The sequence below is a fragment of the Lolium perenne genome, chromosome 1 (genome assembly GCF_019359855.2).
Source record: "Lolium perenne isolate Kyuss_39 chromosome 1, Kyuss_2.0, whole genome shotgun sequence".
Taxonomy (NCBI): domain Eukaryota; kingdom Viridiplantae; phylum Streptophyta; class Magnoliopsida; order Poales; family Poaceae; genus Lolium; species Lolium perenne.
In genome coordinates, this window is record NC_067244.2 from 111,131,310 (window position 1) to 111,203,398 (window position 72,089).

The 72,089-nt window shown below is 46.3% G+C and overlaps 2 protein-coding genes across 2 annotated transcripts; both read left to right on the forward strand.

Moving 5' to 3' along the window:
* Positions 1 to 7,904: 7,904 nt before the first annotated feature.
* On the forward strand, positions 7,905 to 11,273 carry LOC127299154 (NADPH--cytochrome P450 reductase 1-like). Its single transcript, XM_051329080.2, has 3 exons — positions 7,905 to 10,402; positions 10,483 to 10,542; positions 10,665 to 11,273. The coding sequence occupies exons 1-3, from the start codon at positions 10,310 to 10,312 to the stop codon at positions 10,854 to 10,856; spliced, it is 345 nt and encodes a 114-aa protein (XP_051185040.1). The 5' UTR covers positions 7,905 to 10,309; the 3' UTR covers positions 10,857 to 11,273.
* A 19,607-nt stretch (positions 11,274 to 30,880) lies between these two features.
* On the forward strand, positions 30,881 to 33,183 carry LOC127299169 (uncharacterized). Its single transcript, XM_051329091.2, has one exon. The coding sequence runs from the start codon at positions 31,029 to 31,031 to the stop codon at positions 32,928 to 32,930; it is 1,902 nt and encodes a 633-aa protein (XP_051185051.1). The 5' UTR covers positions 30,881 to 31,028; the 3' UTR covers positions 32,931 to 33,183.
* Positions 33,184 to 72,089: the final 38,906 nt, after the last annotated feature.

The window sequence follows — 72,089 nt, forward strand, 5'->3', positions numbered from 1 at the left end:
CCAGAGACGCCGCCGCCGCCAATCCCATCTCGGGGGATTCAGGAGATCGCCTCCGGCACCCTGCCGGAGAGGGGAATCATCTCCCGGAGGACTCTTCATCACCATGATCGCCTCCGGATTGATGTGTGAGTAGTTCACCCCTGGACTATGGGTCCATAGCAGTAGCTAGATGGTTGTCTTCTCCTCATGTGCTATCATGTTAGATCTTGTGAGCTGCCTATCATGATCAAGATCGTCTATTTGTAATGCTACATGTTGTGTTTGTTGGGATCCGATGAATATGGAATACTATGTTATGTTGATTATCAATCTATCATATATGTGTTGTTTATGATCTTGCATGCTCTCCGTTGCTAGTAGAGGCTCTGGCCAAGTTGATACTTGTGACTCCAAGAGGGAGTATTTATGCTCGATAGTGGGTTCATGCCTCCATTAAATATGGGACAGTGATAGAAAGTTCTAAGGTTGTGGATGTGCTGTTGCCACTAGGGATAAAACATCAATGCTTTGTCTAAGGATATTTGTGTTGATTACATTACGCACCATACTTAATGCAATTGTCTGTTGTTTGCAACTTAATACTGGAAGGGGTGCGGATGCTAACCCGAAGGTGGACTTTTTAGGCATAGATGCATGCTGGATAGCGGTCTATGTACTTTGTCGTAATGCCCAATTGAATTTCACACTACTCATCATGATATGTATGTGCATTGTTATGCCCTCTTTATTTGTCAATTGCCCAACTGTAATTTGTTCACCCAACATGCTATTTCTTATTGGAGAGACACCACTAGTGAACTGTGGACCCCGGTCCATTCTTTTACATCTGAATACAATCTACTGCAAACATTGTTCTTTACTGTTCTTCGCATACAAACATCATTTTCCACACCATACATTTAATCCTTTGTTTACAGCAAGCCGGTGAGATTCACAACCTCACTGTTAAGTTGGGGCAAAGTATTTGGATTGTGTTGTGCAGGTTCCACGTTGGCGCCGGAATCCCTGGTGTTGCGCCGCACTGCACTCCGTCACCAACAACATTCACATGTTCCTTGACTCCTACTGGTTCGATAACCTTGGTTTCTTACTGAGGGAAAACTTGCTGCTGTACGCATCACACCTTCCTCTTGGGGTTCCCAACGGGCGTGTGCTTTACGCGTCAACAAAGGTATGAGTCGCCATGTACCCAGCTTCCGGTGTTTTGGGAATAATGTTCCCCTTTGTGTCTATTGACATAAAGGACATGTCGAGGTTCTAGATCAAGTTTTCCCTCTCAGCTTCGGGTATGTTCTGCAGCCTAGATCTTCCCCTATGACGGGCTGCACCATGATTGGATTCCGAAGTTTCTGGCTGCCGGCTGAGCTCTGCCCTTCTTTGGCTTGACGCAGAAGCTGCGGCTTTCCTCCTATTGAGCTCAGTTGTTTGCTTTTTGAGTTCTCGTCCAGCACGAGCGAGTCTATATTGGTATGCTTGCAATTCTTCAAACGTGGTAGTTGTATTCATTGGCTCTGTACCGTCCATAGATTTTGCGGCTCTGTCCCAAACCGCCTATGGAAGTTGCACCATCTGTCGTTCCATAGGGCCGACATATTTACTGCCCAAACCTCGCGTAAGATCAGTGGGATCGACATATGGATTTTCCAAATTATCGAAATCCTCTGATGTCTCTTCTTGTGGGCGACTTAGCTCCCCAACTACTCACACTTGATGATATTTTGAAGCTTGACCTTTGCTGGGGTTGGTGACACCGTCGTATAGATCGGTGAGGACCTCCCAAACAGAACTAGATCTGTCAATGAAGTTGAAGTTGTCGACGATGTCTGAGTCGCTACTTATATTGGAGTCCGCAGATGACTCGAAGGACATGCCGCCAAAGATCTTGACGATTTCTCCGCTTGATGTCGACTTGGCGAAACGCGGTGACGAGATTTCCTCGGTGTCGATCTTGAACGATGACGATGATCCCGAAAAATCGGAATCGGTCGCCGACGATCCCGACGAAACCGGCACCTCGAAATGATGCGACCCCTCTTTTTCGACGAGGAAGTAGAACCTTCCGAACGTCATCTCCATAGGCTCCTCCAGATATGCATATGCATCCACACGGGAGGGCGGGTGATGAACAAAATCGACTAGATCAGTTTCGATCTGTTTACCTCTGTCCATTGCGTTGCTTGCCACCGAAGACATCGACGATGTTGAGCGTGCCATCGAGATCAGATCCTTGTCGCCTTAAGTTCCCACAGACGGCGCCAATTGGCAAGGTATCGATTTGTCAATGCCTACAGATTGTAGACTAGGGTTTTTAGGGAAGTAAAGGGCAAGTAGATCTCGAAGGTTCAGCCGGAAAAGTACTCGACTGCTATGAAAACTAAAGTTTTGAGGACAATAAAATCGAAGCTTTCTTTGTCCCTCGACTCCTCCTTATATAGGAGGCGGAGCCGAGGGTTTCGTGATGTACAAGTTACAAAGTCCGGGACACTATTTGAGTTCGTCCCGTAATAATTACAAGTTAATATTCCTAATACAACTCTATCTTTCCAAACTATCTCTTGACTGGGCTTCCGGGCTTCATAAACTTCGGGTCGTGGGCCTTCAGTAAACCCCGGGTACCATCTTCGGCAGGCCCATTGGGGATGCCTATGTCACCAACGGGGGATAGATCTAAACTGTAGCAGATCTGGATGTAATTCCTCGATGTAGCAGGACGTCGATGTAGCAGATTAACTGGTGGCAGGAACTGGAGGGGAGGAGAGGAGGATTTTTTTCAAGATTCTGGATGTAACTCCTCTTCCTTGTTCATCTTGTTCTTGGCGTGTACAAGGAGAAGATAGGATTAAGGAAGAAGATGGTATCCAATGCAAATGTAGCAGGTAAGAAGAAGCAGATGTAGCTTTTTCTCCCCCGTGGTCCCCAAAACATGGCGTTCTCTTTTTGTGGTCCAACAACGTTGGAGATGCTCGTAATATGCTGCGGGGTCCACCATACATGTTGTTGTTTCCGGAAAGCGCGTGGTCCCCATGGCGGGCCAAAAAAGGAAAGTCCACCTAGTCGGACTGACCTCGTTTTACCAGGAATCGAGGTCGACATTGATCTAGCAGGCCCCTTTTATATTTGGTCTTTCCAAAATATACCCGCTAGTTTTAGTGACCCAAATCGGGCACCCAATAGTTTGGATCGGGTTCAGTCATACCCAACTGTGGTTCATGTTGTCAACATAAAACTTAGACATTACTGTATTATTTACTAAAAAAATGTTAGCACTTCAGCTGTATTTTTTACATTTTTCCAATGCATGTATTATTACTAATTGGCAGAAATAAGCTTTCAACAATAACAAATAAATTGTAACCACTCTATAGCAGTTTGATCAACATTCAATAGTACCACAATTCACGTATGTCACACAAATTTGAAGATTGGGGCGGTCTTATATAAAATTCCGTACTAGGTTACTGAAAATTATTGATTGAATTGTGGGTCTCTAAATTTTCTACCCAATTTTTTATTGGTCTCGACCTTTTCGTGTTCAATCTTCTTAATTTTGATTTTTTTTCTATCCACCCCTAATATTGAGCCTAGAAAGGATGTGAGTTCGCATCGGAGCTCTTTTGCATAGGGAAGAGATCACATGGGAGCTGAGTTCGCGATTGTTTCCTCTTGCTCAACTCCCGCATGTGTTCAATACACTCCTCTTCTTCCCTCCCCACGGCAACCCATTAGGTTTGAAAGCCCCTCATAGTATATGTATGCAGATCTCTCGATACGAGTCATTGGTCTGATCTTCACGAATTGACTTGTGTGGGAGGGGAAGAGCACGAAGAAGGACGAACACAATGAAAATGTCGGTACCAATCTCACACAAATACGATACACGAGACATCAAGGTTCCTCCCAATTGAGGACACAAACCTACCAATCTCTTAGGTTACTGGTTGTTATCATCGAACTGATCAAATAGAATTTCGGGAGGGGGAGATTGGCAAGCCTCACTATAATTTAAAAGTGGGTAGAAAATATTATTCCAATAGGATCTCAACGGGGAGACTGAGAGAGCTATACAATTCCACCCAAGTCAGGGAGTGAATGGTGTCTGGTGAATATGTTTTGATACAACTCCAAAGTGTAAAGTAGGGAGAGTTCTTGGGATCCACACAGGGATAAAAATCATAGCTCAAATCTTATCTCAGTTTCTTTCTAGGATTTACATAAGTAGGTGGGGTCATATGTATGCTAGCCACGAGGAGGGGTAGTTCATATACTAAAAATAAGCCCAAAGGGTTACATGGGTTGTGCTCAACACATTTTCTCACATGAAGTCCGAAAGTTCTTTCTGGGAGGCGGAGGTTCATGGTAGCCGATTTTGTAATCTATAAGCACGTTTCAGTGGAATTCTCTCTTTGTCCTTCTTCGAAATCAATTCGTTGAACTCCCAAATTCTACAGCGTAGAGCATCTCCTAGAGATGATGTATTTTAGGGGCCAATGGTTTTCGAAGAAAACGTTGCTCCAATAGGTGACCTATCCTTATAAAGTGATGTATATTTTTCTATGGTTGCCCCAAATGTTTCTCCAAAGTGATGTATATTTGGGGAACAAGGGTTGTTGCCCAAAAATAAAGGAAAATGCTTTCCATCAACCCACCGATCGTGCGACAAAAATCGGTCGTTCCCTTGTGGAGACGCGACCCGCACGTGGGTGGGTCCCACTGCACCTGGCCACACAAAGTTCCCTTCTTCGTCTCCAACTACCACCGACGGACCAGCGCGCCGCCCAGCTCCTCGAGCGGCTCCGCCTTGCTCCTCCCGGTGAGCGTCCCGGCCCTGCTCCTCCCGGCGAGCGCCCCGGCCCTCCTTCTCCCGCCGCTGCAGCTTCTACCCGGCGAGCGCCCCGCCCCTCCTCCTCCCGGCAGGCGCGCCGCTGAAGCTTCTCCCCGGCGAGCGCCCCGCCCCTCCTCCTCTCGGCAGGCGCGCTGCTGAAGCTTCTCCCCGGCGAGCGCCCCACCCCTCTTCCTCCCGGCGGGTGCGCCGCTGCAGCTCCTCCCCCAGCGAGCGCCCCGCCCTTTCTCCTCCTGACGGGCGCGCCACTGCAGTTTCTCCCCCGGCGAGGGCCCTGCCCCGGCTCCTCCCGATGCACTACAACTCCTCCCCGGCGAGCAACCCCAGCTCATCCCGGTATCGATGTTGCCCATAGTCACGGAGATGGGCAAGTAGGTTTGGGGGCAGCAGACAATAATTTTTTTGTAGTTTTTACTGTTAACTATTGTTGTTAATATTTTGGAGATTTATTGTAAATATATTTTATGCTATGGGAATTTTTTTTGTTGTAAATTTGTTGTGGATTATTGTTGTAAACACCTAAATTATTTTGTGGTTTTTTTTGCTAATTATTTGTTGTAAATATGTTACTGACCTGGTATGAAAGCTAAGTATTATTGTAAACACCCAAATATAAAAAATGTTGTTTTTTGTTGTTAATTATTGTTGTAAATATGTTACTAATTTGGTGTAAAGATATTTATGGCATGGAATCTGACTATTTGTAAACACCCCAAAAAATTGTTTTTTGCTCCTAGTTTGTTGTTGTAAACATATTGGTTATTTTGTTGTAATCGTTTGTCATTTTTGTAAATATAGTTTTTAATTTTTGTTGTCAACTAATCTGTAATAAATAAAATGTTGTTAACCACTTTTGCATTGCTACAAACACATGTTTTTTTTATTGTAAATGGACTGGCCCTGGACTGCGGGTTGATTTTCAGAAAACCTGAGGGGGTAAATGCAAACATTGGCGTGGCTGTTTGTGGACGCCGGATCGCGATCCGATGGCGCGGGGAGCAACCGATTTTCTGGCCCCAGATTGGGCGACCGAGGGCTAGCGTTGCCCAAAAATAAAATACATCACAGTGCGCAACCCAATAGCCACACGTTGAAACTTCCCATGCTACTGCCGTCTTGCCTCTCTTCCTCTCTCCTCTCATAGTCGTCCATGGACGAAACCTCCAATGTATCGACTGACCCCATCGTCCCTGTGGCAGCTCCTCCAACGGTTCCCACCGCCGTCGTTGCCACCCAATGCCCACGACCACATGATCCCTTGTGGGATAGCAACCTCTTTTGTCCAGGTTGTGCCTCCCAAGAAGCCCTCCAAACCATGAACATTGCCAAAGAGCCCACTGAAGGCTCCATCGGCCCCTGCCTCCCGCACGAAGAAGTCAAAGGGTGGCCCAACTCCAACTCAAGTGGTGGAGGGTGCTGGTGACGTGGCTCCGTTGGTGCTCCCCCTCTTATTTTGTTCCGCAACCACCAGAAGAGCATCCGACATCGCCCTTCCCCACGGTCATCGACGCACACAACGTGTTTGAAACTATGATGCAGAGGTGTTTTTTTTCAATTTTTCCGGTTCTTTTATGTTTGCCACCAATGGTAATTGTTCCTATGTTCGAAATGGTGACATGTAGTGACTATGATGTTCAATTTGGTGTATGTATTGTCGATGATGATTTTTTTGCAAAGTATGACTGTTGCATCTCAAGAGACCGCCTCTCAAGAATATGAAACACAATTTCATGAGTTTTTTTTAGATGATGAGATTTTTTTGGAAACAATTTCCATACGAAGATCAGGGAACTACACCATGGAAGAAGATAAGTTGCTATGTTTAGAGCATGTCTAACATGCCCCTTATTCCTATGCCCCGTATAACGCTCGCATTTTGCCCCGTATCGAAAAATTGCTAACGGAAGAGCGATTCCGTCTAGCAGACCCCGTATTTCGCTCCGTATTTTCAAAAATTAAAACCCCGGGAAGTTCATCTTCATTGATCATACTACGGATCATACATACATTGCGATCATACCTACATCTATCCTACATCTGGGATGAACGCGATGGAGGCCGCCTCCTCCTGCGCCTCCCGCGCCTCGAACTCGCCGCCGTCTCCTCCTCTGCCTCCGCCCGAGCCTTCTCGGCGGCATCCTTCTCGGATTCGGCCACCGCACGCAGGAAGGCCGCCTCCTCCTCTGCCGCCTCCGCTTCCTCCTCGCCGGCTCGCGGATCTCCTCCGCTTCCTCCGCCGCTGGTGCTGCCGATGCTCACCGCCCATGCCGCCTTCGACGCGCGGTCACGCTCCCAGTCGGCACGCCACTTCTCGAAGGCGACGCCGCTCATCGGCTTGAGCGGCGGGTCTTGGCGGTACCACCGCCCACCGACGGCGAACTCCCGGAGCGAATCCGGGACGAACAGCGCGTCGGCGTACCGGCACGCCGCACGGCGACTCCCCTGGGCGGAGCGCTTGCAGTGGCGCCGCCACGCCTCCTCAACGGTGTCCGGCGAGCGGGATCGCTTCGATCCGCTCGCCGGCGAGGCGGTACTGCGGCGGCGTGCGTCCATGCCGAACAGCGGTTGAAATGCGGCGGTGGGGTGGGCAGGATTGCTCGCCGGAGCTAACTACGGAGGCGGCGGCGCATGGCGGAGCTAGGGTTGCGAGTGAGGGGTTAACCCCTCACTCGCACCTGCGCCCGGTATAAGTAGGGGGCGGCGGGGCCGATTTCCTGGGCCCCGTATTCCGCCGAAACGGGCCAGCCCGAATACGGGACCTGCTAGACGGCCAAAATCGCTCCTGCCCCGTATCCCGCCGGAATTTTACGGGGTGGACGGGTTATAAGGGGCCTGTTAGACATGCTCTTAGTATGGAAGAAGATTGCTCTTGATGCAGCTGTCTGTGTCATAACTCATAAGTGATGAACACATGTTGGAAGCATATGGAAGAGTTCTTCCATTTCTATACCTAATAATAAAGGAGCTAAGGTTTCTGCCAAAATTTTCATCCAACTTTTTATTGGACCATTTTGCCCTCCCACCAAAATACATAATACGACTAAACACCCCGTACCGGTTCAATTTATTATTCTCAACCCGACCTGAAGTCTTCTTCCCAGATCCACAATGGGATCCACGAGTGTGAGCTCCGCCCAAGGGAAGCGCTCTGTGACGCAGCGCCGCGCCCGGCCTCCTGGTCATCCCCATCCAAAAATCCAGCAACTGCTGCGACGCCGCACCACCTCGCCGGCGTGAGCGGCCGTCCTTCATCGCACGGACTTCCCTCTGGCCCGCAGCGTCAGCGGCCCCCTCTCCATATCCCTCCACCAAGGCTCGGTCTTCCCCTCCTACGCACCGGAGCAGGAGCCGCTGGCCTTCTCCCCCCACGCGGCCAGTACAAATCCCTGGACCCAAATCTTCAGATGCCGCGGGGGAAGCACCAGCATGGAGGCGTGGAGCTCCTCCACTCACGCCTTATCTCTCCAAGACCAAGCACGTCCCCGCCGTCCCTGTCCAGCCGCGGGACAGCCTCCGCAAGGGCTAGCTGCTGCCCCCGCTCGAGCCTGATGTCGGTGGTGAGGCGGCCCAGTCCGATCAATTTTCCCCCTCCTGGATATCAATCAGATTTCTTGCAGCTCCTCCACAAGATCTACTCGGTCAGTACTGAACTTACAGCAACTGGATAGTGCTCCTTGTGTATGGCTGCAGAGTTCCGTACATCTATGTGGAGATTGAGGATCGAAGCAAAAAACACCGGTGCCTACTCTCATCTGATTTGGCCAAAAAGATGTGGGCATTGATCGAGTTAGAGAAGATGAACTCTGAACTTTGGACATTAATTTTACCACTCATCTGTTGTGCGGCTGTGGCCAGGCTTGAGAAGTAGTGTTCATGAATTATGAAAAAACTGAACATCGGAGATACTCTTTTGGTGCAGCTGACTAACTCAGTTAACATCGGAGATACTAAATGTTCAAGATGGCAAAACTGAACGTTTGTGAGAGACACGACAAGGATGCATTATGTTAGTTCTGACGGCCACGGTGCAAAGAACAGGTCTATTGATGTTGTAATTCAGTCCCATTGGTTCAAAGCAGTAGCTCCGTTTCTCATTTGTTTATCGAATGAAATGTTGCAGCTTCCTCATATAAAGTTAAATAAACCAGTAGTCAATTTGAATCATAAAAAACTGCTTGTAGGTACGCAACTTTTGCAAATAATAAAGGAACGGTTTCTGTCAAAATATTTCGTCCAATAATTTTTTAGACCGATTTACCCTACCACCAACTCCCATAATACCACACATCTACCCCTGTATCGTTTCATTTATTTCCTTCTCAAACAACCTCCCGAACAGAATTGTGTCGTCACACGAACGAGCACGTGGGGGAGGCGACATGCGCTTCGTCATTGGTTGTGGCCAAGGTGGGCAAGCTTGCAGGCGAGGTCGACGGCTGCCTGCTGTCGAAGGGGAATACTTGGCAGAGCTTGACAACGTCATGGCTGGCTTGGACAAACGGAGGGAGGCCGGAGGCTGGTTAGAGATGTCCGTGCAGGACTGCCGACGTTAGGGATGAGGAGCTCGGGCGAAAAGAGGGCTAGCAGAAGGACGGAGCGAGTGAGAGATCGAGCAGAGGAGGAGGGAGGCAAGCAGAGACATGGTGCTCTTATTCCTGATGGCGGAGATCGATTAAGGAGTGGTCGGGAGACGAGCAACTTAGGGCAGGGCTCGCAAGGGATGCTTTGCTTTGCTAATTAACACACTTTTTAGGTGCTACGGTACAAAGTGAGGTGATGCTAGAGTAGAGGAATTGCAGGCCAAGCGAATAATTGACCAACGCACAAGGAGGAATGAAATTCGAGAGAAATAGGACATGGGAGTGTGGATCCACGGAGCAGGAACACGGGCTGAACCATGCTGATCAAAAGCGAGAGGTCGCGCATGGGTGACCTGGTGCACTGATGAAGTTCTCTCGAGGATTGGTGGGAGGATGATTTACTAAAGCGTTTGAGTATTTGTTTCTCCTGGTGCAACGCACGGGCATTTTTGCTAGTCTCTATCTCTATCTCTACTATCTAAAAAGGACGAACTGGTTCTGTTTCCTCCGGTCGAAGGTTTCGTCCTACATATTTTTATCTGACCATTTTACCCTTCCACCAAATCACATACTCCTATTTTAAGGAAACTATAGTCATTTTTTTAGGTTACGAAGTTTCTATTTCTGCCCCTCCCTCCATGCACGACCGACCGACTCCGCGCCCTCCGTCCACTCTTCTCCCTCGCGGCTGTGCCCTCTCTCGCGACGACGGCGCCGTCTCCCTTGCGCGCCACATGACGGCACCCTCTTCCTCGCTTGCATCGTCTACGCTGATCAACAAATATGTTCGTCTGCACATGGAGGTTGAGGTCCAAAATGGGATCTTTTACTCCTCCGGCAGCCAGATCTGTTGTGTCAGGGCTCGATCTATCAGGGACGAACTCCAATCATGGTTATGGCCGGCAGGGACTACCAAGACGGCTGCCAGCGGGTCGCGCTCTTCTTCGGCACGCAGATCGGCGCCACCGAGGAATTCGCCAAGGTTATCTTCTCACCCTCGCCGTTCTCTGCTTGATTGTTCATCTGTTTGACGGAACAACCCTAAGCCCGTAGCTCTCCCAGACGCTGGTGGAGGAGGCCAAGGCCAGGTACGACAAGGTCGTCTTCACGGTGGTCGATCTGGTACGGTTTGGATTCCATCCTCAATGCTATGTTGCTTCCCAAAATTCCCTCCCTCTTTTCCCCTTGTGGGGTATATTATGATTGACGCGTCCCGCTGATTGCTTCATTGGATTGGGGTTCAGGACGATTACGGCGCAGAAGATGAGGATCGAGGAGTACCAGGAAAAGCTCAAGAAGTAGAACATGGCGCTGCTCTTCCTGGCAATGTATGGATGGCAATGTATGGATCTGCAATTTCATCTCCACCTTCTACTGATTATGTGCAGTACTATACCTGTTCAGCAAAAGAAGCCATGCATATTTATTCAAGCTAATCCCTGTTCGAACCAGCAATAAAGCTAGGGCAGCTGACCAGTGTTGTTCTCTGAACCCATTCTCATTTGTCATAAGAAGTTCTCTATTAGATTGTGAAATACCATTGCACTTGAAGGTTAAACTGCAAATGTGTTCCCATGACAGAAAATTCTCCGTGAGAGTGATGGAGTAACATTTTTATTTTCTGTACTTGTCTTGTCATGTTTGATTTTCATTATTCTGTTATGTCAGCCTGCAATTACTTTTGGTCCTTGTTTGTTCTCTGCACTTATTTAACTCAATAATTGTGTAAATCTGAAAAAATAAACTACTCTATGTTAGCTTATCATGCATAATTCGTAGTTGCATGTTTGCATTTTCTGAAGGAAATATTTAATCCTCATTTCAAGAGTTCATTGACATGATTTGCTGCGGGATGAAGCGCCCAATGGTGAAGCCATTGAATCAAGTGGAAGGCAAGTGCTTGAGCAGTTACTACAATCCATGCTTCCACAATTTCTGAAGCAGGTCAGGTATATACTCCCTTGTTTTTTTACTACAGTAGCCATTTTTTAGTACTCCCTGCATATTTAGTAGTTCAACCTGCATTGTTACAACCTGAGATATATATTTGGTGGCACAATAAAATCAAGGATGTATTTCTGTTTCTAATTAAATGGAGTATTTGTTTTGCTATCTGAAAAATACTAAGGTCTGAAACTGCTGCAGTATCATTGTTAGTACCTCTGAAAATAGTAAGGCCTGCAATTCCTTGTGCTTGAAGATTTTTTGTAACTTGGCAAAAGAATTTCTAAACCTTCATTACTGAACTTGTGCTGAGTTATTTTCTGCAACGCTGAAACTTTGTTTTAGAATTCTTGCAGAGGTCTTAATACACTCTCTTGTGAGTACATTACATACTTCTTCATTCGTACTAAGACTTGTGCATACTGTTCAAGATATGGTAGCTTTTTCAGGAGATCATGCTGGTCGAGCAGGTCTCCGCGGCGACGAACGAGCACGACTCCATCCTTGTAGAAGGAGAAGGATGGATGCAGGAGTTCGATCTCCTGCGTCGGGGGAGACCTGACCCGACATGCGGTGGTGGGGACCATCCTGGTCGAGCAGGTCAACGCGGGCAAAGGTGCGGAGACCTGCTATGCAGGCCTGGGTCAGCTGGTTTTACAAGCCCTAACGATGGAGTGCGCGGCCTGTTACCTCTTGCCGGCTGGGTTTTGCATCTGAATATCTGAATATACGAAGATGCTTGTGCCAGTGAGGAGAAAGAGCTTCAAGAAGAGCAGCGGCCATGCAGCCTCTCCCTACTGCTGTTCATTGTGGCGGTTCAGTTCTGGGTGATTGGTACGTATGTTCTACCGTCCATACCATGCATATATATTCTATTGATTTGTCAGACAATTCAGTTGATTGTTTCCTTAAGCCAGGGAAAGAACCATAGTTTATGATATTGAATATGTCAAATGCAGAGAGGGTCTTACGTCTTCGAGCTAGCAGCAGGTTCACGGTAGAAAATACTCATCCAAGAACAGCAGGTTTGTAGAGCGTAGGTTCCTTGTATATATCAGCAACCAACGTATTGAGAATATGAGCATTGCTAATTATATTTAGTGTTTTTACATTATATCTTAGTACAATCATAATTAAAAAGGTCAAATAATCAAATTGTTCATCCTTCATAATTGTGATGATGGTAATTTTAGGTGCTTTTGGATGAAAGGCAACCCGGCTATGATTTGGTGAGTCAACCTGCTATGTCATCATTTTGGTATTCCATGGTGATCATCCGTTGGATTCACTCATTATAAGAGGCCTTCCCTCAGTCTTGTTTTTTGTTGTGCTGGCCACAGAGTGCACTTTGCAGAATGAGGCATGCATGACATATCATACTTCACATAATGAGGAATTGTTTGAATACATTTTGTGTTATGAATTATCTTTTGAAGCCAGAATAAGGTTTCTTCATTTTGTTAAATTATCTTCTGAAGCCTAATTTAAAAGCATAAACACATTGGGAAAGGGTATTAATACACCACCCCACTTGATTTCTTATTCTGGCTGGTTCATGAAGAAACTATCTTTCTAAGTGCTAGATCCGCCAAGCTGCAACATGTCACACTAAACATGCCGTAGAAAGAGTATTAATTGGTCAAAAAAGTCCCTAGCTGGATGGAACTTACCGTTATCTGACCTTCCTTTTTTATCCTCTTATCTGATTGTGCCTCTTTATATTGCAGGTTGGATCGTGGGAGGTGACTGCCAAGAATAATTATGGTGGTGAGCAGTGAGTTATTTCTGAATCAGAATGCTTGATAATTATTGATGTTCCTTTGGAGTTCTGATTGAGGTCTTAACTAGGCTTTGTTGTATACTGGATTTAAGACAATATAGTGGAGAGAAAGAACCTAATGTTGGAGTATATGTTTTGTTTTTATTATTTCATCTTCTGTCTTCCATTTATGAGATATATCGTCTTCAAAGATGTAGAAATTTGGAGGCACCCTTTGTTATTGTCCTTTTGTCACTGGTAGAAATTGAAGGAGATATGCCCTAGAGGCAATAATAAAATGGTTATTATTTATATCTTTATGTTTATGATAAATGTTTATATATCATGCTATAATTGTATTAACCGAAACATTAGTACATGTGTGATATGTAGACAACAAGAAGTCCCTAGTATGCCTCTTAAACTAGCTTGTTGATTAATGGATGATTAGTTTCATAATCATGAGCATTGGATGTTATTAATAACAAGGTTATATCATTATATGAATGATGTAATGGACACACCCAATTAAGCGTAGCATAAGATCTCGTCATTAAGTTATTTGCTATAAGCTTTCGATACATAGTTACCTAGTCCTTATGACCATGAGATCATGTAAATCACTTATACCGGAAAGGTACTTTGATTACACCAAACACCACTGCGTAAATGGGTGGCTATAAAGGTGGGATTAAGTATCCGGAAAGTATGAGTTGAGGCATATGGATCAACAGTGGGATTTGTCCATCCCGATGACGGATAGATATACTCTAGGCCCTCTCGGTGGAATGTCGTCTAATGTCTTGCAAGCATATGAATGAGTTCATAAGAGACCACATACCACGGTACGAGTAAAGAGTACTTGTCAGGAGACGAGGTTGAACAAGGTATAGAGTGATACCGAAGATCAAACCTCGGACAAGTAAAATATCGCGTGACAAAGGGAATTGGTATTGTATGTGAATGGTTCAATCGATCACTAAAGTCATCGTTGAATATGTGGGAGCCATTATGGATCTCCAGATCCCGCTATTGGTTATTGGTCGGAGTGAGTACTCAACCATGTCCGCATAGTTCACGAACCGTAGGGTGACACACTTAAAGTTGGATGTTGAAATGGTAGTACTTGAATATGGAATGGAGTTCGAATATTTGTTCGGAGTCTCGGATGAGATCCCGGACATCACGAGGAGTTCCGGAATGGTCCGGAAGAATAAGATTCATATATAGGATGTCATTTTATGTGAATTAAAATGTCGCGGAAGGTTCTATGGAAGGTTCTAGAAGGTTCTAGAAAAGTCCGGAAGAAACCACCAAGGAAGGTGGAGTCCACATGGGACTCCACCTCCATGGCTGGCCAACCATAGTGGGGGAGGAGTCCCAAGTGGACTCCCCCTTAGGGGGCCGGCCACCCCCCCATATGGGAGGTGGAACTCCCACCTCTAGTGGGAGTACTAGCTTGGCTAGGTTTCCCCTCCATATGGAAGGTTTTTGGTTCGGGTCTTATTCGAAGACTTGGAGACCAACTCTTGGGGATCCACCTATATAATGAGGGGCCAAGGGAGGGGGCCGGCCACCCCAAGACCACAAGCTGGCCGCCCCCCTTGAAGTGGCCGGCCACCCCCTCCCAAACCCTAGCCGCCCCCCTCTCCTCCATATCTCCCGCGTAGCTTTAGCGAAGCTCCGCCGGAGTTCTCCACCGCCACCAACACCACGCCGTCGTGCTGTCGGATTCAAGAGGAGCTACTACTTCCGCTGCCCGCTGGAACGGGAGGTGGACGTCGTCTTCATCAACAACCGAACGTGTGACCGAGTACGGAGGTGCTGCCCGTTCGTGGCGCCGGAACCGATCGTGATCAAGATCTTCTACGCGCTTTTGCAAGCGGCAAGTGAACGTCTACCGCAGTAACAAGAGCCTCCTCTTGTAGGCTTTGGAATCTCTTCAAGGGTGAGACTCGATACCCCCTCGTTGCTACCGTCTTCTAGATTGCATCTTGGCTTGGATTGCGTGTTCGCGGTAGGAAATTTTTTGTTTTCTATGCAACGTTATCCTACAGTGGTATCAGAGCCGTGTCTATGCATAGATGGTTGCACGAGTAGAACACAATGGTTTTGTGGGCGTTGATGCTCTTGTTATCTTTAGTTTGAGTACTTTGCATCTTTGTGGCATAGTGGGATGAAGCGGCTCGGACTAACTTTACATGACCGCGTTCATGAGACTTGTTCCTCGTTCGACATGCAACTTGTATTGCATAAGAGGCTTTGCGGGTGTCTGTCTCTCCTACTATAGTGAAGATTCAATTTACTCTTCTATTGAAAACATTAGTATCAATGTTGTGGTTCATGTTCGTAGGTAGATTAGATCTCTCTCGAAAACCCTAAACCACGTAAAATATGCAAACCAAATTAGAGACGTCTAACTTGTTTTTGCAGGGTTTGGTGATGTGATATGGCCATAATGTGATGATGAATATGTATGAGATGATCATTATTGTATTGTGGCAACCGGGCAGAGCCTTATGGTTGTCTTTAAATTTCATGTTGAGTAGTATTTCAAAGTAGTTGTAATAGTTGCTACATGGAGGACAATCATGAAGACGGCGCCATTGACCTTGACGCTACGCCGACGATGATGGAGATCATGCCCGAAGATGATGGAGATCATGTCCGTGCTTTGGAGATGAAGATCAAAGGCGCAAAGACAAAAGGGCCATATCATATCACATATGAACTGCATGTGATGTTAATCCTTTTATGCATCTTATTTTGCTTAGATCGCGACGGTAGCATTATAAGATGATCCCTCACTAAAATCTCAAGATAATAAAGTGTTCATCCTTAGTAGCACCGTTGCCAAGACTTGTCGTTTCGAAGCATCTCGTGATGATCGGGTGTGATAGAATCAACAAGTGCATACAACGGGTGCAAGACAGTTTTGCACATGCGGATACTAAGGTGGCCTTGACGAGCCTAGCATGTACAGACATGGTCTCGGAACACGTGATACCGAAAGGTAGAGCATGAATCATATGGTTGATATGATGAACACTTTGAGTGTTCGCCATTGAAATCACACCTTGTCTTGTGATGATCGGACTTAGGTGCGGTGGATTTGGTTCGTGTGATCACTAAGACAACGCGGGGATATTGTTTTGAGTGGGAGTTCACCTAGATTTTTAATTATGTTGAATTAAAATTTGAACTCAATTTGTCATAAACTTAGTCTAAACTTTTGCAAATATATGTTGTAGAGATGGCGTCCCCAATCAATTTTAATCAGTTCCTAGAGAAAGAGAAACTTAAGAGCAACGGTAGCAACTTCACCGACTGGTTCCGTCATGTGAGGATCTTCCTCTCGGCGGAAATCTGCAATATGTGCTTGATGCACCGCTAGGTGACCCTCTCGCCCGAAACCGATGAAGTAAAAGCTGTTTACGAGACTCGGAAAATTCGGTACTCTCAAGTTCGGTGTGCCATCTGTGCAGTCTGGAATCCGATCTTCAAAAACGTTTTGAGCACCACGATCCTCATGAGTTGATGAAAGAGCTGAAAGCTATTTTTGAGACTCATGCGGCTGTGGAATGCTATGAAGCATCGAAACAATTCTTCAGCTTCATGATGGAAGAAGGCAGCTCCGTTAGTGAGCACATGCTCGCCATGACCGGGCATGCGAAGAAACTCAGTGACTTGGGAATAGTGATTCCTAACAGATCGGGATTAATCGTGTCCTTCAATCACTGCCACCAAGTTACAAGAACTTTGTGATGAACTACAATATGCGAGAACATGAACAAGGAGTTACACGAACTCTTTGGCATGCTAAAAGCTGCTGAGATTGAGATCAAGAAAGAGCACCAAGTGTTGATGGTTAACAAGACCACCAGTTTCAAGAAACAGGGCAAGTCTAAGGGAAAATTCAAGAAGGGTGGCAAGAAAGCTGCCACGCCTCCTATGAAACCTAAGAACGGCCCTAAGCACGATCTTGAGTGCTATTACTGCAAGGAGAAGGAACAACTGGAAGCGTAATTGCTCCAAGTATACGGCTCATCTAAAGAGCGGCCTTGTCAAGAAGAAGAAAGAAGGTATATCTGATATACATGTTATAGATGTTTATCTCAACGGTTCTCGTTCTAGTACACAGGTATTTGATACGGTTAGGTTGCTCATATCTACGTAACTCGAAACAGAACTAAAGAATAAACGAAGACTACTGAAAGATGAAGTGACGATGCGCATTGGAAATGGATCCAAAGTCGATGTGATCGCTGTCGGCACACTTCCTCTACATCTACCTTCGGGATTAGTTTTAAGCCTAAATAATTGTTATTTTGTACCCGCGTTGAGCATGAACATTATATCTGGATCTTGTTTAATGCAAGACGGTTATTCATTCAAGTCTGAGAATAATGGTTGTTCTATTTTTATGAATAATATCTTTTATGGTCGTGCACCACAAAAGAATGGCTTATTTCTGTTAGATCCCGATAGTAGTGATACGCATATACATAACATTGATGCTAAGCGAATTAAATTGAATGATAATTCTACTTATATGTGGCACTGTCGTCTTGGTCATATTGGAGTGAAACGCATGAAGAAACTCCATACTGATGGATTACTTGAATCACTTGACTTTGAGTCACTTGATAGATGCGAAGCATGTCTAATGGGAAAAATGACAAAGACTCCATTTTCTGGTATGATGGAGCGAGCTACTGACTTATTGGAAATCATACATACCGATGTATGTGGACCAATGAGCGTAGCATCGCGCGGTGGTTATCGTTATGTTCTAACCTTCACAGATGATCTGAGTAGATATGGGTATATCTATTTCATGAAACATAAATCCGAAACTTTCGAGAAGTTTAAGGAATTCCAAAGTGAAGTAGAAAATCAACGTAACAAGAAGATCAAATTTCTACGATCTGATCGTGGAGGTGAATATCTGAGTTATGAGTTTGGCATGCATTTAAAGAAATGCGGAATACTTTCACAATTGACACCGCCGGGAACACCTCAACGAAACGGTGTGTCCGAACGTCGTAATCGAACTCTCTTAGATATGGTTCGTTCTATGATGTCTCTTACTGATTTGCCATTATCATTTTGGAGTTATGCATTAGAGACAGCCGCATTCACTTTAAATAGAGCACCATCAAAATCCGTAGAAACGACACCGTATGAATTATGGTTTAATAAGAAACCTAAGCTGTCGTTCCTGAAAGTTTGGGGTTGCGAAGCCTATGTAAAGAAGTTACAACCGGACAAGCTAGAACCCAAAGCGGAGAAATGCGTCTTCATAGGATACCCTAAGAAAACTATAGGGTATACTTTCTATCACAAATCCGAAGGCAAAATCTTTGTTGCTAAGAATGGAACCTTTCTTGAGAAATAATTTCTCACTAAAGAAGTGACTGGAAGAAAAGTAGAACTTGATGAGATTGATGAATCTATACTCGTTGATCAGAGTAGCGCAGTACCGGAAGTTGTACCAGTACCGCCTACACCGGCAACAGAGGAAGCTAATGATAATGATCATGAAACTTCGAACGATGAAACTACTGAACCTCGCAGATCGACAAGGGAACGTACCACTCCTGATTGGTATGATCCTTGTCTAAATGTCATGATTGTGGATAACAATGATGAGGACCCTGCGACGTATGAAGAAGCGATGATGATCCCAGATTCCAACAAATGGCAAGAAGCCATCAAATCCGAAATGGGATCCATGTATGATAACAAAGTATGGACTTTGGTAGACTTACCTGATAGCCGAAAGGCTGTCGAGAATAAATGGATCTTCAAGAGAAAAACAGATGCTGATGGTAATATTACTGTCTATAAAGCTCGACTTGTCGCAAAGGGTTTCTGACAAATTCAAGGAGTTGACTACGATGAGACTTTCTCACCTGTAGCGAAGCTAAAATCTGTAAGGATTTTGTTAGCAATAGCTGCATTTTTCGATTATGAGATTTGGCAGATGGATGTCAAAACGGCGTTCCTTAATGGAGACATTGAGGAAGAGTTGTATATGGTACAACCCAAAGGTTTTGTCGATCCTAAAAATGCTGACAAAGTATGCAAACTTCAGCGTTCAATCTATGGACTGAAGCAAGCATCAAGAAGTTGGAACCGACGTTTTGATAAGGTGATCAAAGACTTCGGGTTTATACAAGTGTCATGGAGAGGCACGTATTTACAAGAAAGTGAGTGGGAGCTCTGTAGCATTCCTGATATTATATGTAGATGACATATTATTGATCGGGAATGATATAGAACTATTAAGCGATGTTAAAGGTTATTTGAATAATAGTTTTTCAATGAAAGACCTTGGTGAAGCATCGTATATATTAGGCATCAAGATTTATAGAGATAGATCAAGACGCCTAATAGGGCTATCACAGAGTACATATCTGGACAAGATTCTAAAGAAGTTTAGAATGGACGAAAGTAAGAAAGGGTTCTTACCTATGTTATCAGGCAAAGTCTTGAGTAAGACTCAAGGACCGGCTACGGCAGAAGAAAGAGAAAGGATGAGTAAAATCCCCTATGCCTCGGCAGTAGGATCTATCATGTATGCCATGCTATGTACTAGACCGGATATAGCACATGCTGTTAGTTTGACTAGCAGATATCAAAGTGATCCAGGAATGGAACACTGGACAGCGGTCAAGAATATCCTGAAGTACTTGAAAAGAACTAAGGATATGTTTCTTTGTTATGGAGGTGACCAAGAGCTCGTTGTAAGTGGTTACACCGATGCAAGTTGGAACACCGATCTGATGACTCTAAGTCACAATGCAGGTACGTGTTTATATTGAATGGTGCTGCGATGAAGTCGGGCAAGCTCGAAGCGATTGCACGGTGGCGAAGTCTTCAACAGAATCGAGTACATAGCGGCTTCAGAGGCTTCATCAGAAGCGGTATGGATGAAGAGGTTCATTATAGAGCTCGGTGTGGTTCCTAGTGCATTGGACCCATTAATCATTTACTGTGATAACATGGGTGCCATCGCCAATGCACAAGAGCCAAGGTCACACAAGAGGCTAAAGCATATCAAGCTGCGTTACCACTCGATTCGCGAGTACATCGAAGATGGAGAAGTAAAGATTTGCAAAGTACACACTGATCTGAATGTAGCAGATCCGTTGACTAAAGCTCTCCCTAGGGCAAAGCATGACCAACACCAGAATGCCATGGGTGTTAGGTATATTACTATGTAATCTAGATTATTGACTCTAGTGCAAGTGGGAGACTGAAGGAGATATGCCCTAGAGGCAATAATAAAATGGTTATTATTTATATCTTTATGTTTATGATAAATGTTTATATATCATGCTATAATTGTATTAACCGAAACATTAGTACATGTGTGATATGTAGACAACAAGAAGTCCCTAGTATGCCTCTTAAACTAGCTTGTTGATTAATGGATGATTAGTTTCATAATCATGAACATTGGATGTTATTAATAACAAGGTTATATCATTATATGAATGATGTAATGGACACACCCAATTAAGCGTAGCATAAGATCTCGTCATTAAGTTATTTGCTATAAGCTTTCGATACATAGTTACCTAGTCCTTATGACCATGAGATCATGTAAATCACTTATACCGGAAAGGTACTTTGATTACACCAAACACCACTGCGTAAATGGGTGGCTATAAAGGTGGAATTAAGTATCCGGAAAGTATGAGTTGAGGCATATGGATCAACAGTGGGATTTGTCCATCCCGATGACGGATAGATATACTCTGGGCCCTCTCGGTGGAATGTCGTCTAATGTCTTGCAAGCATATGAATGAGTTCATAAGAGACCACATACCACGGTACGAGTAAAGAGTACTTGTCAGGAGACGAGGTTGAACAAGGTATAGAGTGATACCGAAGATCAAACCTCGGACAAGTAAAATATCGCGTGACAAAGGGAATTGGTATTGTATGTGAATGGTTCAATCGATCACTAAAGTCATCGTTGAATATGTGGGAGCCATTATGGATCTCCAGATCCCGCTATTGGTTATTGGTCGGAGTGAGTACTCAACCATGTCCGCATAGTTCACGAACCGTAGGGTGACACACTTAAAGTTGGATGTTGAAATGGTAGTACTTGAATATGGAATGGAGTTCGAATATTTGTTCGGAGTCCCGGATGAGATCCCGGACATCACGAGGAGTTCCGGAATGGTCCGGAAGAATAAGATTCATATATAGGATGTCATTTTATGTGAATTAAAATGTCGCGGAAGGTTCTATGGAAGGTTCTAGAAGGTTCTAGAAAAGTCCGGAAGAAACCACCAAGGAAGGTGGAGTCCACATGGGACTCCACCTCCATGGCCGGCCAACCATAGTGGGGGAGGAGTCCCAAGTGGACTCCCCCTTAGGGGGCCGGCCACCCCCCCCCACATGGGAGGTGGAACTCCCACCTCTAGTGGGAGTCCTAGCTTGGCTAGGTTTCCCCTCCATATGGAAGGTTTTTGGTTCGGGTCTTATTCGAAGACTTGGAGACCAACTCTTGGGGATCCACCTATATAATGAGGGGCCAAGGGAGAGGGCCGGCCACCCCAAGACCACAAGCTGGCCGCCCCCCTTGAAGTGGCCGGCCACCCCCTCCCAAACCCTAGCCGCCCCCCTCTCCTCCATATCTCCCGCGTAGCTTTAGCGAAGCTCCGCCGGAGTTCTCCACCACCACCGACACCACGCCGTCGTGCTGTCGGATTCAAGAGGAGCTACTACTTCCGCTGCCCGCTGGAACGGGAGGTGGACGTCGTCTTCATCAACAACCGAACATGTGACCGAGTACGGAGGTGCTGCCCGTTCGTGGCGCCGGAACCGATCGTGATCAAGATCTTCTACGCGCTTTTGCAAGCGGCAAGTGAACGTCTACCGCAGCAACAAGAGCCTCCTCTTGTAGGCTTTGGAATCTCTTCAAGGGTGAGACTCGATACCCCCTCGTTGCTACCGTCTTCTAGATTGCATCTTGGCTTGGATTGCGTGTTCGCGGTAGGAAAATTTTTGTTTTCTATGCAACGTTATCCTACAGAAATCTGAATTGGATGAATTCATTTGTGGAGTCAAGTACAATACAAATCACAATTGGATTCATTTACCAATATATATTGTTTGGTTCCAGCTTTCTTCCAATTTTAGAATCCCTCGCGCTAATATAAATTTTAAATTAGTCACATCTTCGCTTATTATCACTTTTGCAGTATTTGGATCTAGCAGATCCTGACAAATGGCTTCAAGCGTCCTAAGAGGAACATTAGGATGTCGTGAGTTCGGAGATGAGAGGGAACTGACACACCTTGTGGAGATGCGGGAGAATTGGGAATGTGCAGAAGTCTAGGATACTAGCGAATTGTCGAGTGACCTTCTCCAGCAGACCACGACGGGTGAGGTGTGGAGGGCTGTCAACCATCCACTCAGGGAAGCTCGCGACACGGCCAACCCACTGGAGCAAAGTGTCCTTGTTGGCATCAAGCTGAGCACACTCCAGTTCTCCGGCTTGTCCCGTGGGAACAGGAGGCTGGTGTTGTGGAGCCCTCAATTGCGCGCGTTGTCCGCGTCCATGGATCCGGTGAGCAGGAAGTCAGCGCCTCAGCCTCCACCTCTGTTGGCGCCTGGCGGTCGCCTGGCTTGTAGCATGCCGAGATAGAGGTTGCCTGATGTCCACACCTCCAGTGCCTCCTCGAGATCTTTGGTGACCGGGGTCAATGACTAGGGATAATAAGATACCAGGGGCGTGTCTCCGGCGGTGAGGAGACAGGGGAGGGGGCGGTCCTCTCGCCGGCGTCGGGGAGGCCGGGAAAGGGAGCGGAACTCGCTGCAGAAGCAGGGAAGGTGAGAAACTCGCGGTAGTGGCGGGAGGAAGTGGAGGAGCAGATCCTATCGCCAGCGGTAGGGAGGCAGATAAGGGGCAGCCGTCCGCACAAGCAACTGAAGGCAATGGAGGGGATGGTCGACGCGGCTTGAATGTGTACGATTCATGTTATCATTTTCTTTGCTTTCCATAATCCGTAGTAGGGTATACACCTCTCCTTTATTTTCTTCTCGGCATTGTGGCAATGAAGTGAGCTACTTCATCAATTTATACACTTCTCAGTAGGCAATGACATAAATGTTAGATTTGCTTTGGTCCAGCTAGCGTTAGGATTATATTAGGATTTTCAACATTATGCTTTCTTTTAAATTTTAAAATCTTCTAATATCTTTTTCATAACTATTTTTAATTGATTATGTTGAAAAAATCATCATTTTCTCAACAAATTGCATCCTGCAAATTCCGTAATGACGTAAGTCATTTGTGGTGTGTGGATGTTTAACTTGATGAAATATAGGATGAGAGATATTTTCTTAATATTTCTGAACATGTATTTACTTAGGTAATGGATACTTGCTCTATACAAAATTATTATTGGAAAAAACAACTCCACCTACTATTTATCAGATTCATATGACATATTTTAAGACAGTGTTTATTTTATCGAGCTAAAATAGAGTGAAACATAACTCAAATTTGAACCATCGCTTGTTTGTGGATCATGCGATTGCATGCACGCGCTTACACCGTTAGGCCATATAACTTATTTAAGTAGCTCATTAAACCACACATAGGTAAAAGGTAATAAGCAACTTGACAAAAGACAAGTAGGATTCGAAAGACACGCGTTATTATATTTATGAATATCAAAGTGTGGTTTAGACTAATTAGAAAAGAAGTATTCCTTCAGTTATACTTGTGTTTGCGGCACCTATGTTTTGTGAGACAATAATACACACAAAAGTAGAGATTGTTGAGTTGACTGTTATGACGGCCCAGTGGGACTTACAACAGAAGAGTAACAAGAAGACCTAGAACTTGAAACCGCACAACAATGTTGTCTTGTTATTCGTTTGGTATTATCATGTTGTATTATATTATGATATTTTTGGTTTGTTTTAAATTTTCGTAGTGAATTGTGAATTATACATGTGTATTGAGAAATAAAATTTGAAGCCCCGTGGCAACGCACGGGCATTTATACTAGTACACAACCAAAGTGGCTTTGGTCACACGGTCGTCGTTTCTCTTTGCAATCGGTGGTCCACTATATGTACGGAATGTCAAAAATGGTCCGCGTGCTTGATACATGTTGCATGTTTGAACCCAAGCGGTACAAATGCGATGGACAAGGTACGTAGCACAAACATTTTTTGGCATCAATTTTGGTCATATCGCGTGTGTACATGTGGCCCAAAATTGTTTGCATCATTCGTGTTCATGTCTTGTTGTTTTTCATGCTTAAAATTCATGAACTATGTAATAATTAAAGGATAGTATTGGGCATCCCCTGCGGGATTTGATTTCCTAGCCCCCGGGTCCCCGTTCTGGCACGTGTCCTTTTTTGCTGTCGGGTAGAAAAAACCCCGTTTTTTTTTGCTCCAGTGCAGCAAAAAACGGTTCGTTCACGAAAGAAAAGAAAAGGACTAATCTCGCTGGATACTCATAGCAAAAAACTTGCGCTGTTGTAGCAAATTTTTTTTGCCTCACCTGAGAGGCTGAGACATTGACAGAGACCTCGCCGAATGCCTCATCGAAGACCCCGTAGCAAACATATTGTATAATTGTAGCAAAAATACAGAAAAGTTGTAGCAAAAAAGAATATAGCAAAACATCGTCAAAGACCTCACCAGAGACTCACCGGAGACATCATAGAAAAAAAAAATACTAAAAGTAGCAAAACAGCTAAACAATTGTGGCCAAAAAGTTATACTATTGTAGCATATGATGGGTTCATTGCATGGAAAACAAAAAAATTCTACCGTGAACATGAACAAAAACCAAGATCCAATCTAGGAAGAAGCAATATCTAATCTATGAAGACGAGGCAACGAGATGTATGCGAGACTAACCCTCGAAGATCCAAAGTCTTACGAGATTAGATCTCGTTGTTGATGTAGTCGATCGTCCCGTGCTGCAATCCGGCAACACTTGCGTACTCGGTCGTGCATACAGTGTCGATGAACTCCGTCCTCTCCCCGTTCCAGCGGGCAGCGGAGGTGTGGTAGATCCCCTCGAAATCCTAGCAGCACGACGGCGTAGTGGTGGTGGTGGGGGAGAAAAGCTGCAGGGCTTCGCCAAGCCGGAGCAGACTTGCGGTGGAGGAGAGAGGGGCGGCAGACTTTGGGGTGAAAGGTGTGCTGCGCCCCCTGCCCCCTCCCCTCTTTATATAGGGGGGAGGTCGGTTTGGGATGTCCCCACACACCCATCTAGGGTTGTGGCCGGCGGCCAAAGGGGGGAAGTTTTCCTCCCCCCCAAGTTGATCCCCCTAGGGTTTTGGGGCACCCTAGTGGGCTGGCCGACTTGGGCCTTGAGGGGCATGTGCCCCTGTACCATTAGGGCTAGGATGCACCCCCTCGGACCATGTTGGCCCCCCTAGGTCGTGGGCCCCATGGTGGACCCCCGGAACCTTCTAGAACCTTCCCGGTCTTCCACCGGAAAAATCCCGAACTTTTCCGAAACCTAGAAATCAACTTCCCTTATATGAATCTTATTCTCCAGACCATTCCGGACCTCCTCGTGATGTCCTGGATCCCATCTGAGACTCCGAAAATCCATCCCATATTCCGAATCTACTTATACGACATCGAACAATAAGCGCTTCACCCTACGGTTCATGAACTATGCGGACATGATCGAGACTCCTCTCCGATCAATAACCAATAGCAGGACCTAGAGATCCATAATGGCTCCCACACATTCAGCGATAACGTAGTGATCGATTGAACCATTTACATACGATACGGATTCCCTTTGTCACGCGATACTTTACTTGTCCGAGGTTCGATCATCGGTATCTCCATACTTAGTTCAACCTCGTTACTGACAAGTACTCTTTACTCGTACCGTGGTGTGTCATCTCTTGTGACCTTGTCACATGCTTGCAAGCTAATTAGACGATATTCCACCGAGAGGGCCCATAGTATATCTATCCGTCATCGGGATGGACAAATCCCACTCTTGATCCATATGCCTCAACTCATACTTTCCGAATACTCAATCTCATCTTTATAACCACCCATTTACGCAATTGCGTTTGATGTAATCAAAGTATCCTTCCGGTGTAAGTGATTTACATGATCTCGTTATCGAAGGACTAGGTAACTATGTATCGAAAGCTTATAGCAAGATGAACTTAATGACTTGATCTTATGCTACGCTTATTTGGGTGTGTGTCCATTATATCATTCACCCAATGACATAATCTTGTTGTTAACAATATTCAATGTTCATGATCCCGAAACCATGATCATCTATTAATCAACAAGCTAGTTATACAAGAGGCTTACTAGGGACTCCTTGTTGTTTACATAACACAAATGTATCAATGTTTCAGTTAATACAATTACAGCATGGGATGCAAACATTTATCATAAACACGAAGATATAACAATAACCATTTTATTATTGCCTCTTGGGCATATCTCCAACAGCATCATTGCAACATCGCTGGAGATCACGTCGGAAAATGTGCAATTTTAACAAAAAACAACTTTGCCGGAGACATCGTCGGAGACCCCATAGAAAAAAAAATATATATACTATTATCGCGAAACTATAGAACACTTGTAGCAATAAATATTTGAATCCTTAGAATGAACTTATGGTTGAAAAATTGCAGAAGGGTAGTAGCAAAAATGATCTTCACAATACGCAGAAACAATTGTAGCACATTTTTTTTAACCTACAATGCAAATCCCTATACCAGTGGTAGCAACGACGCTACCCGGCACACCGACCGTCGTCCTTGCAGCCGTTGAGGAGAGAGAACCGACAGTGGAGGTCAGTGCAGGTGTAGCCCAAGGCCGGCAACACCTTCCTCGCACCTTATCTAGCCGGATGTCGCATGAACTTATGGTTCAAAAATTGCGGAAGGTTAGTAGCAAAATATTCTTCACAATATGCAGAAACAATTGTAGCACACTTTTTTAACCTACAATGTAAATCCATAGACCAGTGGTAGCAACGATGGTACCCGGCACACCGACCGTCGTCCTTGCAGCCGTTGAGGAGGGAGCACCGGTGGTGGCAGTCGGTGCAGGTGTAGCCCATGGCCGGCAGAACCTTCCTCGCACCGCCATCTAGCCAGATGTCCTCAAAGGCAGTGAGCGCGGCCATCGAAGACCTTGCACATGCGGGAGGGGGGGTGCGAGCTCGACGATGCCTAGGTGGAGCCCAATCTTGCTTCCCTTGTGCCTCAACAACAGGCGGCGCTCGCGGGCGCGACCTCCGCCCACCATCCATCAGATCCATGGCGGCATCGACCTAAACAGCCATGCGCGGCTGGGGATGATAGTGAGCTCGAGGTGGTAGATCGTCGTTGACCATGGCGGTTTAGAGCCTCTCCGGTAGTAGCCCTCTGTGACATCGTCGATTCCCCCCGTGGCCGCGGGAGCCTATGGTGGCACGGCGACGAGATCCAGGGGCGCGGCGGAGGTATCCACGGGGACCGGTGATCGGGTGTGCGGTGGTTGGGCGACGGCGATGGGGGCGGGCACCGATGATGGGCGCAAAAGCGACGGCGATGGGGGCGGGGACGAGCACTTTTATTTTTAATTTGTTGTGGATATTTTTTATTTGAGTTTTCGGTATGTGTATGCAAATGTGGATAACACAAACATATTCGGTGCTCTATTTTACATCAGCTTGTATGGCGGAAAATTTCCGTGCCCTATTTTACGTCACCGTGTACAACAGTCAAAAATTTAGTGTCTACAACTATTAATCGGTGCACTATAGGGTGTCCTGTTATGCATCACCTACTATAATGATGTGACATTTCATGAGATTCAGAGGAGGAGCCACATTCTATCGTTTATCGCTGAATAAATCTGCATGCTTGCGTGGTGTTGTTTTGTAAGCTCCAGCAGGCCCACTCATTTCCGATGGCCAAAATGTTCGCGTGTGTTCCTTTGCGTCGGTCCGCGGACGCGAAAATAGTCATGCGTCCGTTTGAGTCGGGGTGGCTCCAGCGGATCGACACATTTCCGACGCGGGTCAGTTTAGGTTCAGAAAATTCAGAAAAGAGGTTGTAGCCTCAAATTAGCTCAAATTTGCACGAAATTATAGCCTCAAATTAGCTTAAATTGAGGTCTGAAATAAGTTCATCACACTTTGCACATGGTAGCAAAATGGAGTCCAAAGGGACACAACAGGGCCAGAACAGCATATGATGCCCAAAAGGAGGCCTTGGTGCTAGACATTGCCGCCGGATCAGGTGTCTCCAGCGCGGATTTCGGCGTGCCTCTTCATGAACCAGGCCCTGGTGTCGTCGTCGACGCGCCCCGTTGAACTGCACCGGCGCCACGCCGGAAGCGAAACCGCGACGCCGTGTGGACCTGCAAGGGAGCGGGCGTGACGCAACTGGGAACTTACCGAGCTCACCGACGAGGCCGGAGGAGCGACGCCGGCGATCCCCTCTCGCTTGACGAGCATGTAGGCCTCCGCTATGCTCGGCTGGAGGCCTACTTGTGCGGCGCCGGCTTTCAGCTGCATCTGCCACGCCTGCTGGGTGACCTCCAGGGCGGCGGCCGCTGCATTACTCTCCTTCTGGTTCCTGCGCCGGCCGTGACGCTTCGCGGCTTCGATGCCTTTCTCCTCCTTGGACAACACCTTCTTTGCCGCCTTCGGCTTAACGTCCTGGCCGCCGGTGGCGGCACGCTTTGCTTCCGCCGGAGCTGCGGCCTCTATTGTGGCTATGGTCGTGGCTATGGGGGAGTCTGGGGCGGCGGCGGGTGCGAGGGTCCCCTCGGAATCCATGGTGGTGGCTGTGGCGGCGGCGGGTGCGAGGGTCCCCTCGGAATCCATGGTGGTGGCTGTGGCGGCGAGGACGTCCATCGCTTCTGGACTGCTGGTGCCAGTCTACTTTGATTTTTCCCGCGGGGAATGGCCACTGGCAGGAATGTTATCGGTCTCCCTGCCACTGACGCGCGGGTCCTACGTAAGTTTCAGCGGACACTCGGCGCGATCACGGGGCGTCCGCGGAGACGCAAACCTGGCACATATTTGGGCCAGGTTTGTGTCGCCACGGACGGCCCGATCACTTTGTTGCCTCGCTGGAGCATGGTCCATACGCATTTTCGGTCTCCGCGGACGCAAACGGTTTGCGTCGGCCGCTGGAGATGCCCTAAGAGCATCTCCAGTCGCGTCCCCCAAACCTTCCCTCAAACGGCGCCAGATCGAGCGTTTGGGGGACGTGTTTCGTTCGTGCCGCGTTTGGGGGACATCGCTCCCCAGCCGCGTCCCCCAAACGCCGCACCAAACATTAAAATACTCTTTTTTTTTTGTTTTTTTTGCATTTTTATTTCAATAAAGAGAAAAACTATTCCACAAACTAATACATAATTGGGAACGTGATTTACACGAAGACATAATTTGGAACATGGTTTTCCACAAACTAATACATAGTTTGAAACATGGTTGACACAAATATAAAATATTGCAAAAGAACCAAACCTAACTAGGTCGTGCATCGATGGTTTCGTGTGTTCGCTGCCAAGAAAGAACACTCGAGGGCACACCCAGTCACCCAAACTGGAAAATCTAGCTGCTGACGGTGCCCCTGTTGGTTCTTCCGAGGAAGAACAACCAGAAACCTCCGTGCACGTATTCGCTGCGAAGAAACAACACTCTTCAGTCGTCGTCCTCCTCGGCACTGTCACTGTGGTAGTTCCGGCGGCAACGCGTCTCGTCGAACACCTTGACGCTCATGTCCCTGTCGCGAAAGTAGGAGAACAGGGGGACGAAGCCGGCTTTGAGGCGGTGGTAGCGCGCGAACTTCTCCCAGCAGATGTGGAGGTACATCTTGCCGCGTGCGTCGTAGATCACGTCGACGATCCACCGGCCGCAGCCGCAGCCATCCTCCCGCAGATGCCGCGAGCGCGAGCGCTCGTCGCCGGCGACGTAGTCGGCAAAGGAGTCCGGCAGCCTCTGGATGCCGTGCGGGTCGCCCTTGAGGATGACGATGAACTCGAATAGCACGCGCCCCTCCTCGTCCTGCATGTCCGACGATGAGGACGACGACGGCGTCGCAGGCGACGGCGAGCGTGTAGCTCTGCCGTGGCCGCGGCCACGACCACAACCACGGTCGTGAGCTCGGCCTCCGCCTCTACCAGTTATGGCGTCGACTCTTGAAATGGTGGCGTCTAGGATTGGGGAGAGAGGCGCTAGGGTTTGTGTGTGAGAGGGACGATGAGAGGCAGCCCTTTTTATAGGCCGGAAGGAGGCGGGGGAGCGGTGATGCTCATTAACGCCGGCACGCAGAGCTAGGCGCGACGAGACGCTTCGCTGCGCCTCAGCGGGAACTGCATCGTTGCTGCGCGACAATAACTTCCGTCGCGAGGTAGACGACAGTTAGGTTAAAATTCAATGTGCCGCTGACGGGTCGGCACCGCCACTCCCCGCCTCGCTTTTCGGTGTGTCGGTGTCCCCTGTGGTGCGGAGACGGCCTCCGGCGCCGGATACCGTATCGGGCCGCGCCGCAACGGCTTTGGGGGATGCGGTTGTGAACTTTTTTTGTCCGGCGATCCTTTTAGGGGACGCTTAGGGACGCGACTGGAGATGCTCTAAGTTGTAATAAAGCTATGCTTTTTTTCTACTGAGTATAAAAAACAAAGCTATGATTTACCAGTCAATCTAACAAAATTCTCGCAAATTCCAAACCACAGGAGTCAAATGCATAAGCAACCGCGACCGCGTCCCCCAGTAATTAAAATGGAACCGGAGTGAACTGCACGCACAAGCGCTGTCGTCAGCTCCTCCTCCCTCTGTCCCCTTGTCGGCGCCCCAGCCAGATCCCTCCCCCTCGCCGTCGTTTCCCAATCCACGCCTTGCTCCGCCAGATCCGCTCGAATGCTGGGTCGCGGGTTGGGGATGTCGGCGCCGCAGTGGCGCGGAGGCGCGCTCGACCTGCGCTCGGCGCTGCGGTCGGGCGGCAACCTCCTCTTCGGCCTCTTCGTGGCCGCCGTCCTCGCCTTCACGCTCCTCGCCGCCGTCCACAGCCCCGAAGACCCGCTGCTGCACCCTTCCTCCCACCAGCTCACCGACTTCCTCACCTCCGCCACCTCCAACTCCACCTTCCTCGCCGACGACTCCGTGCTCCGCACCGGGGAGGACTTCGCTACCGCCTCCAACTCTTCCGAGGCCGCCTCGTCCACCGTCGTCGCCGAGGCGCTCCCGTTCATCAAGCTGTCGGACGTCGGCTCCGAGAATACGGAGGCGGGGACGGAGAAGTCCGTCACCGTCGACACCGACACCGACGGCAACTCGGCCGCGGCCGCCGCCGCCGAGGAGGACAAGCATATCGTCGAGGCGGTCTCCTGCGACACCGAGGCGCCAGTGGACTGCACGGGGAATAGGGATCTCTTCAACCTGCTCATGCGTACGGCGATCGAGAAGTTCCCCGACCTCCACTTCTATCGCTTCGGCCGCCCCGTCGTCGTGCCGGAGAGCCCCATGGCGTGCGACCTCGCCTGGCGCTTCCGCCCGGCCGAAGACGCCAAGGGGCGCACCACCTACTACAAGGACTACCGCCGGTTCGCGCTCACCCGCGACGTCAACACATGCTCCCTCGTGGTGGAAAGCGTGGGCGAGTACCACTCCGGCACCGGCGCCAAGCGTAGCGGAAAACGCAAGGGCAAGAAGGGGAAGAAGGGAAAGCGTGAGGCGCCAGTGACGACCACCACGGACTTTGTGCCCGTCAAGACACAGATGAGGCTCGACGAGAATGCTGCCAATGCAGACACCACCACTGCTGCAGAGCAGGTGTTTGTTGTAGGTGAGGCCGTCAATGACAGCATGCCGGTCGTCGCTTCTGAGTCTGATTTCAGCCGTGGAAGGTACCTCATCTACATGGGTGGTGGCGAGAGGTGCAAGAGCATGAACCATTACATTTGGGGATTCTTGTGCGCGCTAGGTGAGGCGCAGTTCTTGAACCGGACGCTTGTTATGGACTTTAGCGTCTGCCTCAGTTCACGGTATACTGCCAGTGGCAAGGATGAAGAAAAAGATTTCAGGCTTTACTTTGATTTCGAGCACTTGAAGGAATCTGCATCTGTGATCGATCAGAGTCAATTCTGGACTGATTGGGGGAAATGGCACAAGAAGGATCGGCTCAAGAATCACTATACTGAAGACATTAAGGTGACCCCGATGAAACTTCGTGATGTGAAGGACACGTTGGTTATGAGGAAGTTTGGAAATGTTGAGCCAGATAACTACTGGTCGCGTGTGTGCGAGGGTGAGACGGAGGCCATGATCAAGCGGCCGTGGCATTTGTTGTGGAAATCGCGTCGGTTGATGGAGATTGTGTCTGCCATTGCCTCTCGAATGAGTTGGGATTTTGATTCGATGCACATTGTGAGAGGAGAGAAGGCCCAAAACACACAGCTGTGGCCAAACCTTGATGCAGACACCTCACCGGAAAATCTCCTTGTGACACTCAATGATAAGGTTGGTGCTGGCCGGTATTTGTACATTGCCACCGATGAGGCTGATAAATCATTCTTCGACCCACTCAACAGCAAGTACCAAACACGCTTCCTGGATGATTTCAAGGATCTGTGGGATGAAAACAGTGAATGGTATGCTGAAACGAAGGAGCTAAACAATGGCAATCCAGTGGAATTCGATGGGTACATGAGGGTTGCAGTCGACACAGAGGTGTTCCTCAGGGGGAAGAGGAAGTTGGAGACATTCAACGACCTTACACGTGATTGCAAGGATGGTGTCAATACATGCGCAGCTTCCTCCTGAATACCTGGTGAAGTAAGGTGAGATGAGTATCAATTCTTCCTCATGATGGAGTGTTTTTTAACTCAGCATTTATTGCTGTCTTTTGAGAGCATGTGGCTTTGTTGTAGCTAGCTAGTTCGTATCAGTGTTTTGTTGTAACACTATTGTTGATTTCGTGCGCCCAGATTACACTAGTTTGTTGAATTCATGCACAATGAACTTGTACCAATTGCTAAGTTCTGCTTCTGTTGCATTGTTGCAGCTGTATTTTCTATCTCTGCTTGGTGTAACCTAGAAATCACTCACTGCTGTTATGTCTTTGTTCTGTGTCGTTTCATGATGTTTCGACATTTTTTTTTTCTTATCGAAATCCTGTTCAACTTAACTGAAGATTTATTGTACTAATGTAACTGGATGCTACTCCCTCTGATCCGATTAAATCGACGCGGAGTCGTAAAGATCAGATTAAATCGACGCGGATCTGAGGCAGTAGTAGTTAGTGCACTGCCTGCTCCTTTCTTTTTATGGGAAGAAGTGTGTACATACATTTCTTGTGTGTGCAGAATAGATGGCTGTGATTTAGGTTAGGTACGTAAGGTTTAGGGTATAGTTCCATTTCTGATTCCATTTGCTAGTCGTAGCTTAAGATAACATGTCCTGCCATGTACTCTTTTGCACCTATCGTAGTTTGCAGTGTTAACCTATCATAACGATTTTAGAGCATCTCCAGTCGCGTCCTAAAGGATTTGGAGCGCGTCGGACAAAAAAGCGTTCCCAACCGCGCCCCAAAGGCCCTTTTTGTCCGGCGCGGTCCAATATGGTGTCTAACGCCCCGAGCTCATCCTCGCTACAGGGGACGTCTCCGGGCACGCCGGACACAACGAAATGAGAGGCGAGGAGGCGCGGGCCCGACGCGTCAGTTGCATGGAAGGGGAACCGTCGCATGGACAACCGCGTCGACCGACGCGCCAACCGCCGGAATGAAGCGCAAACTCCTCGGAAAAGCAACCGCCGCTCTCTTCGACTTTTGTGCCGCCGTTCATCCGCGCTCAATAAGACCCGTATGTAGGCGCTTTCGGATCTTCAACCGGCGCCATTCATCCAAGCTTCTCACGATGAGCTACATCTCTGGCCTTCCATCTGACACCGACAGCGGGGGCAAGTCTCCAGCATGGCGCTATTGGTGGGATAGAGTCCGAACTCCCAGCAGCGGTAATGATTCCCCGTCGCCACTGGACAGCGTGGAGGAATGGTAGGCCGTGGAGGAGGAGGTGGAGGAGCAAGGGTCTGAGGAGGCGACGGCTGTGGCGACCCGTGCGAAGGCGGAGGCGAACGCGAATGCGAAGGCCAATGTAACAACCCAACTTTTTGTGCATTGGTTTAATCTCTGAAATGCAAAATTTTGGGCCAACAAAAACTTTTTCTGTTTTTCAAAAATAGCATGCATATAGTTCATTATGCTCTTGCATTGTAGAATCTGTGTGTTGTTTGCTTGTGAATGTTGGTTTGTGTGTGGATTATTAAAACCTACTCACCCTTTTTAATTTTGTGAATATCCTTTCCTTTAGTTGAGCAATTAAAATTTCCCATAAGCCCTTAGGCATGTGATCATGCTCACATGTGATCCTCTTTGATCATGTTCCCCTCAAATTTTTCCTCCCTCCATACTTTCTTCCTCTTTCTTAAATTTTCAAATCTGAAACCCTTCCTATGGAAAGGACAATTAAATCATCACAATGGGTACCTAGAGTTGACTTGGATCATCTCTATGTGTTCACTTCAAAAGTTTCAAAAATTGGAATTATATGAGAAAGGCCATTGCCGGCCATGATCTTTCCCTCTCCCTTGTTTATTCTTTTCATACCTTCTCCACACCCACACCCTTGTGCATGTGATCATGCCCCATATGATCTTCCAAGATCAAGATTTCCTCAATAATCCCTCTCCCATATCTCTGTCTCCTCTTCTTAACTTTTCAAAATTGAAAATTCTACAAGCAAGGGGACCCTTGACCCATCACTTGGTTGACCTAATATGTCCTAGATTATCTCTATGTGGCTAATCAACTTGTTTCCAAAAATTTAAAAACAATGAAGGTTGGTCATGCCGGCCATGACCAACTTCCTCTCATTTGCTCATTCCTTCACCCATTCTCCACACCATCACACACACATGATCTGATACACCTCAGCACCCTCCAGCATCCCTCCCGAAGCCCAACTCGAAAACCCTACCTCCTTGCCATGCACACACACATGGGGACCCGTGCATGGAGAGATTGTGGAGATCTCCATCTCCCCTTCCTTTTTGGCCGGATCTGCTTGTCCTGGGAGACGTTGCCCCGCACCCTCTCTCTTCCTGACCCCGCAGGCACGCTCCCATCGACCTCCCTCTCTCTGACCCGCCGTGGCAACCCCCAATGGCCGAGGTGCGCGTCTGCCTGGCCACGGCCACGTTCCCTACTCCACCACCTCTCTCTGGTAGCTCTAGCTTGGTCACCTGGACGCGCACGACACCACCCGCCTCGGAGACGCACTCGCGACGCCACCCTTGACCCACCGACGCTGCACAGGCGATGCCACGCCGCCCTGTCCTTTCGTCGAACGCCTGGCAAGCCGCCCGCCCCGTCGCCTCCCTCCTCCTGTCTCGCAAAGACGACGCGCACGTCCCTCCAAACCACGGCACCGTCTCGCAGCCTCGCCACGCACCGCCCGCTCGACCAAACGCTCGCTGCCGCCCTTCCTTCCCGTCGGTGCACGGACCTGGTGCACGGTGCACCGGCCGGCCCCCTTTAAATAGAGCACCGCCCCTCCCTTCTCTCATTTCTTCGCCACAACCTTCCCAGAACACCACCTCGTCGCTTCCTTGAGCGGAGAGGAGCTCTGCTCCTCCCCGTCGTCGAGCTCGCCGTGCTTGCGTGGCGTATGGTGAAGGTTGCCGACGCGGACGCCGTTGTTTCCTCCCCTTCTCCTAGCTCCCTGGATGCTCCCTTTCCTTTGTGATCTAACGCGCGCCCACGTTTCTTCCAGGGACCCCTGTAGACGCCGCCGTGAAGAGCAGCAGATCCGGCGCCGTCGACGTCAACCGCTCGGGACGTTGCTGTTTTCGTCGCCGCCACCAACCCTCGGTAGCCCGTGCCCCGCCGCACCCAACGCGCCCCACCTCGCCGACGACAGCGCCCCGAGGTGAGCACGCCATCCTCCGCCACTTCCCAGAGCGCCGCTAGGTCTAGCCGCGCGGGCGTCGCGTCGAGCGGAAGACGAAGGTGCATGCACCGTTGGATCTTATCCAACGGGTGCATGCGATCTCCGCCGGGTCCCGCGCGCCAGCGTGGCCGCCAGCTGCTTCCCCCCCCCCCCCCGTTCAAAAATTCTTCTCCCGCGCGGCGCCGCTGCTTTTGGGCCAAATCTGGCCAAGCCCAGCAAGCACCGGCCCATTTCCTTTTCCCCTTTTTCCTCCTTTTATCTAGCCAGTAAATACCTGCTCAGGTTTTAAATCTTTAAAAATCCATAAATTGACCAAATGAGATAATTCAAGTTCCTGGATACTCCTTACTGTTTTCCCTACCATTAGGAGTTGCATGCACATGATTTGGTATGACAGAAGTGTGCAAACAAATCAAACCTTAAAAAGTTCCAGATTAGGCATTTTTATTTGTGTGATGTGTGTACTGGTCCTTTTTGAATGAGATCAATTTGGTAGTGATGTGCATGCTAAGGCCTACCTGATGGCACTGGTCCCACTTACAGAAGCTTCTTAGTTCTTGCTCACTAAATTAATTAAAATTTGACCAGAGAGCCCTTCTCTGATTTTTAATTCAAAAACCACACTTGCTCTTGAAGCAAATCCAAATGCTACCAGTAGATATAGTGGTAGGGTATTTCCTGACCAAAGGAAATGATTTTTAAGGTTATATTTTAAACCTCATGATTTTATAACTAAAACAGGACACCATATCAGTATTTTATTTTTGTAAATTCTTTTACAAATCAGAAAAATATAAATCTAGTGGGGTTAGTTTACATTTGTTACTAGCTTTCCAGAGGTGTGCTTGAATTCTACTGGGGATGCTCTAGTTAGCTTTGTTCTAGGTTTTGAAATGCTCTGGTCTCTGCCTTGATTGAATTGTTTAGGTCTGTAGAAATTTTATTTGCATATGATTCTTGTGCAAGTGTGTTGTGCATGTCAATAGATTTCTGTAGATATGCTGCATGCATTTTTGTGACTTCCAGAAAGATTTAGGTCAATTAAATGGCTCTTACTGACAGTGCAGGAAGTGCAAAAATCATAACTTTTGTTTTAAAAATCATAAAAGGGTGAAACCACTTCCAGTAGTTTACATTTGTCAACCACTACATACTGTGATTTTATCAAATTTTAATGTGCATTATTCTGGAGATGGTTGGTTGATTTGTGTGGTGTGTTTCTTTCTTTTTGCGACGATAGATTCGAACGCCGCCGGAGACGAAGGAGAAGGTGACATTGGGGACTTTGGAGAGGACAACCAGGGACACTTTGCTGAGCAAGGCAAGCCACCTCTTGATGCATCTCTGATCCTAAATATATCTTGTTCATGCATTATTACAGGTTTTATAAAAAGTGCATGTCTTCTATTTTGTTTTGTCGGTGGTTAGTGCCACCCGCAGTTTTATTATTCCACCCTTAGGGTGCAGCCCTCGTTGGTACCTACAGATCACCTCTCTATTAGTGATATGGTGCTTATCACCTTATCATCCTTGTCGCCATTTTTCGAAGGAGAATTGGACTATAGGCTGGGAGCCCTGGAAAAATGATTATGGAAATGTTTTCTGAAAATAAAGTTTTTGAAAAACCTTGGAATGGGGTAGCCCTGCCCAAGGAGGAGTTTATGAAAGGAAAGATTTTCGGGAAGAAAAGTTGCTGGAGGCAAGTGGAGAAAACTGTTTTCGAAAAACTTTGGTGACTGAGTACCTAGCCGGACCTAGCCAGTACAACCACATTACCCTTGTGTGGGACGGGGCGTAGCGTAGTAGCTTGTCTCGCCTTAGTTTGGGTCCTGCAAATGTAGTGGCAGTCCGACCAGGGACGCTTCGACCGAGGTTCTTCCCATGAGAAGGGACGCAACCCATTTGCCTGTTTAGGTACGCGGGGTACAACCTATGAGCTCCCATTGAATAATGACCCGCAGTTGGTCGCGGCATTCCAGAGGGTCGAGCTGGCCGGGGAACTTGCTACTCCTGGGTAAACGACCCCTCGGACTCTGGTGTTGGGAGGTACAACTCAAGGCGGCATGTCCTAGGCTAAGGCGAGCAGGCGAAAAACTACGATCGGGTACTTGTCGTGGCATAGGTTGTTTATGCAGGGATGATGCCCACACGATGAGTATTCGGATCTTGTGGGGAAAATGTACAACCTCTGCAGAGTGTAAAACTATTCGAATAGCCGTGTCCGCGGTTATGGACGTGGGAATGGAAGCTGCTTGGCATTAAAGGAAAGTTTTAGATTTACAAAAGTGTTTTCTTAAATAATTCTTTTTGGGAAAGAGACGCCAGTGGGACTGGTGGAAAGATACCTGCGAGGTACGGTGGAAAGTGGGAAAAATGATGGCCATTTGGGATGGCCGAAAATAAGAAAAGGGTTACCCATACCTGTTAGTCCGCAAAATAAAAGTGTTTACAAAAAGTTTTCAACAAAGTGATGGCTATGTCAAACTCTCAGGAGGAACCACCTCTCGCTCCTTGTCGCCTTAGTTAGTGCATGTTCCTTGCTACTGCCATATTGCATATCCTTTATTTCCCTCTAAAGGTGGTTTGCGAGTACATTCAAAAGTACTCACTGGCATTGTTGTCCTGGTTATCTACCTGACCAGACTTTGAAGAAGAGTACTTCGACGAAGAGGAGTACGACGCCGAGGACGCGAACTAGGACGCTCTCCCAGTCAGCCGCCTGTTGGGTAAAGGCCTGACTTGGGCTCCACCGCTTTTGGAGTGAAGTTGTTTCCGCTGCCGTTTGGTGAACTACGGCCTTGATGGCCTATGATGTAAGACTCCGTAATATTTAAATTCGGTACTGTAATGGATGATGTAATCTGATATCAGTTCGATTATGTATTCACGATGGAATGATCTTGGGATCGTGAAATTGTATGCATAACAGGAGTTACGGGTAGTAAGTCCGGGGCTCCACAGAGCTGGTATCAGAGCCATCCTGACTGTAGGAGACCTTAGTTAGCCTGGGCGTTAGCACAGAACAAAAACTATTTTCTAAAATCAAAGAGGTTGACTAAATGCTGAAAATGCTTAAGTCCCTTATCTCCCTCTATTTTTATCCAAACTTTACTTGCATTAATGTTTTATTATGCTTAAAATTTTGCACACTTTGATCACTAACTTAATTTACTTTAAAACTTTGTGTAGATGGAGATCGAGTACACGCACTTCCGTCAGGTCGGGGTGAGGCCGCCTCTCTACTTCTTCGAGCGGGCCTTGGCCGACCTGGCTGTTCGTTGCGGACGTCCGGTGCCCGAGGTGAAGGGCGTCCGTACTGAGAGGTCTGCAGACTCAGAGATGGCCTGGCTGGTCACTTGCGTCGTCAGGGGGAGCGGGATTGCCCCCGTTTCTGAGGAGTTCACCATCGACGTGATGGAGCGCACGTGGCTTGATGGGATGATTCGAGTCTTCCAGGAGGCACTTGCTCGCCTTGCCTTTCTGCACGGAGGTTGTCGCCGGCACTGGCTACCAGTACCTTGGCCAGCGCGACCTCGCGGGCCAGCCCGTGGCCGACGCCCCACACGCCGACACCGCACACCAGCTGCACCACCTGGAGTACCTGCTTCACCACACTCAGACTCAGCAGGACCGCGCCCGTGAGAGGTGCGACCTGCAGGAGGACGAGATTGTGGCACTTCGCGCTCAGCTTGCTGCTGCTCAGGCTGACCTTGTCAGTGAGCGCAAGCTGAGGTTTGCTGCACGCCGGAGGGTTACCCGCCTGAAGGCGAAGGTGACTTCGCTGGAGGCCCTGACTACTCAGATGGAGGCCACTATTGAGGAGCTTGAGGACGACGGTGAGGATCTCCGCAAGGAGAACGAGGCTCTCCTTAGTGACGACGACGACTACGAGGAGGAGGACTTCGACATGGAGCCCGATACTGAGGATCAGGCCTTCATCAACGACGAGGAGGAGGAGCCCGAGCCACTGATGTCCGAGGAGGACCCCGAGGAGCCACCCTTTGTTGAGGAGGACGCCCCACCTGCCCCTGAGGGTCCTGTCGTGGACCTCGACGACTTCTAGAGCACTACCCCGGACTCGCACCACCTTACCGTAGGGCGATGAGTTAGGCCCCCTTTTGCGATGCGAGTAGACTTGTGATGATGGTTCTTCGAAACCACTCTTTTGGATGTGTTGTATGAGACTTATGTTGTGGTGATGTATGCTACTTTGTGCCATCGGCACCCCCTTCTATGTTATGTGATCGTTTGCCTACTTTGCATATTGTTGCGCCCATCTTTGAAGTTCCGTTTTTCTTTACAATCCCTCCCCTTTTTATGTGGCTGCCCATCTACTTGTTCCCCCTTAAAAATCTGAGTCCACTCTTCTTCAGGATGGTGGACACCCGTCGAGGAAACCCCAGCGGGTCGGACCAAAACCCCCCTCCACCCCCGGACCCTACCATGGCTCAACTCCTGCACATTATGCTTGAAGACCGAGAGGCCGCCCGTGCGGAGCGAAAAGCTAACCTTGCTACCCTTCAGCACCTCGCACAGATCGCTACCGGAAACGCCAACAACAATAATGGCGGGGATGGTAATGGAGACCCCCGCTCCAAGCTGAAGGATTTCCAGAGCACCAATCCACCTATCTTCTCCAAGTGCACTGAACCCCTCGACGCCGATGATTGGCTTCGCACCATCGAGAACAACCTGGAAGTTGCCGGAGTCGGCGACAATGAGAAGGTCTTGTTCGCCACTCATTATCTTTCTGGACCTGCCCGCGCTTGGTGGGAAAACGTCAAGGCTATTCAAGCTGAGGGGCACGTTATCAACTGGGAAGAATTCAAGACCAAGTTCCGCAAGACCCACATTCCATCGGGACTGATCAAGCTCATGAAGGACAAATTCATGAATCTGAAGCAAGGAAGCATGACTGTGGTGGAATACATGGACAAGTTCACCACTCTGTCCAGGTATGCCCCAGAAGACACCGACACTGAAGAAAAGAAGAAGGACCGCTTCTTGATTGGTCTGCATGATGAGATGCAGAGCATTTTGGTGGCTGTTCCGTACCCTGACCTTGAGTCACTTGTTGATGCCTCTATCATGGTGGAGAGCAAGCGCAAGAGTGCGTTTGAGAACCGCAAGCGCAAGGCAATGATGCAGCAAGGCAGCTCCAGCAATCAGCGACCCCGCAGCTTTCCTCCACCAAGGCCGGCGCCCCAGCAGCATAGAGCACCACCCCCTGCACCTCGTCCCAATAACCCCAACCGCAACTACAACCCACAGCATTCTGGAGGAAGCAACTACAATCCCAATTTCAACCGCCAGAACAACACAGTCCGCCCATCCACCAATGGATGTTACACCTGCGGACAGCCTGGACATTTCTCCAAGGAGTGCCCAAACCGAGCAACTTCTGGACAGCGCCCCAATGCGCCCAAGCCTAATCAAGGACAAGCCCGTACTGCGGCCGGAAGGAACCCGAACCCGAAGAAGTTTGCTGGACCAGCTAAGGGACACCTCAACCATGTCAACGCAGAAGAAGCTCAGGAAGCTCCGGATATTGTTCTGGGTACGTTCCCTGTCAACTCAGTACCCTCGACTGTCTTGTTTGATTCCGGGGCATCACATTCTTTCGTTACCAAGACCTTTGTGAAAAAAGGAGGTTTAACCCCCACCCCCATGAAGCGACCTATGTTAGTTCAGATCCCTGGATCCACTAGCAAAACCCAAAGTTCTTGCAAGGAGGTTCCCATAGAGATTCAGGGAAAACGTTTCCACGCGGACCTGATTGTATTGGGGGAGCAAGGCCTGGAGGTCATTCTAGGAATGAATTGGATGGTAAAGTATAAGGGCCATATAGATTGTGTTCGCCGAGCCATAACCCTGACCGTGGAGGACGGTGAAGTAGTTGAACACGTGGCGACCATGCCATCCTCGAAGGCCTTATGCAAGAAGAGTGTCGCTAGTCCAGCCCTGCATGAAGTACCCATAGTTTGTGAGTACCCTGATGTCTTTCCCGATGAGCTACCCGGTATGCCCCCTGATCGGGATATCGAGTTTATCATCGAGCTAGTTCCCGGAACTGCCCCCATCGCTCAGCGACCATACCGGATGAACCCGCAGGAATTAGTTGAGTTGAAGAAGCAACTGGACGACATGTTGAGGAAAGGATTGATTCGCCCGAGTGCATCGCCCTGGGGATCTCCCGTTATCTTTGTAGATAAGCGGGACGGTACTATCCGCCTGTGTGTGGATTACCGGAAGTTGAATGACGTCACCATCAAGAATAAATACCCTCTCCCAAAGATTGAAGACCTATTCAATCAGATGAATGGTGCCCGCATATTCTCCAAGATTGATCTCTGGAAGGGTTATCATCAACTCAAGGTTCGCGAGTCAGACATTCCCAAGACTGCCTTCACCACACGGTATGGACTTTTTGAGTATACCGTAATGTCCTTCGGACTAACCAATGCCCCTGCCTATTTCATGAACCTCATGAACAAGGTGTTCATGAAGTACCTTGACAAGTTCGTCGTGGTTTTCATCGATGATATTCTGATCTACTCCAAGAGTGAAGAAGAGCATGCTAAACATCTGCGGATTGTTTTGGGAACCCTCAGAGACCATCAGCTCTACGCCAAGTTTAGTAAATGTGAGTTTTGGCTAAAAGAGGTAGGATTCCTAGGTCATGTTATATCTGCCGGGGGAGTGTCGGTCGACCCGTCCAAAATTCAGTCAATTATGGAGAAGAAAGCCCCTACCAACCAGACCGAAGTTCGCGCCTTTTTAGGATTGGCGGGTTATTACCGCAAGTTTGTTGAGGGATTCTCCAGCATTGCGAGACCCTTAACGCAGCTTTTGAAGAAAGATAAAAAGTTTGAATGGACCGACAAATGTGAGGCCAGTTTTCAGGAACTCAAGAAGAGGTTAGTCACAGCCCCCGTCTTGACCATGCCCGATATCACCAAGGATTTTGATGTGTACTGCGATGCATCAAAATTGGGTCTGGGAAGCGTGCTGATGCAAGAAGGAAAGGTGATAGCCTATTTGTCAAGACAACTTCGACCACACGAGATGAACTACCCCACGCATGACTTGGAGCTTGCTGCTGTAGTTCACGCCCTGAAGACTTGGCGCCACTATCTAGTGGGAAATCGCTGTGAAATCTACACCGATCACAAGAGTCTGAAGTACATCTTCACTCAGCGGGAGCTGAATATGAGGCAGAGTTGATGGATGGAGCTTATCAAGGACTACGATCTCGGTATTCATTACCATCCCGGTAAAGCCAATGTCGTAGCTGATGCCCTTAGTCGAGAGCCCTGTTCATTGAACGCCCTGATAAAAATTGCTCAACCCAAGCTGTATGAAGAACTTGAGGAGTTCGGCCTCAAGCTCGTTAGCCATGGATTTCTGGCAAACCTTGAATTGAAGCCGACATTATTCGACCAAATCAAGGAAGCTCAAGTGGGTCATGTGAGTATTGAAGGGATCAAGCGTAGGATGGATAGGGAAGAAGTTCCTGGTTTCACGATTGATGATGAAGGAGTTTTGTGGTACAAGAGGCGTCTGTGTGTACCTAATGTTGAAGATCTAAAGCAACTCATCATGAAGGAAGCCCACGAGACCCCATACTCAATCCACCCTGGGGGAACCAAGATGTATCAAGACCTGAAGAAACAATTCTGGTGGCACGGTATGAAGCGAGAGATAGCCTTTTTCATTGCCCGATGTGATGTGTGCCAGAAAGTAAAGGCTGAACATCAGCGACCAGCTGGATTACTCCAACCCCTCAAGGTCCCTGAATGGAAATGGGAAGAAGTTGGAATGGATTTCATTACTGGACTTCCTAAATCTCAGCATGGTCATGATTCCATCTGGGTTATTGTCGATCGACTCACCAAGGTTGCTCATTTTATTCCAGTCAAGACTACTTACCGTGTCACCCGCTTGGCTGATCTTTATATGTCCCGAATAGTGAGTCTTCACGGAGTTCCGAAGAGGATAGTGTCAGATCGTGGTACCGAGTTCACCTCAAAATTTTGGGAAAGCCTGCATGAAGCTCTCGGAACCAAACTAGCTTTCAGCACTGCATACCACCCACAGACCGGAGGCCAGACAGAAAGAGTAAATCAGATTCTTGAAGATATGCTTCGTGCTTGTGTCCTCGCCTATGGAGCAAAGTGGGAGGATTGTCTCCCTTTCGCGGAATTCGCCTACAACAATAGCTACCAAGCTAGTCTTCAGATGGCCCCTTTTGAAGCCTTATATGGCCGCCGTTGCCGAACCCCTCTCAACTGGTCCGAGACTGGAGATAGTCAAGTTTTTGGACCTGATCATCTTCGTGAAGCTGAAGAACAAGTTCAACTGATCCGTGATCACCTCAAAGCCGCTCAATCCCGCCAGAAGAGTTATGCTGATTCCAAGCGTCGCCAACTGGCCTTTAATGTTGGGGATCATGCTTATCTTCGCGTCACTCCACTCAAGGGAATGCAGAGATTTCACGTCAAAGGGAAGCTAGCCCCCAGATATATTGGGCCTTTCAGGGTTCTTGCTAGGCGAGGTGAAGTCTCCTATCAGCTGGAACTGCCGGCCGAATTAGCAGATTTCCATGATGTGTTCCATATTTCTCTTCTTCGACGATGCCTCCAAGTGCCTGACAAGCCCGAGACATTCAAGAACATTGATTATCGCACCCTCGACCTCAACACCGACCTAACCTATCGGGAAGTACCCCTTCGGATTCTAGAAGAAGCTGTTCGTCTCACCCGGAGGAGGAAGATTAAATTTTGTAAGGTCCAATGGACAAACCACTCCGAAGAGGAGGCCACTTGGGAAAGAGAAGAGCAACTCCGAAAGGATTTCCCCGCACTTTTCAGTTCTTAGCCACCGAATCTCGAGGACGAGATTCATTTTAAGGCTGGGAAGGTTTGTAACAACCCAACTTTTTGTGCATTGGTTTAATCTCTGAAATGCAAAATTTTGGGCCAACAAAAACTTTTTCTGTTTTTCAAAAATAGCATGCATATAGTTCATTATGCTCTTGCATTGTAGAATATGTGTGTTGTTTGCTTGTGAATGTTGGTTTGTGTGTGGATTATTAAAACCTACTCACCCTTTTTAATTTTGTGAATATCCTTTCCTTTAGTTGAGCAATTAAAATTTCCCATAAGCCCTTAGGCATGTGATCATGCTCACATGTGATCCTCTTTGATCATGTTCCCCTCAAATTTTTCCTCCCTCCATACTTTCTTCCTCTTTCTTAAATTTTCAAATCTGAAACCCTTCCTATGGAAAGGACAATTAAATCATCACAATGGGTACCTAGAGTTGACTTGGATCATCTCTATGTGTTCACTTCAAAAGTTTCAAAAATTGGAATTATATGAGAAAGGCCATTGCCGGCCATGATCTTTCCCTCTCCCTTGTTTATTCTTTTCATACCTTCTCCACACCCACACCCTTGTGCATGTGATCATGCCCCATATGATCTTCCAAGATCAAGATTTCCTCAATAATCCCTCTCCCATATCTATGTCTCCTCTTCTTAACTTTTCAAAATTGAAAATTCTACAAGCAAGGGGACCCTTGACCCATCACTTGGTTGACCTAATATGTCCTAGATTATCTCTATGTGGCTAATCAACTTGTTTCCAAAAATTTAAAAACAATGAAGGTTGGTCATGCCGGCCATGACCAACTTCCTCTCATTTGCTCATTCCTTCACCCATTCTCCACACCATCACACACACATGATCTGATACACCTCAGCACCCTCCAGCATCCCTCCCGAAGCCCAACTCGAAAACCCTACCTCCTTGCCATGCACACACACATGGGGACCCGTGCATGGAGAGATTGTGGAGATCTCCATCTCCCCTTCCTTTTTGGCCGGATCTGCTTGTCCTGGGAGACATTGCCCCGCACCCTCTCTCTTCCTGACCCCGCAGGCACGCTCCCATCGACCTCCCTCTCTCTGACCCGCCGTGGCAACCCCCAATGGCCGAGGTGCGCGTCTGCCTGGCCACGGCCACGTTCCCTACTCCACCACCTCTCTCTGGTAGCTCTAGCTTGGTCACCTGGACGCGCACGACACCACCCGCCTCGGAGACGCACTCGCGACGCCACCCTTGACCCACCGACGCTGCACAGGCGATGCCACGCCGCCCTGTCCTTTCGTCGAACGCCTGGCAAGCCGCCCGCCCCGTCGCATCCCTCCTCCCTGTCTCGCAGCACGACGCGCACGTCCCTCCAAACCCTGGCACCGTCTCGCAGCCTCGCCACAGCACCACCCCGCTCGACCAAACGCCTGCTGCCGCCCTTCCTTCCCGTCGGTGCACGGACCTGGTGCACGGTGCACCGGCCGGCCCCCTTTAAATAGAGCACCGCCCCTCCCTTCTCTCATTTCTTCGCCACAACCTTCCCAGAACACCACCTCGTCGCTTCCTTGAGCGGAGAGGAGCTCTGCTCCTCCCCGTCGTCGAGCTCGCCGTGCTTGCGTGGCGTATGGTGAAGGTTGACGACGCGGACGCCGTTGTTTCCTCCCCTTCTCCTAGCTCCCTGGATGCTCCCTTTCCTCTGTGATCTAACGCGCGCCCACGTTTCTTCCAGGGACCCCTGTAGACGCCGCCGTGAAGAGCAGCAGATCCGGCGCCGTCGACGTCAACCGCTCGGGACGTTGCTGTTTTCGTCGCCGCCACCAACCCTCGGTAGCCCGTGCCCCGCCGCACCCAACGCGCCCCACCTCGCCGACGACAGCGCCCCGAGGTGAGCACGCCATCCTCCGCCACTTCCCAGAGCGCCGCTAGGTCTAGCCGAGCGGGCGTCGCGTCGAGCGGAAGACGAAGGTGCATGCACCGTTGGATCTAATCCAACGGGTGCATGCGATCTCCGCCGGGTCCCGCGCGCCAGCGTGGCCGCCAGCTGCTTCCCCCCCCCCGTTCAAAAATTCTTCTCCCGCGCGGCGCCGCTGCTTTTGGGCCAAATCTGGCCAAGCCCAGCAAGCACCGGCCCATTTCCTTTTCCCCTTTTTCCTCCTTTTATCTAGCCAGTAAATACCTGCTCAGGTTTTAAATCTTTAAAAATCCATAAATTGACCAAATGAGATAATTCAAGTTCTTGGATACTCCTTACTGTTTTCCCTACCATTAGGAGTTGCATGCACATGATTTGGTATGACAGAAGTGTGCAAACAAATCAAACCTTAAAAAGTTCCAGATTAGGCATTTTTATTTGTGTGATGTGTGTACTGGTCCTTTTTGAATGAGATCAATTTGGTAGTGATGTGCATGCTAAGGCCTACCTGATGGCACTGGTCCCACTTACAGAAGCTTCTTAGTTCTTGCTCACTAAATTAATTAAAATTTGACCAGAGAGCCCTTCTCTGATTTTTAATTCAAAAACCACACTTGCTCTTGAAGCAAATCCAAATGCTACCAGTAGATATAGTGGTAGGGTATTTCCTGACCAAAGGAAATGATTTTTAAGGTTATATTTTAAACCTCATGATTTTATAACTAAAACAGGACACCATATCAGTATTTTATTTTTGTAAATTCTTTTACAAATCAGAAAAATATAAATATAGTGGGGTTAGTTTACATTTGTTACTAGCTTTCCAGAGGTGTGCTTGAATTCTACTGGGGATGCTCTAGTTAGCTTTGTTCTAGGTTTTGAAATGCTCTGGTCTCTGCCTTGATTGAATTGTTTAGGTCTGTAGAAATTTTATTTGCATATGATTCTTGTGCAAGTGTGTTGTGCATGTCAATAGATTTCTGTAGATATGCTGCATGCATTTTTGTGACTTCCAGAAAGATTTAGGTCAATTAAATGGCTCTTACAGCAATTCTGGAAGTGCAAAAATCATAACTTTTGTTTTAAAAATCATAAAAGGGTGAAACCACTTCCAGTAGTTTACATTTGTCAACCACTACATACTGTGATTTTATCAAATTTTAGTGTGCATTATTCTAGAGATGGTTGGTTGATTTGTGTGGTGTGTTTCTTTCTTTTTGCGACGATAGATTCGAACGCCGCCGGAGACGAAGGAGAAGGTGACATTGGGGACTTTGGAGAGGACAACCAGGGACACTTTGCTGAGCAAGGCAAGCCACCTCTTGATGCATCTCTGATCCTAAATATATCTTGTTCATGCATTATTACAGGTTTTATAAAAAGTGCATGTCTTCTATTTTGTTTTGTCGGTGGTTAGTGCCACCCGCAGTTTTATTATTCCACCCTTAGGGTGCAGCCCTCGTTGGTACCTACAGATCACCTCTCTATTAGTGATATGGTGCTTATCACCTTATCATCCTTGTCGCCATTTTTCGAAGGAGAATTGGACTATAGGCTGGGAGCCTGGAAAAATGATTATGGAAATGTTTTCTGAAAATAAAGTTTTTGAAAAACCTTGGAATGGGGTAGCCCTGCCCAAGGAGGAGTTTATGAAAGGAAAGATTTTCGGGAAAAAAAGTTGCTGGAGGCAAGTGGAGAAAACTGTTTTCGAAAAACTTTGGTGACTGAGTACCTAGCCGGACCTAGCCAGTACAACCACATTACCCTTGTGTGGGACGGGGCGTAGCGTAGTAGCTTGTCTCACCTTAGTTTGGGTCCTGCAAATGTAGTGGCAGTCCGACCAGGGACGCTTCGACCGGGGTTCTTCCCATGAGAAGGGACGCAACCCATTTGCCTGTTTAGGTACGCGGGGTACAACCTATGAGCTCCCATTGAATAATGCCCTGCAGTTGGTCGCGGCATTCCAGAGGGTCGAGCTGGTCGGGGAACTTGCTACTCCTGGGTAAACGACCCCTCGGACTCTAGTGTTGGGAGGTACAACTCAAGGCGGCATGTCCTAGGCTAAGGCGAGCAGGCGAAAAACTACGATCGGGTACTTGTCGTGGCATAGGTTGTTTATGCAGGGATGATGCCCACACGATGAGTATTCGGATCTTGTGGGGAAAGTGTACAACCTCTGCAGAGTGTAAAACTATTCGAATAGCCGTGTCCGCGGTTATGGACGTGGGAATGGAAGCTGCTTGGCATTAAAGGAAAGTTTTAGATTTACAAAAGTGTTTTCTTAAATAATTCTTTTTGGGAAAGAGACGCCAGTGGGACTGGTGGAAAGATACCTGCGAGGTACGGTGGAAAGTGGGAAAAATGATGGCCATTTGGGATGGCCGAAAATAAGAAAAGGGTTACCCATACCTGTTAGTCCGCAAAATAAAAGTGTTTACAAAAAGTTTTCAACAAAGTGATGGCTATGTCAAACTCTCGGGAGGAACCACCTCTCGCTCCTTGTCGCCTTAGTTAGTGCATGTTCCTTGCTACTGCCATATTGCATATCCTTTATTTCCCTCTAAAGGTGGTTTGCGAGTACATTCAAAAGTACTCACTGGCATTGTTGTCCTGGTTATCTACCTGACCAGACTTTGAAGAAGAGTACTTCGACGAAGAGGAGTACGACGCCGAGGACGCGAACTAGGACGCTCTCCCAGTCAGCCGCCTGTTGGGTAAAGGCCTGACTTGGGCTCTGATGTCTACGCCCCCTCCTTTTCCTGTAGACAGTGTTGGGCCTCCAAGAGCAGAGGTTTGTAGAACAGCAGCAAGTTTCCCTTAAGTGGATCACCCAAGGTTTATCGAACTCAGGGAGGAAGAGGTCAAAGATATCCCTCTCATGCAACCCTGCAACCACAAAGCAAGAAGTCTCTTGTGTCCCCAACACACCTAATAGGTGCACTAGTTCGGCGAAGAGATAGTGAAATACAGGTGGTATAAATAAGTAGTAGCAACGGCACCAGAAAAGTGCTTTGCCCAGGACAGTAAACAAGCAGTAGTAACACAGCAGTAGTAACGCAGTAAAACAATAAACAAGCAGCGATAGCAGTATTTAGGAACAAGGCCTAGGGATTACACTTTCACTAGTGGACACTCTCAACTTTGATCACATAACAGAATAGATAAATGCATACTCTACACCCTCTTGTTGGATGATGAACACCATTGCGTAGGATTACACGAACCCTCAATGCCGGAGTTAACAAGCTCCACAATATTCAATGTTCATATTTAAATAACCTTAGAGTGTAAGATAGATCAACACAACTAAACCAAGTACTAACGTAGCATGCACACTGTCACCTTCACGCTACGAAAGGAGGCATAGATCACATCAATACCATCATAGCAATAGTTAACTTCATAATCTACAAGAGATCATAATCATAGCCTACGCCAAGTACTAACACGGATGCACACACTGTCACCATTACACCGTGCAGGAGGAATAAACTACTTTAATAACATCACTAGAGTAGCACACAGATAAATTGTGATACAAAACACATTGCAATCATAAAGAGATATAAATAAGCACTTCACTATGCCATTCATAACAGTGAATAAGTATTCTGTGAAATATAGCCTAAGAGACCCACACGGTGCACACACTGTCACCTTTACACACGTGGGACAAGGAGTCTCCGGAGATTACATAAGTAAAATTCACATGACTAGCATAACGACATCTAGATTACAAGCATCATCATATGAATCTCAATCATGTAAGGCAGCTCATGAGATTATTGTATTGAAGTACATAGGAGAGAGATGAACCACATAGCTACCGGTACAGCCCCGAGCCTCGATGGAGAACTACTCCCTCCTCATGGGAGACAGCAGCGGTGATGAAGATGGCGGTGGTGTCGATGGAGAAGCCTTCTGGGGGCACTTCCCCGTCCCGGCGGCGTGCCGGAACAGAGAGTCCTGTCCCCCCAGATCTTGGCTTCGCGATGGCGGCGGCTCTGGAAGGTTTCTCGTACCGTGGCTTTTTCGTATCGAGGTTTTAGGTCGAGGGGGCTTAAATAGGCGAAGAGGCGGCGTCAGAAGGTCAACGAGGCGACGACACCATAAGGCGGCACGGCCAGGGCCTGGGCCGCGCCGGCCTATCATCTGGGGCCCCTGTGGCCCCCCTCTGGTGGCTCTCGGGTGTTCTGGATGCTTCCGGGGATTCTAAGATGCTGGCGTTGATTTCGTCCGATTTCGAGAATATTTCCTTACTAGGATTTCTGAAACCAAAAACAGCAGAAAACAGCAACTGGCCCTTCGGCATCTCGTCAATAGGTTAGTTCCGGAAAACGCATAAATATGACATAAAGTGTGCATAAAACATGTAGATATCATCAATAATGTGGCATGGAACATAAGAAATTATCGATACGTCGGAGACGTATCAGCATCCCCAAGCTTAGTTTCTGCTCGTCCCGAGCAGGTAAACGATAACAAAAATAATTTCTGGAGTGACATGCCATCATAACCTTGATCATACTATTGTAAGCATATGTAATGAATGCAGCGATCAAAACAATGTAAATGACATGAGTAAACAAATGAATCATATAGCAAAGACTTTTCATGAATAGTACTTAAAGACAAGCATCAATAAGTCTTGTATAAGAGTTAACTCATAAAACAATAATTCAAAGTAGAGGTATTGAAGCAACACAAAGGTAGATTAAGTTTCAGCGGTTGCTTTCAACTTATAACATGTATATCTCATGGATATTGTCAATGTAAAGTAATATAATAAGTGCAATATGCAAGTATATAGGAATCAATGCACAGTTCACACAAGTGTTTGCTTCTTGAGATGGAGAGAAATAGGTGGACTGACTCAACAATAAAAGTAGAAGAAAGGTCCTTCAAAGAGGAAAGCATCGATTGCTATATTTGTGCTAGAGCTTTGATTTTGAAAACATATAGAGAACAATAAAAGTAAAATTTTGAGAGGTGTTTGTTGTTGTCAACGAATGGTAGTGGGCACTCTAACCCCCTTACCAGACAAACCTTCAAAGAGCGGCTCCCATTTTATTTTATTTTTGTGTGGCATTCCTTCCAACCTTTCTTTCACAAACCATGGCTAACCGAATCCTCGGGTGCCTGCCAACAATCTCATACCATGAAGGAGTGCCTTTTTATTTTAGTTTTATTATGATGACACTCCTCCCCACCTTTGCTTACACAAGCCATGGCTAACCGAATCCTTCGGGTGCCGTCCAACAATCACATACCATGGAGGAGTGTCTATTTTTGTTAATTAATTTGGGACTGGGAATCCCATTGCCAGCTCTTTTTGCAAAATTATTGGATAAGCGGATGAAGCCACTAGTCCATTGGTGAAAGTTGCCCAACAAGATTGAAAGATAAACACCACATACTTCCTCATGAGCTATAAAACATTGACACAAATCAGAGGTGATAAATTTTGAATTATTTAAAGGTAGCACTCAAGCAATTTACTTTGGAATGGCAGGAAATACCATGCAGTAGGTAGGTATGGTGGACACAAAAGGCATAGTGTTGTTTGGATCAAGGATTTGGATGCATGAGAAGTATTCCCTCTCGATACAAGGTTTAGGCTAGCAAGGTTGTTTGAAGCAAACACAAGGATGAAGCGGTGCAACAAAACTCACATAAAAGATATATTGTAAACATTATAAGACTCTACACCGTCTTCCTTGTTGTTCAAACTCAATACTAGAAATTATCTAGACTTTAGAGAGACCAATTATGCAAACCAAATTTTAGCATGCTCTATGTATTTCTTCATTAATGGGTGCAAAGTATATGATGCAAGAGTTTAATCATGAGCACAACAATTGCCAAGTATCACATTATCCAAGACATTATAGCAATTACTACATGTATCATTTCCCGATTCCAACCATATAACAAATTAACGAAGCAGTTTCAACCTTCGTCATGAACATTAAAAGCTAAGAACACATATGTTCATACGAACCAGCGGAGCGTGTCTCTCTCCCACACAAGTATTTATTCAAACAAAAACAAAAACAAGAAACATACAGACGCTCCAAGTAAAGTACATAAGATGTGACCGAATAAAAATATAGTTTCAAGAGAAAGAACCTGATAATTTGTTGATGAAGAAGGGGATGCCTTGGGCATCCCCAAGCTTAGATGCTTGAGTCTTCTTGAAATATGCAGGGATGAACCACCGGGGCATCCCCAAGCTTAGACTTTTTACTCTTCTTGATCGTAGTATATCATCCTCCTCTCTTGACCCTTGAAAACTTCCTCCACACCAAACTCAAAACAACTCATTAGAGGGTTAGTGCATAATCAAAAATTCACATGTTCAGAGGTGACACAATCATTCTTAACACTTCTGGACATTGCCTAAAGCTACTGGAAGTTAATGGAACAAAGAAATCCATCCCACATAGCAAAAGAGGCAATGCGAAATAAAAGGCAGAATCTGTCAAAACAGAACAGTCCGTAAAGACGAATTTTATTGAGGCACCAGACTTGCTCAAATGAAAATGCTCAAATTAAATGAAAGTTGCGTACATATCTGAGGATCACTCACGTAAATTGGCATAATTTTCTGAGTTACCTACAGAGAATTTTGCCCAGATTCGTGACAGCAAAGAAATCTGTTTCTGCGCAGTAATCCAAATCTAGTATGAACCTTACTATCAACGACTTTACTTGGCACAACAAAACACAAAACTACGATAAGGAGAGGTTTCTACAGTAGTAAATAACTTCCAAGACACAAAATAAAAACAAAGTACTGTAGCAAAATAACACATGGGTTATCTCCCAAGAAGTTCTTACTTTATAGCCATTAAGATGGGCTCAGCAGTTTTAATGATGCACTCGCAAGAAATAGTATTTGAACCAAAAGAGAGCATCAAGAGGCAAATTCAAAACAAATTTAAGCCTAACATGCTTCCTATGAAAAGGAATCTTGTAAATAAACAAGTTCATGAAGAGCAAAGTGACAAGCATAGAAAGATAAAACAAGTGTAACTTCAAAAATTTCAGCACATAGAGAGGTATTTTAGTAACATGAAAATTTCTACAACCATATTTTCCTCTCTCATAATAACTTTCAGTAGTATCATGAGCAAACTCAACAATATAACTATCACATAAAGCATTCTTATCATGAGTCTCATGCATAAAATTATTACTCTCCACACAAGCATAATCAATTTTAGTAGTAATAGTGGGAGCAAATTCAACAAAGTAGCTATCATCAAATATAGGAGGCATGTTGTAATCATAATTAAATTCATCCTCCATAACAGGTGGCAACAAAAGACTACTATCATTATAATCATCATAAATAGGAGGCAAAGTATCATCAAAGTAAATTTTCTCCTCAATACTTGGGGGACTAAAAAGATCATGCTCATCAAAACCAGCTTCCCCAAGCTTAGAATTTTCCATAGCATTAGCAACAATAGTGTTCAAAGCATTCATATTAATAACATTCCCATTAGCATGCATATAAAGTTCCATGGGTTTTTTAATTCTCTCTTCAAACACATCATGTCCTAATTCAAGATAAAGTTCATAAAGATCTCTCATATTTTTGTTGTTTTCCATTATGCCTAACTTGTGTAAACAAGAAACAAAAAGATGCAATTGCAGGATCTAAAGGAAATAGCTTCGAGCACAAACACAATGGCACCAGAAAAGTACTGTTACCTAGAACCGGAGTATGAGTGCCTTTTACCTTTCCTCCCCGGCAACGGCGCCAGAAAATAGCTTGATGTCTACGCCCCCTCCTTTTCCTGTAGACAGTGTTGGGCCTCCAAGAGCAGAGGTTTGTAGAACAGCAGCAAGTTTCCCTTAAGTGGATCACCCAAGGTTTATCGAACTCAGGGAGAAAGAGGTCAAAGATATCCCTCTCATGCAACCCTGCAACCACAAAGCAAGAAGTCTCTTGTGTCCCCAACACACCTAATAGGTGCACTAGTTCGGCGAAGAGATAGTGAAATACAGGTGGTATAAATAAGTAGTAGCAACGGCACCAGAAAAGTGCTTTGCCCAGGACAGTAAACAAGCAGTAGTAACGCAGCAGTAGTAACGCAGTAAAACAGTAAACAAGCAGCGATAGCAGTATTTAGGAACAAGGCCTAGGGATTACACTTTCACTAGTGGACACTCTCAACTTTGATCACATAACAGAATAGATAAATGCATACTCTACACCCTCTTGTTGGATGATGAACACCATTGCGTAGGATTACACGAACCCTCAATGCCGGAGTTAACAAGCTCCACAATATTCAATGTTCATATTTAAATAACCTTAGAGTGTAAGATAGATCAGCACAACTAAACCAAGTACTAACGTAGCATGCACACTGTCACCTTCACGCTACGAAAGGAGGCATAGATCATATCAATACCATCATAGTAATAGTTAACTTTATAATCTACAAGAGATCATAATCATAGCCTACGCCAAGTACTAACACGGATGCACACACTGTCACCATTACACCGCGCAGGAGGAATAAACTACTTTAATAACATCACTAGAGTAGCACACAGATAAATTGTGATACAAAACACATTGCAATCATAAAGAGATATAAATAAGCACTTCACTATGCCATTCATAACAGTGAATAAGTATTCTGTGAAATATAGCCTAAGAGACCCACACGGTGCACACACTGTCACCTTTACACACGTGGGACAAGGAGTCTCCGGAGATCACATAAGTAAAATTCACTTGACTAGCATAACGACATCTAGATTACAAGCATCATCATATGAATCTCAATCATGTAAGGCAGCTCATGAGATTATTGTATTGAAGTACATAGGAGAGAGATGAACCACATAGCTACCGGTACAGCCCCGAGCCTCGATGGAGAACTACTCCCTCCTCATGGGAGACAGCAGCGGTGATGAAGATGGCGGTGGTGTCGATGGAGAAGCCTTCCGGGGGCACTTCCCCGTCCCGGCGGCGTGCCGGAACAGAGAGTCCTGTCCCCCAGATCTTGGCTTCGCGATGGCGGCGGCTCTGGAAGGTTTCTCGTTCCGTGGCTTTTTCGTATCGAGGTTTTAGGTCGAGGGGGCTTAAATAGGCGAAGAGGCGGCGTCAGAAGATCAACGAGGCGACGACACCATAAGGCGGCGCGGCCAGGGCCAGGGCCGCGCCGGCCTATCATCTGGGGCCCCTGTGGCCCCCCTCTGGCGGCTCTCGGGTGTTCTGGATGCTTCCGGGGATTCTAAGATGCTGGGCGTTGATTTCGTCCGATTCCGAGAATATTTCCTTACTAGGATTTCTGAAACCAAAAACAGCAGAAAACAACAACTGGCCCTTCGGCATCTCGTCAATAGGTTAGTTCCGGAAAACGCATAAATATGACATAAAGTGTGCATAAAACATGTAGATATCATCAATAATGTGGCATGGAACATAAGAAATTATCGATACGTCGGAGACGTATCAGGCTCCACCGCTTTTGGAGTGAAGTTGTTTCCACTGCCGTTTGGTGAACTACGGCCTTGATGGCCTATGATGTAAGACTCCGTAATATTTAAATTCGGTACTGTAATGGATGATGTAATCTGATATTAGTTCGATTATGTATTCACGATGGAATGATCTTGGGATCGTGAAATTGTATGCATAACAGGAGTTCTGGACTGGTAAGTCCGGGGCTCCACAGCCAAGACGCAGCCGGCGAGCACCGTCGATGACGAGGAGGACACAAGTTCCTCCGACGCGTCGATCGACACCGCCTCTTCGGAAGAGGTGACGAGCAGGAAGCGCCACCGTGATGAGAACGACGAGGCTGGGCCATCAAAGAAGAAGAAGTAGTAGTTTAAAAAAATATGTGATTTGATTATGTTTTTTGAAGTTTTTATATGTAATTTGTTTATGTTGCACCGATTTAAATATTAGTACAGAGTTTTCTCCTATCTATTAAAATTAATTTTTAAGTTTTAGGGGCGCGTTTGGGGTACGCGGTCTAAACGCGGTATGAACGAAACATATCCCTAAACACTCGATCTGGCGCCGTTTGTAAGACGGTTTGGGAAACGCGTGTGGAGAGTCTCTTAGACTAGAATTATGCAGAGACATAGATACTAGGGGTACAAATGAACAAAGCTACATTTTCTATAAAAAAAAGTATTCTTTACACCTACAACTGCTTGGCAAAAGTGACATATGACAATGAGCCGCCAAGTGAGTAACTAGCTAGTTCTGCGCTACCGAATAGAATTCTCCAGGCATCAGGGTTGCTACTGAACGCTCGAAAACAGTCAACTGCCCGTTTCGTTTAATGTCATTTCGCTCGGGCCTTTATTGTTGTTTATCCAAGGGAAGACGTGTACTCGCCACGACAGCCTATGGTTTCTCAAGCTCATACTACATGATATAAAACTAGTCACAATGAGAAGTATCATACATTAGTATCATACACATGATATTAGTTTATGATACTAACCCCACAATGCATAGTATCATAAGATAGTATCATAGTATCATCATATTTAATGTTTTGTAGAATCTCAATGTAAATGTGTGTACATGATGTATTTGCCATTAAGTTTTTTAGTTTTACGTGCTATGATACCGTATCATATTATGATACCACTCTCATCTCTCACCTCATAAATTGGTGTGCCACGTCAGATTTTTGCCAACATGGCATGCATGATACTACTTATGATACTCCCATTGTGGCTAGTCTAAGACGATTTCTCAAGGTGGGCGATGCAGGTTATGGCTCTGTCGCCGGCAGCTTCTTGAGCAATCCAAGCTGAACTATTAGAGCATCTCCACAGGCGGTCTCCAAATAGGGTGTATGGGGCACCGGCAGAGCATCCTCTATTTGGGGATGTGATACGTCTCAAACGTATCTATAATTTCTTATGTTCTATGCTACTTTTATGATGATACTCATATGTTTTATACACACTTTATGTCATATTTATGCATTTTCCGGCACTAACCTATTGACAAGATGCCGAAGAGCCAGTTGCTGTTTTCTGCTGTTTTTGGTTTCAGAAATCCTACAAAGGAAATATTCTCGGAATTGGACGAAATCAACGCCCAGGGTCTTATTTTTCCACGAAGCTTCCAGAAAACCGAGAGGGATACGAAGTGGGGCGACGAGGCACCGCCACGCCAGGGCCGCGCGGCCAAGGGTGGGGCCGCGCCGCCCTGTTGTGTGGGGCCCTCGTGTCGCCCCTAAACCTACCCTTCCGCCTACTTAAAGCCTTCATCGAGAAAACCCCAGTACCGAGAGCCACTATACGGAAAACCTTCCAGAGACGCCGCCGCCGCCAATCCCATCTCAGGAAATTCAGGAGATCGCCTCCGGCACCCTGCCGGAGAGGGGAATCATCTCCCGGAGGACTCTTCATCACCATGATCGCCTCCGGATTGATGTGTGAGTAGTTCACCCCTGGACTATGGGTACATAGCAGTAGCTAGATGGTTGTCTTCTCCTCATTGTGCCATCATGTTCGATCTTGTGAGCTGCCTAACATGATCAAGATCATCTATTTGTAATGCTACATGTTGCGTTTGTTGGGATCCGATGAATATGGAATACTATGTTATGTTGATTATCAATCTATCATCTATGTGTTGTTTATAATCTTGCATGCTCTCCGTTGCTAGTAGAGGCTCTGGCCAAGTTGATACTTGTAACTCCAAGAGGGAGTATTTATGCTCGATAGTGGGTTCATGCCTCCATTTAATCTGGGACAGTGACAGAAAGTTCTAAGGTTGTGGATGTGCTGTTGCCACTAGGGATAAAACATCAATGCTTTGTCTAAGGATATTTGTGTTAATTACATTACGCACCATACTTAATGCAATTGTCTGTTGTTTGCAAGTTAATACTGGAAGGGGTGCGGATGCTAACCTGAAGGTGGACTTTTTAGGCATAGGTGCATGCTGGATAGCGGTCTATGTACTTTGTCGTAATGCCCTGATTAAATCTCATAGTAGTCATCGTGATATGTATGTGCATTGTTATGCCCTCTTTATTTGTCAATTGCCCAACTGTAATTTGTTCACCCAACATGCTATTTCTTATTGGAGAGACACCACTAGTGAACTGTGGACCCCGGTCCATTCTTTACATCGAATACAATCTACTGCAATACTTGTTCTTACTGTTCTTTGCAAACATCATCTTCCACACTATACATCTAATCCTTTGTTACAGCAAGCCGGTGAGATTGACAACCTCACTGTTACGTTGGGGCGAAGTACTTTGATTGTGTTGTGCAGGTTCCACGTTGGCGCCGGAATCCCTGGTGTTGCGCCGCACTACACTCCGCCACCATCAACCTTCACGTGCTTCTTGGCTCCTACTGGTTCGATAACCTTCATTTCTTACTGAGGGAAACTTGCTGTTGTACGCATCACACCTTCCTCTTGGGGTTCCCAACGGGCGTGTGCTTTACGCGTCATCAAGACAGTTTTCTGGTGCCGTTGCCGGGGAGATCAAGACACGCTGCAAGGGGAGTCTTCCACTTCCAATCTCTTTACTTTGTTTTTGTCTTGCTTTACTTTATTTATTATCTTGTTTGCGTTCTCAATATTAAAAACACAAAAAATTTAGTTACTCGCATTTACTTTATTTAGTTTGCTTTATTTACTATTGCTAAAATGGGTACTCCTGAAAATACTAGGTTGTGTGACTTCACTAGCACAAATAATAATGATTTCCTATGCACACCTATTGCTCCACCTGCTACTACAGCAGAATTCTTTGAAATTAAACCTGCTTTACTAAATCTTGTTATGAGAGAGCAATTTTCTGGTGTTAGTTCTGATGATGCTACTGCCCATCTTAATAATTTTGTTGAACTGTGTGAAATGCAAAAGTATAAGGATGTAGATGGTGACATTATAAAATTAAAATTGTTTCCTTTCTCATTAAGAGGAAGAGCTAAAGATTGGTTGCTATCTTTGCCTAAGAATAGTATTGATTCATGGACTAAATGTAAGGATGCTTTCATTGGTAGATATTATCCTCCTGCTAAGATTATATCTTTGAGAAGTAGCATAATGAATTTTAAGCAATTGGATAATGAGCATGTTGCCCAAGCATGGGAAAGAATGAAATCTTTGGTTAAAAATTGCCCAACCCATGGACTGAATACTTGAATGATCATCCAAACCTTTTATGCAGGATTGAATTTTTCTTCACGGAACCTATTAGATTCAGCTGCTGGAGGTGCTTTTATGTCCATCACTCTAGGCGCCGCAACAAAGCTTCTTGATGATATGATGATTAATTACTCTGAATGGCACACGGAAAGGGCTCCACAAGGTAAGAAGGTAAATTCTGTTGAAGAAACCCCCTCCTTGAGTGATAAGATTGATGATATTATGTCTATGCTTGTGAATGGTAGATCTAGTGTTGATCCTAATAATGTTCCTTTAGCTTCATTGGTTGCTCAAGAAGAGCATGTTTATGTGAACTTCATTAAAAATAATAATTTCAACAACAATGCTTATAGGAATAATTCTAATAACAACTATAGGCCATATCCTTCTAATAATGGTAATGGTTATGGTAATTCTTATGGGAATTCTTACAATAATAATAGGAATGTACCCCTGATCTTGAAGCCATGCTTAAAGAATTTATTAGTACACAAACTGCTTTTAACAAAACTGTTGAAGAAAAGCTTGGTAAAGTTGATATTCTTGCTTCTAAAGTTGATAGTCTTGCTGCTGATGTTGATCTTTTAAAATTGAAAGTTATGCTTAATGAAAATAAAGATATTAAGTCATTTGCTACAGCAAACGCTATCCAAGTTAGAATTAATGAGAATATTAGATTGATGGCTGAATTGCGTGCTAGGTGGGAAAAAGAAGAAAATGCTAAAGAGAATAATGTAGCTAAAGTTTAGACTATTACCACCACTAGTAATGATAATGCTTCACATGTTGCTACACCTCCTACTATCAATGATAAAATAATTGGTGTTGGCAATGTTTCTACTCCTAATGCAAAGCGTGCAAAACTGCCTGAAACTGCTGAAACTGCTAAAACTGCTGAAACTGCTTGTGATAAAACTGCTGAAATTTTTCATAATATTGGGGACAATGATCCCATTGCTTTAGATCATAATGGTTTAGATTTTGATGATTGTCACATCTCTGAAGTTATAAATTTCTTACAAAAACTTGCTAAAAGTCCCAATGCTAGTGCTATAAATTTGGCCTTTACAAAACATATTACAAATGTTCTCATAAAAGCTAGAGAAGAGAAACTAAAACCTGAAACTTCTATTCCTAGGAAGTTAGAAGATGGTTGGGAGCCCATCATTAAGATGAAGGTCAATGATTTTGATTGTAATGCTTTATGTGATCTTGGTGCAAGTATTTCTGTTATGTCTAAGAAAATCTATAATATGCTTGACTTGCCACCATTGAAAAATTCTTATTTGGATGTTAATCTTGCTGATAATTCTACAAAAAAACCTTTGGGGAGGATTGATAATGTTCGCATTACGGTTAACAATAACCTTGTCCCCGTTGATTTTGTTGTCTTGGATATTGAATGCAATGCATCTTGTCCCATTATATTGGGAAGACCTTTTCTTCGAACTGTTGGTGCTATTATTGATATGAAGGAAGGTAATATTAAATATCAATTTCCTCTCAAAAAAAGGTATGGAACACTTCCCTAGAAAGAGAATGAAGTTGCCTTTTGATTCTATCATTAGAACAAATTATGATGTTGATGCTTCATCTCTTGATGTCACTTGATACACACTTTCTGCGCCTAGCTGAAAGGCGTTAAAGAAAAGCGTTTATGGGAGACAACCCATGCTTTTACTTCTGCACTTTTATTTTATATTTGAGTCTTGGAAGTTGTTACTACTGTAGCAACCTCTTATTATCTTTATTTTATTGCATTGTTGTGCCAAGTAAAGTCTTTGATAGTAAGGTTCATACTAGATTTGGATTACTGCGCAGAAACAAATTTCTTGCTGTCACGAATTTGAGTAGTATTCTCTGTAGGTAAATCAGAAAAATCTGCCAATTTACGTGAGTGATCCTCAGATATGTACGCAACTTTCATTCAATTTGAGCATTTTCATCTGAGCAAGTTAAGTGCCCCAGAAAAATTCGTTTTTACAGACTATTCTGTTTTGACAGATTCTGCCTTTTATTTCGTATTGCCTGTTTTGCTATGTTTGATGGATTTCTTTATTCCATTAACTTTCAGTAGCTTTGTGCAATGTCCAGAAGTGTTAAGAATGATTATGTCACCTCTGAATATGTGAATTTTTGATTATGCACTAACCCTCTAATGAGTTTGTTTTGAGTTTGGTGTGGAGGAAGTTTTCAAGGGTCAAGAGAGGAGGATGATACAATATGATCAAGGAGAGTGAAAGCTCTAAGCTTGGGGATGCCCCCGTGGTTCATCCCTGCATATTTCAAGAAGACTCAAGCATCTAAGCTTGGGGATGCCTTGGGCATCCCCTTCTTCATCGACAAATTATCAGGTCACCTCTAGTGAAACTATATTTTTATTCTGTCACATCTTATGTGCTTTGCTTGGAGCGTCTTTATGTTCTTGTTTTTGTTTTTGTTTGAATAAAATCGGATCCTAGCATTCATTGTGTGGGAGAGAGACACGCTCCGCTGTTGCATATGAACACATATGTTCTTAGCTTTATTCTTAATGTTCATGGCGAAGGTTGAAACTGCTTCGTTAATTGTTATATGGTTGAAAACGGAAAATGCTACATGTGGTAATTGGTATAATGTCTTGAATAATTTGATACTTGGCAATTGTTGTGCTCATATAGATCATGTTTAAGCTCTTGCATCATGTACTTTGCACCTATTAGTGAAGAAATACCGTAGAGCTTGTTGACATTTGGTTTGCATGATTGCTCTCTCTAGAGTCTAGATATTTTCTGGTGAGGTGTTTGAACAACAAGGAAGACAGTGTAGAGTCTTATAATGCTTGCAATATGTTCTTATGTAAGTTTTGTTGTACCGGTTCATACTTGTGTTTGCTTCAAACAACCTTGCTAGCCTAAGCCTTGTACTGAGAGGGAATACTTCTCGTGCATCCAAAACCTTGAGCCAAAAACTATGCCATTTGTGTCCACCATACCTACCTACTACATGGTATTTCTCCGCCATTCCAAATTAAATTACTTGAGTGCTACCTTTAAAATTCTATTCTTTGTCTTTACAATATATAGCTCATGGGAAAATAGCTTAAAAACTATTATGATATTAAATATGTACTTATGTATCTTATTTCTTAATAAGTTGCTTGTTGAGCGGTAACCATGTTTCTGGGGACGCCATCAACTATTACCTTTGTTGAATATCATGTGAGTTGCTATGCATGTTCGACTTGTCTGAAGTAAGGGTGATTTATCATGATCAATGGTTTGAGTATGCATATTGTTAGAGAAGAACATTGGGCCGCTAACTAAAGCCATGAACCATGGTGGAAGTTTCAGTTTCGACACTAATCCTCAATCTCTTATGAGAATATTAATTGTTGTTGAATGCTTATGCATTAAAGAGGAGTCCATTATCTATTGTCTATGTTGTCCCGGTATGGATGCCTAAGTTGAGAAAAATCAAAAGCGAGAAATCCAATGCGAACTTTCTCCTTAGACCTTTGTACAGGCGACATAGAGGTAACCCTTTGTGACACTTGGTTGAAACATATGCTATGCAATGATAATCCATGTAAATCCAAGCTAATTAGGACAAGGTGCGGGCACTATTGGTAATCTATGCATGAGGCTTGCAACTTATAAGATGTCTTATACATAACACATATGCTTTATTACTACCGTTGACAAAATTGTTTCTTGTTTTTAAAATAAAAACTCTAACACAAATATAGTAATCCATGCTTCCCTCTGCGAAGGGCCATTCTTTTACTTTTATGTTGAGTCAGTTTACCTACTTTTTTCTATCTTAGAAGCAAACACTTGTGTCAACTGTGCATTGATTCTTACATGTTTACCTATTGCACTTGTTATATTACTTTATGTTGACAATTATCCATGAGATAAACATGTTAAAGTTGAAAGCAACCGCTGAAACTTATATCTTCCTTTGTGTTGCTTCAAAGCTTTCTACTAAGAATTTATTGCTTTATGAGTTAACTCTTATGCAAGTCTTATTGATGCTTGTCTCAAAAGTACTATTCATGAAAAGTCTTTGCTATATGGTTCAGTTATTTACCCATTATCTTTACCATTGCTTCGAATCACTTTATTCATTACATATGCTTTACAATAGTATTGATCAAGATTATGATAGCATGCCACTTCAGAAATTATCTTTGTTATCGTTTACCTACTCGAGGACGAGTAGGAACTAAGCTTGGCGATGCTTGATACGTCTCAAGCGTATCTATAATTTCTTATGTTCCATGCTACTTTTATGATGATACTCACATGTTTTATACACACTTTATGTCATATTTATGCATTTTCCGGCACTAACCTATTGACAAGATGCCAAAGAGCCAGTTGCTGTTTTCTGTTGTTTTTGGTTTCAGAAATCCTAAAAAGGAAATATTCTCGGAATTGGACGAAATCAACGCCCAGGGTCTTATTTTTCCATGAAGCTTCCAGAAGACCGAGGGGAATACGAAGTGGGGCGATGAGGCGCCGCCATGCCAGGGCCGCGCAGCCAAGGGTGGGGCCGCGCCACCCTGTTGTGTGGGGCCCTCTTGTCGCCCCTAAACCTACCCTTCCGCCTACTTAAAGCATTCTTCAAGAAAACCCCAGTACCGAGAGCCACGATACGGAAAACCTTCCAGAGATGCTGCCGCCGCCAATCCCATCTCGGGGGATTCAGGAGATCGCCTCCAGCACCCTGCCGGAGAGGGGAATCATCTCCCGGAGGACTCTTCATCACCATGATCGCCTCCGGATTGATGTGTGAGTAGTTCACCCCTGGACTATGGGTCCATAGAAGTAGCTAGATGGTTGTCTTCTCCTCATTGTGCCATCATGTTCGATCTTGTGATCTGCCTAACATGATCAAGATCATCTATTTGTAATGCTACATGTTTCGTTTGTTGGGATCCGATGAATATGGAATACTATGTTATGTTGATTATCAATCTATCATCTATGTGTTGTTTATGATCTTGCATGCTCTCTGTTGCTAGTAGAGGCTCTGGCCAAGTTGATACTTGTAACTCCAAGAGGGAGTATTTATGCTCGATAGTGGGTTCATGCCTCCATTTAATCTGGGACAGTGACAAAAAGTTCTAAGGTTGTGGATGTGCTGTTGCCACTAGGGATAAAACATCAATGCTTTGTCTAAGGATATTTGTGTTGATTACATTACGCACCATACTTAATGCAATTGTCTGTTGTTTGCAACTTAATACTGGAAGGGGTGCGGATGCTAACCTGAAGGTGGACTTTTTAGGCATAGATGCATGCTGGATAGCGGTCTATGTACTTTGTCGTAATGCCCTGATTAAATCTCATAGTAGTCATCGTGATATGTATGTGCATTGTTATGCCCTCTTTATTTGTCAATTGCCCAACTGTAATTTGTTCACCCAACATGCTATTTCTTATTGGAGAGACACCACTAGTGAACTGTGGACCCCGGTCCATTCTTTACATCGAATACAATCTACTGCAATACTTGTTCTTACTGTTCTTTGCAAACATCATCTTCCACACTATACATCTAATCCTTTGTTACAGCAAGCCGGTGAGATTGACAACCTCACTGTTACGTTGGGGCAAAGTACTTTGATTGTGTTGTGCAGGTTCCACGTTGGCGCCGGAATCCCTGGTGTTGCGCCGCACTACACTCCGCCACCATCAACCTTCACGTGCTTCTTGGCTCCTACTCGTTCGATAACCTTGGTTTCTTACTGGGAAACTTGCTGTTGTACGCATCACACCTTCCTCTTGGGGTTCCCAACGGGCGTGTGCTTTACGCGTCATGAGGATGCTATTCCCACACCGGCGTCCCATATAGCAGCCCCGATAGATTTTAAAATTAAAATGACATTTAAAAACCAAAATTCAAACGAAGTTCGAGCGAAATTTGTACAAATTTAACGCGAATTCAAACTAAAAATCTAAAAAAAACATCTAGCGGTGCTGGGAGTCGAAGGCGTTGAAGTTCAGGTCTTCGCCGTCAGCGATGGATAACCCGAAGGACTAGCTGTCGGTCTCGTCGGCCTCCTCCTCGTCGACCTTCTCCTCCTTTGGCGCCGGCAGCTCGGCTGGTCCGGCAAGGTCGACGTAGTTGGTGTCGTGGTCCCTGGCGGACCACACTGCCGCATGCCGCGGGTCAATCGCGATATGCCGGTAGTCTTCGTCGACGGAGCGGCTGAGGATGAAGTTCTGGCCGGGGAACTCCTCCTCGTCGTCGTCGCCACGTAGGGCCACCTGCGCCTCGGCCTCCTTCTCCCACCATTGCTTCTTCACCGACGGAAGTGGTGGCGAGGCCGCGGTGTCCTCCTCCTTGACGTGGGAGCGGCGGCCCGACCCCGTCGTCCGACGGGTCGGAGTAGAGGATGCGCGCCTCGCCTCGTCGCGGATGAGGCGCGGGCGCGACCGAGCACGTGCGCGCGATGGCATACAACGATCTGGTGCGCGAGCTTCCGAACGCCGCGGTCCTTTCCGGTGCCCTCTGCAGGGTCGGCGCCATGCCCACCACCTGCGGGAAGTACACCGGCTCCCATTGCCCGCGGACGCGCGAACGGAAGCCGTACTGGCGGAGGGTGTCGTCGATTTCGCGGCCGTACCACCAGGCACGGCGGCCGACATTGTCGAAGCGGCCGTCCGAGCGGTTGTCCGTCCGCATGAGCTCGACGGCGCGCTCGTCTTCGAAACACCGTGCCTAGGCCGGGCTGTCGAGAGCGTTGCCCGGCAGGCTCCTCTCCTCCGGCGTCATCTGGCTCCGCCATTCCCTAGCGAGGGTCCGCGTCTGTGCTCCTGGTGGTGGCAGTGGCGGCACGGCGAAGCCGCCGTTCGAGACGTGCCAGCCATGCGGCTTGTACTGTACTAGAACGGGGATGCGGTGCCAGTACAGTACGTCGGCCTCGTCGAGGCTAAGCTGCAGCAAGCGGAGCACGCCGCCACCGCCGGCCTGGTCGTTGTGCGCCATCGTCGGCGGGGTGCGTGGGAGGTTCGCGCGGAGGTTTGACGGCGGGAAAAAGCGAGATGTGCATGCCGGTGGGATTTTAAGGGAGGCGGCGGACGCGCATTGAAGGCGCGTGGGTAATGTAGGTGGACGCCGCGTGGCCAGTCGCCACCCTCGCCGTTTGGGTTTCCGCGCGTGAGGCCGTTAACGCCGATGACCAACCTCCCCGCGTCGTTTCGATGCGAACCGCCGTGTCCTCTCTCTCTGACAACGCGCCCCCACCCGCGAAAACCATCGTTAGATTCGTGCCCTTAGCGAAGGGGCCGGCACAGGGTTGCCGGCGATTTTATTGGGCTCGAAAACTAGCCGGCGCCGTTTGGGGCGCACCGGTGCGAGCCCATTTTCGTTCCCGCCCCCCAAAAGTTTAGTTTTGTTAGTCTTATTATTTCTTTCATTTGTTGTAAAAATAAATATAGCATGTTTTTCGATTCACACGATGCCCCACTCCGTATCTCCTATGTCGACAACTTCCAATCCGTCCACAGCATGGGAAATAAACGGATGAAATAAGCTTGTACCTGTAGTGCTGTTGTAGCCAAATATTCTCTATGCTCACTTAATGCAGTAATTTCTTGACAGCAAGAGCCGAAATCCTATAACCAGTGAGTGAAACATGTTACTGCAAAGCACCAATAAACATAAAAGAGACTTGATTTTTACCCATATTACAAGTAACCATGAATCCTCTACAAATACCCTGCAACCAGAAAAGTTGTAGTACCAGAGAAGAAAATAGAGATATGATGTACCTTCAGGATACTAGAATGCATGTGATCTCCTTCCTGGTAAGAGACACAATATATTTCGCAAGGAGCCCTCCAGATGCGTGGGCAGCTGACTGATCGAACACAACGGCCTACTACTCCTCCAAATATACAAGTAGAAGGTCCAATTTAATCATTTAATATATTATAACTGCATTTGTGTACATGGGCTATAAGAGAAGGCAAATAAGAAAAGGCAATGGGTATAAGAAAAGGCACAAAAAAAGTAGGGCCTGAGATAAATCAGCTAGATAGAGCAATAAAAATAGTGTACTGCTAATATACGGATAGTTTGTTACAGAAGTATGATTCCATAGGAGGAAAATAATGCCTCATGATCTCGTTGTAGCTATTGGCCGCATCCCCACTCTCCTCCACCTTGCACCGTGCCAGACTTGATCCATCGATAAGGGATTCTGGACTCGAGCGAACGTGGGCACCTACAACTCTACAGCAACCGCCAGAAGCAGTCACCACGATACTGTTCCCTTCCACAATCGCCCCATCCAAACTCTCCTCCACCTCGCCGGCCTCCTCCAACTCAACTCTGTCCACTCGTCCCACGAATCTGCCTGTGTTGCATCATTCTTAATGTCTGGGCCGCCATTTCCGATGCCCTCAGTGGATCAATCTCCACCCAGATTCGGTGCTATTGTCCATGCTATCAACGCGGTAATGATATTAATCTCTGTAACTACATAGTTTGCAAGGTTTGGTAATTAAATACTTTGCAAGGCTTCGTAAATAAAAGTGATATATAAGTGATATATGCTTGGTTTTCAGGAAAACATTGACAAGGGCATCAAAGGGTGACGACACAGATAATATGCAGATTGAAGAGGGGCTGACCAAATCTGAGAACAACCAGCTAGAAAATAAAACCAGCAAAGAGGCTATGTACTCCAAATTGACAAATGTTTTGGAAGACGAACACGCCGTCGAGCTCGCGCGGACGGACAACCGCTCGGGCGGCCGCTTCAACAACGTTGGCCGCCATGTCTGGTGGTACGGCCGCGACATCGACGACACGCTCCGCCAGTACGGCTTCCGTCCGCGCGTCCGCGGGCAACGGGAGCCGGTGTACTTCCCGCAGGCGGTGGGCATGGCACCGGCGCCGACCCCGCAGAGGGCGCCGGAAAGGACCGCGGCGTCCGGAAGCTTGCGCACCGGATCGTCGTATGCCATCGCGAGCACGCGCTCGGTCCCGCCTCCTTCCGGACGCGTCGTCATCCGCGACGAGGCGAGGCGCGCGTCATCTGCTCCGACCCATCGGACGACGGGGTCGGACCGACACTCCCGCGTCAAGGAGGAGGACGCCGTGGCCTCGCCACCACTTCCGCCGGTGAAGAAGCAATGGTGGGAGAAGGAGGCCGAGGCGCAGGCGGCCCTCCATGGTGACGACGACGAGGAGGAGTTCCCCGGCTAGAACTTCATCCTCGGTCGCTCTGTCGACGAAGATTACCGGCATATCGCGATCGACCAGCGGCAGGCGGCGGTGTGGTCCGCCAGGGACCACAGCGCCAACTACGTCGACCTCGCCGGACCATCCGAGCTGTCGACGCCAAAGGAGGAGAAGGTCGACGAGGAGGAGGCCGGCGAGGCCGACGGCTAGTCCTTCGGGTCATCCAACGCCGACGGAGACGATCTTGACTTCAGCGCCTTCGACTCCCAGCGCCGCTAGATGTTTTTTTAGTTTTTTAGTTTGAATTCGCGTTAAATTTGTACAAATTTTGTTCGAACTTCGTATGAATTTTGGGTTTTAAATGTCATTTTAAATTTCAAAATCTATCGGGACTGCCATATGGGGGGCGCCGGTGTGGGAGCAGCATCCCCAAATAGAGGATGCTCTGCCGGCGCCCCCCATACGGCAGTGCCGGCGACCCTGCCGGCGCCTATTTAGGGGCCACCGGTGGAGATGCTCTTAGTCCTTGCTCGCTACTCCCACAATCTTCGGCCTCCAAATTCCATCCGCCAGTTTCCTCACCGACATTTTAGCTATGGTTTAGACAACATATGTAAATCACGGGAGTGGTGTTTTGGAACATGGGTGCGTATGCTCCCTATATTTTAAAATGCATTTTACATACATTTTGAATTTCAAAAAAATTGGAAAAAAAAGTTTGCACGTACATCTTTACGTGCTACGCGCTCACAAAGTCGTTTCGTAAAAAATCGACTTGTCATTTGACGTGTCTAAAAAAGACAAAACTCAGAGCTGAAAATAATGCTTTTCGTAAGATAAGTTTTCTCTTTTTTACATAGACCATACAAAATATTATTTTTTTCGTGAAACTTGACGAACGCACATATATTATGGAGACGTACATGTAAATTTATTTATTAAAATTATTTAACACTTCGAAATATAATTTTTTGGTAGAGGGAGCATACGCACCCGGGAGCCGAATTGAATTTCCGTGTAAATCACACATTTCAATGCATTTTGGTGACATGACATGATAATAAATAAAGAAAAAGATAGTGGTGATAACTAGCTATGGCCTATGGTACCATATCATCACACACCACAAAACAAGATGAGTCTATAGCATAATAAATGATACAATGCATTGAATCACATATAAGTTACTACCCACTACGGAGATAATACTTAATGAATCAATTGAAAAAGAAATAATAAACCCTATAAATCAATATCCCTTATTTTAAATACTTATTGTTTATTAAAGAAATATGTTGTTCAAGAGTTATCCTTTTAAAGTAAATAACAAGTATTCATTAATAATGTTTGGTAGAAAAGCTAACAACTATTTTTTTTACATATTAAGATGATGCTAACTAAAATCTATTGTGTGTTAATATAATTGTTATTCTTTGGTATACGACCGGTAAGGGATACCAAGTTAACCAAAATCCTAATAAGATCCACTATAAAAGTGCAACACATTATATAGAAACCATTACAACTCACTGTGAGCCCAATTCGTCGAGGTTAGGTTATACCTACAGAGATTGCATCTTATACATATGCATTGTAGCATATTTTTCAATCCTTTAAACATTGTCATTACCGAACGATGATGCAATTTCAGAATTTGGAGTTATTCCATTGCATGCATAATCTTGCAGTTGAGGAAGGCAAGTTCATCGCTTTCCCATGTCATTTAATTATTTTTATCAAATTACCTGCAAAGTACTATTCATATAATTCCTGTATCAAAATACTACTTTTACAATTATGAATATGATTATGTGGTGGACTATGGAACGATGATATGAGTGTGGTGGAGATTCCATTGCAACTTTGGTTATATATCCACATAGGATTAACAACAAATTTCGTATAGTGATGTTTTATCATATATCTCGTGTTAATCATTAGATCTGAAGTGGGACGGAGAAGTTAGTTGTACCTTTTTTCTTTTCGCATATCAACAGATGCACTTTATCGGAGGTATTGGCGTCACGTGGGAGCACTAGCATGGTGGGAGCCATGTATTGTTCGGAGTTGTCAGACTCATGATTCTGAATCGGATCAAAACCTGTAAACTGCATGGAATCTTAGCTTTCGGAATTGTAAAATCTTGGTCATACAATCATTCCTCTCAATTTGGGTCGTCAAGTCGTAGAATCGTGATTCTGATAACTATGATTGTTCCCAAGGTTACAAAAGGGTGGGTATGCGGATTCAAGAAGAAGGACATTGATTGGCTTAGATCTTATACTGGTCCTACACCAAGTTAGTGTGGATGTGAACAGTTGTCCGGTTGGCAACAAAGATAAGTTCTCTTATGAAAAAAATAACATATCTTTGCAGAGTGTGTTGAATTGTGGCATGTCACTCACTGTTCCGTGTTAGGACGGAACTATGAACACTATAGGAAAGAAGCTCCATGAAGTTCTAGACACCCTATGAAAGCGGATGGACATAGCTTTTCATAATAAAATCAACCTTTTGAAGAAAAAATTACGAAAACTTGCATTTGCCTACGACTTCTTAGTCCATGACTGCAGTTGCTGCATGAAACAACTATTTTAACTATTGAGCTTGCTGAGTACGCTCGTACACACCTGTTCTTAGATTGGGAATCATCTAAGGATAAGCTAGTGAAGCTCAAAGACGGATGAGTCAAGTACTACGAGAGACAGGGACATTCTGAGGAGTTAAGGAAGTCAACTTCTGCATATACCATGGTGAAGCCTAGACTGAGTAGAAAGGAACCAATTCTCTAACCTAGTACCTAAGTAGCTAGAATTGAGTCTAAATGCTTTAGCAAGCCAA

What these genes read in the sequence shown, in the direction of transcription:
- LOC127299154 (XM_051329080.2), top strand. Translation starts at nt 10,310, where the DNA reads ATGGTTATGGCCGGCAGGGACTACCAAGACGGCTGCCAGCGGGTCGCG. An exon ending in CCACCGAGGAATTCGCCAAG is followed by an intron (nt 10,403 to 10,482) that starts GTTATCTTCTCA and finishes TAGCTCTCCCAG; the next exon opens with ACGCTGGTGGAGGAGGCCAA. An exon ending in TCTTCACGGTGGTCGATCTG is followed by an intron (nt 10,543 to 10,664) that starts GTACGGTTTGGA and finishes ATTGGGGTTCAG; the next exon opens with GACGATTACGGCGCAGAAGA.
- LOC127299169 (XM_051329091.2), top strand. Translation starts at nt 31,029, where the DNA reads ATGCTGGGTCGCGGGTTGGGGATGTCGGCGCCGCAGTGGCGCGGAGGC.